The following is a 67,335-nucleotide window of genomic DNA, read 5'->3' as shown; positions in this document are numbered from 1 at the left end:
CATAAAAGAGACGGGGATTTAGATCCAACTCGCACCATCTTCCCTCCGCGAGTCTTCATCAGAGCGCCTCTGACAGAGATCCATTCCAACATGGCCAGTCGATGCCGCTCCTCCTCTCGCTCCTCCAGCCCTCGGCCCGGAGATTGGGGGCGGTGCTCCATCCCGCATAGCGAGTTAGTAGTGCTTCAGTCCAAGGGGCTTCTCCCCCCAGCATATATGGTCCCTGTTCGAGCCGGGATTGCTGCCTATAGCGACAGAGAGCAGGCGGAGGGCGTTCCCAATCCCTCTCAAGGAGAGCGGGTATGGCTAGTCCCTTATTTGATGAGAGGACTAGGATTTCCAATTCATCCGTTTCTCCGAGGGTTGCTAGAGTTCTACGGCCTCCAGCTACATAACCTCACGCCTGCCTCCATTTTGCACATCTCAGCCTTCGTGGCCCTCTGCGAGCTGTTCTTGGGTGTTGAGGCCCATTTCGCGCTGTGGAAGAGGTTGTTTTGCCTTGTGCCCCGTTCTCAGGAGGGGTCTATTTATCAGGTGGGCGGAGCCAAACTATGGCGCATCACCGGGACCGGATATCTATCTGGCACCCCAAAGAGGGCGTCCGAAGACTGTCCCTTGGAGTGGCTTTATATAGATGACGTCCCCCTGCTGGACCCTGTACAGATCGGACTCCCCGAGTTCAATAATGCCCCGTTGAAGAAGCACCTGAGTTGGCGCCCACGAAACCCTCAGAGGGAAGCTGACAGGGACGTCTTGTACCTGATGAGCTGGATAAGGTTGTTGGCTCACTCCGGACTGACCATGATAAAGGTCATGGCCGTATGCATTACGCGAGGGGTGCAGCCGCTTAAATACAGAGGCCACCCCATGTAGGATTTCAACGGGGAGAATGATGCCACCCGGTGCGGTTGCAAGGGGCCAGATTCGGCCGCCACTTTAACGAGAATCTTATACGCTTTGTACAAGGGGGAAGAGGAAGAATTCCTCCGTGTCAACCCGGAAGGCGGATTCTCTATGTACAATCCTCCTAGTTGGGTGAGCGGACACTTTCACTTGCCTATCCGTTTGTGAAATTCCCGTAGTTGAGTACTTAGACTTAGTAATGTTCAAACGCAGGAGCTGCGCCAGGCTGTGAAGGAAATAAACAGCCCTGCTCCACAACCCGAGGACCCGGGACGGCCCCTCGATCCGGACTCCCAAGAAGATCCGGACTTATGCGTGGAGTTGATTGATGGATTATTTCATCAATTGAGCAAGGATAACTCCTTAGCGGCCATCACGGCCGACTATCCCGGACTACTTCCAGCCTCCAAGGTAACTAAGACCGAAGTCCCAGTATTCTAATGTTTTATCTTGCATGCCGTGTACTAACAACGTTTCGCAAGGTAAATCCTTGAGGCGGAAGGCCGAGCCCGCAGTGGGCAGCCAACAAGGGCCGCTGAAGCCAGGCGGGCCAAAAAGAAGTGTGGACCAGATCGAGATTCCGGCGCAATGGTATGGCATGCGGATTTAACGCCTAGGGTTTATGCCCTTGAGTCTTACTAATGCTCATGATTTTCTTAGGAAGAAGAGAGCCCGCCGGACTATGTCTGCCGGCCAAGGTTCGAGGCTGGGTCCGGAAGCGGAGGCGGACACGGGACGCGCCTCGGGCGCTCCTCCGATAGAGGGCGCCGACGGGCTATCTGCCACCAATTCAGAGGTGGAGAGTGCCCTGAACCACAGGCGTCGCCGGACTATTCTTCGTGACGCGTGTTTTTCCCCAGAGGCGTTGGACGCCTTTAATACAGGAGGTGCGTATCTCTGTGCTGCTCAAAATGATCTAGCCAGAGCCACGGAGCAGTATGTGAAAGACATACAGGTGAGTAAAATTGAAGGTTATATATGTCAGTAGCCCCCGAGACTTGAAACGGTGAAGATAATTGTTTGAAGGATCATGTGCTATGCAGTGTCTTACAAAGAAGAACAAGCAATAGTCCCAGGAGCTCGAAGAGTGCAAGGCTCAGCTCGAGGCCGCATTGGCCACTTCAGAGAATGTCAAGGGGACGCCCGCAGGTAATATGTGCTTCGAAAGGTACTTCCGTTTTGAAATGCGGCAGGCGTGCAACCCTGACGATAATAATGCATATGAGGCCGGAGTAAATCCGGACCAGCAACAACTCCTACGCCAACTAAAGGCTGGCGAGAGCGTGCTGACGAGGGTGAGGCAAGAGAAGAACAAGCTTCAAGATGCCAATACCTAGCTAGGCGAGGAACTGAAAGATGTTCGTATTCAGCTGTCTTCTGCCGTGAAGGAGAATCGGCGACTTCGGCGCGGCATTTTTAGTAAGTGCTTGAACGAATCTTCGAAAAAAGAATTCGGCGAGGAAGTCGATTGACAGAGCTATGTCTGTAGGTCTGCTGACGGGTCGTCCGACGGAGGAAATGCTCGGTTCACCGGGAGACCTTCTTCCCGAGCTGTTGCAACTACATGAGCGAGTTCGGCAGGCAATGCAAAGCATCATCCAGGCTATGTGGCCATCCCTCTCCATGCCCGAAGGCCTTGAGGAGCTTGCCAAGAAGCTGGAGGGAGTGCGGCAGCGCTTCCGGTTGTGGAAGATATCAGCTTGCCGTCAAGGTGCGAGGGAGGCCTGGGCCATGGTGAAGACTCGGTACACGAAGGCTGACCCAAACCACATGCCCTATAGGTCCGAACGGAAATGAGATCCCGGTCAGCTTAGCATATGGCCAGGTGGAGCTGACTGCAAAGTATTCCCAACAGGACTGTAAATTAGACCGTCTATTGGATGGCATTGAAGAAGAATATGCCGAGTCGAATTGACTCTGTAAAAATGACATAAAAATGTCTTCTAGCCGGATTGTAGATCGTTTGTCATTGCGGACCTTTTCGCTTCGACCTCTGGACCCTATAGTCCGGAGTGTGTCCGAATACCCTCTCGGTTATGTAAGAACCGGGGCATGCATGGAGACAAGGCGTAGGGGTCATAAGTGCTTTAGCAGACAAGTACCCAACTAGTTATGTTATATTACATGGTTAGTAAGAAACATCTTCCAGAGAGAATAGTTCCATTAGGGGTTCCTTTCCCTGGGAGGCATGCCCTGAAGTGCATGTCTGAACTGCCGGAAAGAGCAGAAAAGCATCTGGGGGCAAATGAATGAATACGAAAGATCATCTTTTAGTTCACCGACCGAATATTCCCTTAAGAACGCTAGCTTTCGGCTTCACCCAGTCTGAGGTACACATCCGGCTGACCCGGTAGTAACAATCGCAGAGGTGCTCCCTTTACCACCTAGCCGAACGAACGGGAACGTAGGGGTAAGCACAGGAGCCAGGCAACCCAGCTTGGCCAAAACTTAAGTCATATCGATGCATATAATGGTGTATAAAAGGTTCATGCGGAAGCATCACACATGTTTTGGGCATGAGGCCCGTTTTATATAAACTTCTTGGTAGAGAAGCCCCTAGGTATTATGGGCGCAGGTAGCGCGTCGGGTATGTGCGAATATTGCACATGCAAGCCCCTAAGGGCTTGTGAAAAAAAAAGGGGTAGGGAGAAGGAACAAAATCCCGGACTGCCAAAAATAAAAATAAAAAATAAAACAAAGGGACTAGGGAAGGAAACGAACACGGAGTCCGGCGCTAGGCGTAGAACCTTCGTAGGCGTGCTGCGTTCCATGGGTTCGGCTCGAGTCGGTTATCCGATGCGCTTCGCAGACGGTACGCTCCGCCGGTCAGTACTTGGTCGATGACGAAGGGGCCCTCCCATTTGGGCTTTAATTTATCCTTTTTCTTGTCCGGCAGGCGTAGAACTAGTTCGCCAACGTTATAGGTTTTGGCCCGTACTTCTCTGCTTTGGTATCTTCGAGCCTGTTGTTGATAGAATGCGGAACGAGCCTTTGCCACGTCGCGCTCCTCTTCCAATGCGTCCAAGCTGTCCTGCCGATCGAGCTCGGCTTCTCTTTCTTCGTACATGCGCACTCGAGGTGAGTCATGGATTATGTCGCATGGCAGTACTGCCTCTGCGCCGTATACCATAAAAAATGGTGTGAATCCGGTAGTGCGATTCGGTGTGGTCCGCAGCCCCCAAAGTATGGAGTCAAGCTCCTCTACCCGGTGCGTGTTAGATTCCTTGAGGGATCACACTAGTCTGGGTTTGATGCCACTCATAATGAGACCATTGGCCCGTTCAACTTGACCGTTAGTTTGAGGGTGATAGACTGAAGCATAGTCGAGCTTGATGCCCATGTTTTTGCACCAAAGTTTGACTTCATCGGCCGTGAAGTTTGTGCCATTGTCGGTTATGATGCTGTGGGGGACGCCGTAACGGTGTATGACCCCGGATATGAAGTCTATCACTGGTCCGAATTCGGTCGTCTTTACATGCTTGGCTTCTATCCATTTGGTGAATTTGTCCACCATGACCAGTAGATATTTTTGCTTGTGGGTTCCTCCTTTAAGGGGTCCGACCATGTCAAGCCCCCAGACCGCAAAAGGCCAGGTAATGGGTATAGTTTGTAGGGCAGTAGGCGGCATGTGGCTTTGGTTGGCGAATAACTGGCAACCAACACATCGTTGCACTAAGTCCTGAGCGTCTGCCCGGGCTGTTGGCCAATAAAATCCGGTACGGAAGGCCTTGCTTACAAGGGCCCGGGCTGTGGCGTGGTGCCCGCCGAGTCCGGCATGAATTTCAGCCAAAAGGTCTCGCCCTTCCTCTTCGGAGATACACCTTTGAAGGACTCCGGTTGTGCTTTTCTTGTAGAGCTCTCCCTCGTGGACTTTGTAGGCTTTAGATCACCGCACTATGCAGCGGGCCTCGTTTTGGTCCTCGGGAAGTTCCTGCCTAGTTAGGTAGGCTAGGAATGGTTCTGTCCAAGGGGCAATGACTGCCATTATTGCGTGGGCTGACGGCGTTGTTTCGTTGGCGGAGCCCCCAACTGTGTCAGAATGTTCGGTGAGGGGCAGTGTAGTTGTGTCCGGGCTATTGTTTCCGGATTCTCCTTCCCATGATACAGATGGCTTGAACAGCCTTTCTAGGAAGATGTTGGGAGGGACGGCCTCGCGCTTGGCGCCAATGCGTGCTAGCACGTCTGCTGCTTGGTTATTTTCCCGGGCTATGTGATGAAATTTGAGCCCCTCAAACCGAGCTGACATCTTTAAGATGGCATTGCGGTAAGCTACCATTTTCGGATCCTTGGCGTCGAAGTATCCATTTATTTGGGAGATTGTGAGATTTGAATCCCCGCGGACCTCTAGGCGTTGAATGCCCATGGAGACTGTCATTCGGAGGCCATGTAAAAGGGCTTCATATTCGGCTGCGTTGTTGGAATCCATGTACATTATCTGAAGTACGTATTGGACTGTGTCCCCGGTTGGGGACGTCAGAACGATGCCAGCCCCCAGGCCAACCAACATTTTGGAGCCGTCGAAGTGCATGATCCAGTTGGAGTATGCACCGTATTCTTTAGGGAGTTCGGCTTCAGTCCATTCGGTGATGAAGTCGGCCAAAACCTGCGACTTAATAGCTCGCCTTGGCTTGTAGGTTATGTCGAACGGGAGGAGCTCGATGGCCCATTTGGCAATCCGGCCCATTGCGTCGCGGTTGTTTATAGTATCATTAAGGGGTACTTCGGATGCCACTGTTATGGAGCACTCTTGAAAGTGGTGTCGCAGCTTCCGGGATGCCATGAACACCATGTATGCTATCTTTTGATAATGCGGGTACCGTGACTTGCATGGAGTTAGCATAGTGGACACGTAGTACACTGGTTTTTGGAGGGGGAACTTGTGTCCGTGCGCTTCTCGTTCGACGACGAGCACCGCGCTTACAACTTGATGGGTTGCCGCGATGTATAATAGCATTGGTTCGCCCGTGTTGGGCGCGGCCAGGACCGGATTTGTTGCCAGTATGACTTTTATTTCTTCGTGTCCGGCCGTGGCGGCATCTGTCCACTCGAAGTGGTCGGTGCACCACAGGAGGCGATAGAGGGGTAATGCCTTTTCTCCTAAGCGGGAGATGAAGCGGCTTAGAGCCGCCACGCATCCTGTCAGTTTTTGTATTTGTTTGAGGTCCTTTGGGGTATCCAATTGTGACAGAGCTCGAATCTTGGCTGGGTTTGCTTCAATTCCTCTACCGAATACGATGAAGCCCAAGAGCTTTCCGGCTGGCACGCCGAAAATGCATTTTTTCGGGTTGAGCTAAATGTCATATGTTCAGAGATTGTCGAACATGAGCCTTAAGTCGTCTACTAGAGTATCGACATGTTTTGTTTTGACGACCACGTCATCTACGTATGCTTCGACTGTTTTGCCGATCTGGTTGGTCAGACATGTCTGAATCATGCGCTGATATGTTGCACTGGCGTTTTTGAGCCCGAAGGGCATCGTGTTGAAGCAGAATGGGCCATATGGGGTGATGAATGCCGTTGCGGCTTGGTCTGACTCTGCCATCTTGATTTGATGGTAGCCAGAGTATGCATCGAGGCAGCACAATGAGTCGTGTCCTGCGGTGGCGTCGATGATTTGATCAATTCGGGGGAGTGGGAAAGGGTCCTTTGGACAGGCCTTGTTTAGGTCTTTGAAATCGACACATAGGCACCAAGATTTGTCCTTCTTTGGTACCATCACCAGGTTTGCTAGCCAGTCCGGATGTTTTATGTCTCTGATGAATCCGGCTTCCAGTAGTTTTGCTAGCTCCTCTCCCATGGCTTGTCTCTTGGGTTCAGAAAAACACCGTAGGGTCTGCTTGACGGGTTTAAACCCTTTTATGATGTTCAGGCTGTGCTCGGCCAGCCTGCGTGGGATTCCTGGCATATCCGAGGGGTGCCAGGCGAAAATGTCCCAATTTTCTCACAGGAAGTCTCTGAGTGCGGCGTCTACATCGGCTTTTAATTGTGCCCCGATGGAGGCCGTTTTTGTAGGGTCCGTTGGATGGACTTGGAATTTGACTATTTCGTCCGCTGGTTTAAAAGAGGTGGACTTGGATCTCTTGTCTAGTATCACATCGTCCCTGTCCACCGTAGAGCGCAACACCATTAATTCCTTGGCCGCTAGGGCCTCAGATAATGCCTCCAGGGCCAGTGCGGCTGTCTTGTTTTCAGTGCGGAGCGCTATGTCCGGATCACTTGCAAGAGTGATGATTCCGTTGGGCCCGGGCATTTTGAGCTTCATGTACCCGTAATGGGGTATGGCTTGGAAAATTGTAAATGCTTCTCGCCCTAGCAGAGCGTGGTATCCGCTGCTGAACGGGGCCACTTGAAACGTGACCTCCTCGGATCTGTAATTGTCTGGCGTGCCGAACACCACATCCAGTGTGATTTTTCCTGAACAGCACGCTTCCCGGCTTGGGATTATTCCCCTAAAAGTTGTGTTGCTTCGCTCAATGCGGCTCCAGTAAATTTCCATTTTTCGCAGGGTTTCCTCGTAGATGAGGTTGAGTCCGCTGCCGCCATCCATGAGTACCTTTGTAAGTCGGAAGCCATCCACTATCGGACTGAGGACCAATGCGGCTGGTGCTCGGGCTGTCCGGAATTTAGGTTCGTCGCTGGCATTAAAGGTGATAGCCATGTCACTCCATGGGTTTATTGTTGCTACTTGGTAGACTTCGGCAAGGTTGCGGAGCATTCGTTTCCTTGCATTGTTTGATGTGAATGTCTCGAAGACTGTCGACACCGTACTGGGGAGGTATTCTTCGGGTGCTGGAGTTAAAAGCTCCTCGCCACTTCTGGCCACCTGCCATAGTATCCAACATGCTCTGAGGCTGTGCGTTGGTGTGGCTTTCCCTGAATTATGAATTTTACAGGGTCCATTGAGCCATCCTTCCAGTACGGTCCCGTACCCTGTAGAGGGTTTTTGTTTTTTGATGTTTGGCTCAGATGCCTGGCGATAATGTGCCCTTTTGTTTCGGACTTGTGTTATATTTGGGGCCGGATTATCCCAGAATTTATCTTCGGTTTTCCAAACACTTTCAGTCACATAGTACTTTCGTACTATGGATGTCAAGTCGGCGAATCGTGTAATTTCGCGGCGACTTATGGCGTTGAAGATTCCGATGTCCGTGCAGTTGTTAAAAAAGAGTGAAATTGCTTCTTTCTCACGACAGTCCTTTATCCTGTTCATAACCAGGAGGAATCTGGCCCAGTAGTGGTGTACTGTTTCTCCGGACTCTTCCCGTATTAGGGATAAATCCCATATAGTTGGGTGGGCGGGTGGAATTAAATCCGGAACCATGCCCGATGTAAGATTCAGGGGCCGAGCGGTTTCCAAATTCGGAAGCTTGCTTTCTCGGATATTATTCAATGAATCGGGCCTGCTGCCTGACTTTAGGTTCAGGGTTTGGGTGACACCCTCCCCTCCGTGGGTATCCGACTTGGAGGGATCGGGAATCCAGACGCATCTGGTCCTTAGGGTGGGCGAAGACTCGCCGCATTGTTCTTCCACCACTTCGACGTGGTGGGTAATCTCGGGAGAGTCAATCTCTCTCTGATCGGGTTTAAGCCCAATCTGGTCGTAATCAGTAGCGACTCCCAGGGCCGCGATGCGATCCAAGAGCTCGTTAATGGAGAAGAGCTCCATCGGATCTAACTGCTCAGCGAGCTCCGAGCTGATGTGAAGATTGCTTTCGATGGCCCGAGAGGTCATCGTCGGCGCGACGGCCGGACAGGCGGTCATCAAAAACCTGCCTAGCCGGAGAGTTTGGCCGACAGCCGAAGCTCCTTTAGCAACGACACCGTCTTTAAATACGGGATGCGGCATCCTTCCTGATGGTGACGACACAGCGGAACTCTCAATGAAAGCACCAATGTCAGTATCAAAACCGGCGGATCTCGGGTAGGGGGTCCCGAACTGTGCGTCTAGGCGGATGGTAACAGGAGACAAGGGACACGATGTTTTTACCCAGGTTCGGGCCCTCTCGATGGAGGTAAAACCCTACTCCTACTTGATTAATATTGATGATATGGGTAGTACAAGAGTAGATCTACCACGAGATCGGAGTGGCTAAACCCTAGAAGCTAGCCTATGGTATGATTGTTGTTCGTCCTATGGACTAAAACTCTTCAGTTTATATAGACACCGGAGAGGGCTAGGGTTACACAGAGTCGGTTACAATGGGAGGAGATCTTCATATCGTATCGCCAAGCTTGCCTTCCACGCCAAGGAAAGTCCCATCCGGACACGGGGCGGAGTCTTCAATCTTGTATCTTCATAGTCCGGGAGTCCGGCCAAAGGTCTTAGTCCGGCCATCCGGACACCCCCTAATCCAGGACTCCCTCAGCGAGGGATGGCCGCCCGGTACGTTGGACTGTGGCCATGCCTGCTCTGGGATTCGGGGGTGGAAGGCTGCACTGTAGCCACGCCCCGTCCTGTCGCCGGTATGTGGGTGCAAACTTTTTGAGGGTGCATGGGGTGGGCCGCCTGCTAGAGGTCGGCCACTCTGGTGGCCGCCTGCTTGGAGTCGGCACACTTTGGGACCGCTCATTTGAGCCTTGCCACCTTCCTACAGCCGTCCGCTTGGACCAGCCGACCACGAGAAGGCGGCCCTTCGTCTCGGAGGCTTGAGGGGCGCAGCCGGCCCGATGTCTTGAAAAGCCAGAGGGAGTTGATGAGGCTACCTGTGGTCATTTACTCTGACAGCAGGTGCATAGATTGGAGACTTGCTTGTGCGTCCTACTGGATTGATACCTTGGTTCTTAACTGAGGGAAATACTTATCTCTACTTTTCTGCATCACCCTTTCCTCTTGAAGGAAAAAATCAACGCAAGCTCAAGAAGTAGCACCAAGCCTCCTTTGCTTTTTTGGAGTGGTTTTCCTGTCTCAACCTTGTTCTTAATCTTCTCTCTATCAGGATCTCTGGCAACAACCTGATCCACCTCATAAGTGAAATCAAAGAAGTGATCCCCTGGGACTGGCTTAGCCACTAGTAGTATTTCCTCCACATTGCGACATTTGATACGTCTCCAACGTATCTATAATTTTTGCTTGTTCCATGTTGTTATATTGTCATTCTTGGATGTTTTACAGTCATTTTATATCATTTTTGGGTACTAACCTATTGACATAGTGCCAAGTGCCAGTTGCTGTTTTTTGCATGTTTTTTACATCGCGGGAAATCAATACCAAACGAAGTCCAAACATAGCGAACCTTTTTGTGGACTCTTTTTGGACTAGAAGACATCCAGTGGGCCGGAGAAGCGCCTGGGGGGTGCTTTGAGGGGAGCACAATCCACCAGGGCGCGCCTGGAGGCTCAAGCGCGCCCAGGTGGGTTGTGCCCACCTCGGTTTCCTCCCGAACTGCCTCTTCACTCTATAAATACCCCAATATTACATAAACCCTAGAGGAGTCGACGAAAATCAATTCCAGCCGCCGCAAGTTCCAGAACCACCAGATCCAATCTCGACACCATCACGGAGGGGTTCATCATGTTCATTGGTGCCTCTTTGATGATGCGTGAGTAGTTCTTTGTAGACCTACGAGTCTATAGTTAGTAGCTAGACGGCTTCCTCTCTCTCTCTCTCTCTCTCTCTCTCTCTCTCTCTCTCTTTTGTTTCTCAATACAATGGTATCTTGGAGATCCATATGATGCAACTCTTTTTGCGGTGTGTTTGTTGTGATCCGATGAACTTTGAGTTTATGATCAAATCTATCTTTTTATCCATGTAAGTTATTTGAGTCTTCTTTTGATCTCTTATATGCATGATTGGTTATAGCCTCGTATTTCTTCTCTGATATTTGGGTTTTGTTTGGCCAACTTGATCTATTTATCTTGCAATGGGAAGAGGTGCTTTGTGATGGCTTCGATCTTATGGTGCTTGATCCCAGTGACAGAAGGGGAACCGACACGTATGTATTGTTGCCATTAAGGATAACAAGATGGGGTCTATTTCTACATAAATAGATCTTGTCTACATCATGTCATCATTCTTATTGCATTACCCCGTTTCTCCATGAACTTAATACACTAGATGCATGCTGGATAGCGGTCGATGTGTGGAGTAATAGTAGTAGATGCATGCAGGAGTCGGTCTATTAATCTTGGACATGATGCCTATATAATGATCATTGCCTCGATATCGCCATGATTATTTGAAGTTTTATCAATTGCCCAACAGTAGTTTGTTCACCCACCGTTTGCTATTTTTCTCGAGAGAAGCCACTAGTGAAACCTACAACCCCGGGTCTCTTCTTTATTATATTTGCCTTTGCGATCTATTTTATTTTGCTTTTATTTTTAGATCTCTTAAACCAAAAATATAAAAATATCTTGCTGCACTTTATTTTATTTGGCGTTCGATCTATCAATTTATTACAACTCTCTCACGTTCGTTTGCCAATCTCTGGCGTAGTTACCCAAAAGGGATTAACAACCCCTTTTACACGTCGGGTTGTGAGTATTTGTTATTTGTGTGCAGGTGCCGTTCACGTAGTGTTGCATGGTTCTCCTACTGGTTCGATAACCTTGGTCTCATCACTGACGGAAATACCTACTGTCGCTGTGCTGCATCATCCCTTCCTCTTTGGGGAAATACCGACGTATTTCTAGCAGACATCAACATACCAGTTTGACTTTCACGGATTCTGGACGGTATAAAGTAGACATATCAATTTCAAGAGGGACTCCAACAAGAGAGGCAACAAAAGCAACATTTCTTTCGCAACGTTATCAGATGGTATGTTACCGACTTTAACCCAAGTTTTTTCCAATAACCCTTTCGCTCCCACATTTTGCTCACATCTAGTAACCCTCACCACAGTACCACAAGGCTTCATAGTCATACGGTCGCTATAACAAGCTTTATCAACCTCTCTAGTATTAGGCTACCTCATTAAAAACACCCCAGGGCCTATCAACTTGGCTGAGCATCTCTAAGTTTTACCCAGATACAGAAAGAATGCATCATTCATCATTTTGGCAGTAGGATTTCCTTCCAGGACCATGACAACAACAAAACATGAACGCTCATTTGCCTGCCCGCAGTGCAAATATAATGAATGTAGTAAATCCCTTGATTACGGGCCTGGAAGGCACACATTAGAGCAATGATCTCCCATGGAAGGAATTCCACACACACAAGAGCTAATGTCCCAGTTTACTGCATCTCTCACAAAAAGCACGCAGGCAATGAACAGGAAGGTGACCCACAGTTTTACACATAAGGCAAGAGTCGCCAACATTGGTAGAAGGCACCTGATCTTTAGCAGCGGTTCTCTGCTTGACTTGCAAATCAGCCGGGCTTGGATCTCCGTCCTAATCTTGTCGCATGTTGCTCCCCCCACCAGATCTAGAGGACTTTTGGGCCTTCTGCATCCAAACGCCCCCCGTACTTGAGCTTTGTTGTTCCATCGCCGCCGCCGCCTCCCAGCGTGACGTGTCGAAAGAGGAAGGATAGTTTGCCTTGTACGAGTTGTCGATGCCGCTTCTCCTCCATGAGAATCGGTCGCCGCCGTGCTCAGATCTGCCAGCGCCACGGTCGAAGCGGCCCTTGCCATGGTCGAAACGGACAGCCCCATGACCATCTCGCCCAACACCGAAGCCCTCTCGGCAGTCCCCATGGAACCCACGCTCGGCCTTGTCCACCATGGTATCTGGTGGTTGCGGAGGGGAGGCAGCCACCTTCGCGAATGATCTGCAGTCGCCGCAGATTTTTCCTCTCAGCCAGGACCCAGGAGAAGGATGGAGGAGAGATCGGTCTAGGGTTTCGAGGCGCAGCCCACAGGTGGGAGAGAGCGGCTTCTAGGTCAATTGGGGAATGGGATTTGGGTCTTATACCAGTTACGCGGTCGCAGCGGGTCGCAACGAGACCTGGATCTCCGTCCATGTGGTGTGCATCCACCATTGCTGGCCCTCTCCTCCCCCCGGGTCCCGCATCCAGGGAAGCGCCCGCGCATCGCGATGGTGCGCCCCACCCCGTCTACCGCAGCTTCGTGTACCGCATCGCCATGACTTGCACCAGCACCACCATCTCCCTGGTTTCGTCGTGGATCAGCAGCGGCGATCGTTGGGATCCTGTCGCAAATCCTCGCAAAAACACGGGATATGAAATGATCTGACCAATACCGATAAACTCGTGCTCGCGTAGCGCACGAGCATCCACCACCCCCACCCCTCGTGTTGAGGAGGACGAGGTGGAGCGCCTCCCGGCAGAGGAGGAGCTCGTCGTCGTCGAAGGTAACACGACAGGCGCATTCAGTCCGACGCGTAAGTCACGCGCCACCGGACGTCGTTCGACATCCTTCAGGTGATAACTCAATCAGCACGCCAAGCAAGCCTCCTCAATGATTGATCTTCTAACAATCAGCTTCATCACGCCACGTGTGTCGAAAACAACAACCTTTCATAAGATCCCATACATTTTGGGCCTGTTTGGCACTCCTCCGCTCCATATTCTCGCTCCGGGAGCTGGCGGAACGCAAGTTAATAATCTCGGAGCGGGCGAATAGATGCTCTGCAAATCCTTGAATTTGGCGGAGCTAGTGGATCACCGAACATCTCTTTAATAATTGTCCCAACACATAGGTTTTCTTGGATAATGTCTTTGAGCTTGTCTTTCATAAGATCCCTTATTGCTCGAATGCTTGCAACCATATAAACAGTGGGACAGATCTTTCTCGAGCTTTTTAACTTTCTCTGCTCTACATAAAGATGTAGTGCTCCTCATCCATAGCAGGAGTTTTTTCTCTGCTCTCTCCGCTACTATAGGGTCGGAGGGAAGAGATGCTGCAAGCGTATTATGTACGGACAAAAAGACACTGTGTGCAGGAGTTTGAAGTCGTGCTGATGGGAGATTTATATTATCACTTTTTAAAATCTCCCCCTAATAATAAAGCACGGATTGGGTCTCCGGGTTCACCGTCACGGCATTTTTACACAAAGGTCCCTTTATTTTTTTTACATTGAACCCGCACTCCCTACTTTAGTGGATCTGGAAAAAACGTTTTGAGGGAAAACAGAGATGAGATGAGCAGGGCGGCTCGATGGACCAAGGTGGTGCTGGTCGTGCGCGCATGGTAGAGGTGGCCGGAGCCGAGGATGACGCGAGGCGGCTTGGCAGGGGCTGCTCGGCCGCCGGCCATGGCCGCGAAGGTCGGGTCCGCGCACGAAGCCGGGGCGAGGGGGAGAAACAGGGGGCTGAGAAGGGCAACGGAGCTCCACTGGAATGGAAGTCGGGCGCCGGGTCGGTGCGCGAGCATGGGAGGCGCGGCTTCCTCCCGAGGATGGTGGCGCCATGGGAGGGGATCGAGGGAGAGAGGGGGATCGGGAGTGGGCGCTGCCGTCTCCTGCGCGTGACTGCGCTCGGGGGAGATGGGGATCGAGCAGATGCTCTCCCGTGACGCTAGGGTTGAGGGGGAGATGGGCCTTGGGTCGGCCCAGCTATGCAGCTCACCTCTATTTGGGCTTGTTCTTCCTGTCCAAGGCCTAAGCGAGGCAACATAACCGTAATTTTGGTTTATCCAATAAATAGTCCCGTATGGATTTTTACATAAACTACCAGAATGGAAAATCGCTAACAAAAAAGGAATTAAAGAGGGACTTGCATGTTTATGGGAGATTATGGTGGGCAATGAGAGAAAGGAAAGACCCAGTAAATGCGTGGTGAAACGGAATTAAAGAGAGAGACTTGAATGAACAGTTGATGGGGAAAAGGAAAGATCCATTAAATAGGCAAAAAAAATCCCTGATATTGCGACATGCATGACGGGGGCTAACAAAAACATAATTAAATAATGGTGTGAATATACTAAGTAGAACATTTAGTCAAAATATTATATTGTCTTTTTTTTCGCGCGTGACTTCTGACCGCTATATTTTTGTATGAGGGTGATTCTTTAGCTAATTTGCACAATATGCTGTATCTACCTATTTTGTGAGTGATGTGCTAGCGCTTTTGTGGCTTTTCTAACATATTCCTGGCAAATTTATTAGCACAACATTTCCTTGTTGTATTGGCAAATCTAGCCCTGATGTTAATTCCACTTTATACTATATTGTGTAGCGTAGCCTTTCAACATTTGCATTTTATGAGAATATTGTGGACACTTGATTTTTAGTTACATTATTTTAGTTTCTAATATGTTGACATAGAGAGAGAATAAGCCGTAACACGAGTGGGGTGTTGTGTTCAAATGGAGGATGTAGAAATAGATGACGTGGACATGTGTGTGGGGGTGGAGCAAATGGGCAGGGTTTTGGGTCGTTTTATTGTGTTTTCTCCCGTTACAACACATAGGCATATTTGAGAAGAACTATTGCTCCATGGAGAAGAATGTGGGGCGAATTTTCCTTTGCAAATATTTTTTTGATGATAAGGATTTCTTTTCTCCCGTTGCAACGCACGGGGTAGGGATACACATGTTGATTGAAAACTAGGTAAAGATGCCCGTGCGTTGCAATGGGAAAACACAATGTCCAAGGTGTGAAAATAAATCTACCGTTCTTAAGAAGTTGCTCCCCACTACTACGGAAGTACCCTCGGGAATTCTTGAACCGAATCTTCACAAGCCCATGTTTCAACATGGCATTGTCTTGAGATTTCGGTCTAGTGTTCATCTGAAGTGAGGTTATATGTGGGGATTTGGGCTGGGTTTCAGGCATGCCGGATAGCCCGGACGTCTGCGACCCGTTTGGGAAGCTCGACTGGGACACCGGACGTCCACCTGACCAGTTTGGGTAGCCCAGCTGTAGATATTCTATTGTGATCGAGACATAAGAACCATTCATGAACTCTCAAGCCGAATCTTCATAGACCTATCTTTCAATGTGGCGTTGTCTGCACCATCAGATTTCCTCGTTTGTTGGAATAAAAAATAACTATAGTGAAAACTGCATAATTTGTACAGAAATACTATTTCAATCTATTTGAAAACTAAATACTGTGGTACATGAAAAAACAATCAAGTGCGAGCACAAAATATCGTACACCCAGAAAGGGAACCTAATACTAATGATGTTCCCAGTATATGATCAGAACATCTCATCGATTACATAGTGTGTTCTCTCTCTGGATGCAGGTGAGACAAATGTTCAAGTTCAGATATAGATTTCATATTGGAATTGATGTATACAAAGATGTGCTATACATTTTGGTTGCACTGAAAGAGGGATCACATTTCTGCTATATACGTTGCCATTTTCGAGTTGTGAAATCATGCACATACTTCTTCAAAATAAAAGTAGTACTCAAGATCTGAATTCAATTTCAAAAAACAAATCACATGTTGAAGTACATCTTTGCACCCAAAATGTACACGTCCAGTTGTGGAATTTGGAAGGCTACGGAAAAACAAACACAAACCAACACCCTGTTTACTGAATCAATCAACGCAAGCTGGCCATGCTACATATAGGGGGGAATAAGATCAGTTACATGGGGATCGCCCTGGTGACACACAAATACATAACCTTGGTCAGGAGGCCCATGACGCGGTAGCCCTTGCCGTGGAGGAACATGTACACCACTGCGCCCAAGAGTCACTCCATCACATCAAGTGCCACACACCCACCATAAAAAAGGTAAGTGCCATACATTCAATATCTTTACCCTGAAACCAAAATTTCATCATGTGAAATACATTGTCACTGTATACTTTGTAAACGCGGATTGGCCATTATCATATGGTTCACCAAAAGTAAATTTGAAGGATTTTAACTAATCCGTTACAATTGAACTTTTCTTTTATCAAAAGCCGGAGAATTCCAACATTACAAAGATGCTTGGGGAATTCACTAAGTTCGGAGATCTAACATAAATGTCTTAAGCAATTCAAAGGGGACCAAGTTGGATATTACCATTATAGTATACTATTGTGGATAATAGCAAGCATGCATTCACCACAGTGGATATTTTTTTAGTTTAGCTTATAGGTAAGATGTATGATGGAAAGAGGACAAATGTTGCGAGGCCTTGGGAGGTAAAGCAGTTTCATGTATGTGATGACACTTCTGGCATGATCCTTTTTTTTTCATGCTCCTGGGTCAGAAAAAAAAATGAAAACTATGCAGCAAAGATAGACTTACTATGCAACACGGAAGCAATCAACATTGTATCTCAAAGATTGTTCTTTTAAAACAATCTCAAAGGACAATAAGGTAGTCCCCCCGTCCCACAATATAAGATGTTTTTGCAAGCTATGTTAGCTTGCAAAAATGTCTTATATTATGAGACAAAGGGAGTATTAAATTGGTGAAGATTTTATGAAGAGAAACTCAACATAAAAAGTTATTACTCCAGTTAAATTTCGGGGAAATCTGACGAAATAAGTTGTTACATGTACACCTCAAACCAAGTGCTTAAAAAGAAGTAACAAATGCTTGCTATATAATTGGAAGTATACACAACTACATATAGTTCTTAATCCATACTATATTGTCTTCTACAGGTGGATGAGCATGATGCTCCAGGCCCGTACCAAACGACAAAAAAAATCATGTTTGAGTAAAACAACTACTGGCTAATCTGTATTCATAGGTATAGTCCTTGTTCTGGAATGTAGAAAAGAGCCACTGTTTATTAATTTTATTTCCTAAAAAAATAATATACTATTAAATATATTCTCTTTGAGCATGCATGAGAAACAACACCCTGATCAATGATTCAGAAACATATTTCTTTGGGCATCTCAGTTCATAATAACACAAACCTGAAAAATAATAAATTCTGTAACATTCAGTGCGCTACTATGCCAGAATGGTTAAAGAACGTGCATACGGGAAAAGTAGAATATATATAGCTCTCTCTAAACCTGGCAGAACAATAATTTCGAAGGCTTGAAGGTAAAACTGAGCTTGAATTAATATATAAATTATTAAAAATCAAGAAGACAAGAGGGGAAGAGAGAAAATAATAGAACGGTGCTATGTGAATGACAAAACTGCATTTGATATATGGCCGACACACTGTGGCCAACATCAGATGTAGTTGGCCAGCACTTCTACCCCCCTCAATTTGAGTGTTCCAGCAAACGTCGTCTGCACGGCAGTTTTGAAATAATATATTATGATTTCGAAAGGTAAAAAATGCACATGTTGCAAAAGTACCCTCTTTTATTGGAACTTCAGAATATGATTTCAAAAGAAAAGGGTGCTTCTCGTTATACAGAAGTACAACTATTCTCTTTGTCTCTCAAAAGTTGTGTCAACTATTTTGGTTACCTCTGAGTATTTGAAGTTTGTGCTGACTATACATTTAATCTACTGAGATGGCAAAATAATTTATTTCATGGAAGCTAACTGCATTGTAATATAAGTCAAGAAAACATGCAAATACATTGGCTATCTTCGCCTGCCTGTATGCTGGCCACGATTTGTCAGTCCGTTGCTTCATGATTTTAGCTGCCAACAACTCTTGCGTGCGTACACTAATTGTGTGCCTTTTGATCAGCTAGCTTGGTATAAAAGTAACCAAGCCGGCCTAAATATGGTTCGCTGCATAATGTGCAACAGTGCCTCAAAAAGGGAAAGAAAATTATGTGCGTCGTCGCACTGCAAAGAGACCTTGTTGGAAACTGAGTTGTTTAAGAAAAGTGTGGAGAAGAAGCCAGAAAAGAATTTATGTCCATGATTAAAGGAGATACTTAGTCCAGGAAATGTACTACTGTTGTTCTTTGACGCTTTGTTCATGCCTCGGGCTGGGAGACGTGTGGACTTTGTGCCTGCTCAGAAACCATTGCACGTTTTGTGGATATGTCATGAATGGATAACATAATTTTAAGAGCTCCAATTTCTAGGAATACCAGATTGTACTCTTTTAGGTAATGCCTGAAACTGAAATTCTTACTGTTTCCTAAGCATCCCAGCTGTGGACTATGTTAGTTTAAGAGTAGAGTAGAGTCCGATGTTGTTTACTTAATACAAGCATCCCAGTTGGCAAAGACAATCCTAAGCAGAATAGAAGTAGTCTCTAGATGAAGAAGAAAACATCACATGTAATACAACATATAAGGCATCCCCAATGTAATGATTAAATAGGTGCAATACTGATGAAGTAGGAAAACAGGGTGATACCGTCATATTCTCAGTCTTTGATTTCAATACAAATAGGCCTGGGCAATGGCATATAAGGTTTGAAGACATGAAGGACTACTGATGCTGGTTCGCCACCGATTCGTGTTCCAAAACTTGACAACAAATTAGACAAAACAAAACATATGAATTATGCCGACAAGGCAGCCATGTAAATTCGTGATATATGACAGATTCTTAGCTTGTTGTCATACTTTGTTGAGCAATCGAGTACATTTTGTCCCTACAAATCCTAGCTTTCCAGGAGCACAGATTTGCAGAACTTTTACTCAAAGTACCTTGCGTTATTATTCAGAATATGACCCTTGAGAAATCATATACATGGATGCTAGAGCTGGCATGATGACCAGGCAAGAAAGTAACATAAGTAGAAAAAAGTAAATGTTGCGTGCATGTTTCCAACTAAGTGCACTTCCGAGATTCTAGGGCAGATAAATAACATTGAAATCGATACCACTACAGTGAGATTTCATCAGATGCTACTCCCCAAATATACCGACCATGTAGATATCCGCCAAACTGAAATTGTGAGCAATCAAAAGTAGCACCAATTTTTCAGAAAAATAAACTGAAACAGGGGTAGAACTGAGGGGGGCAAATCAGTAACATTCATTATACAGCAGTGCAAACAAAGGAAAATCGGTTGAATTCATCGATCATACAGTGGTGTACCAACTACAGTAACATCAAAAACAACTACTGTGAGGAACACAGGCACCACAAGTTGACAACCAAAGCAGCAGGGCTGTTTTTGAAGGGGGGTCGAGGCATTACATACTTCTGGTGACAATCCATTGATGAGATCGCTATTGATGCCTTCCTTATAAGATTAGTCTTGTTCAGTGGTTATGGTCGTGATAACATGAAAATACCAAACTAAAAAAAAACAGAAAATTACCTCCGGTCTATTGGGGCAATTGACCGAACAGTTGGCATGCAAACGGCTATAGCAGTAGTGTTTCTCAAAGAAATAAAAACCTACTATGTAATGCAATGTAGCAAAAATGGTCGGAAGGCGTCAGTCACTACCAAATGTTTTTTTTCAGCATGGTCGTTACTAAATGCTTGTGCAAGGTTCCTGCACAAGGTTTATGCTAGTAATGCTTGCAAGTCTTTTGTGTTATTCTATCCACCACAAGTCTAGAACAGTGACAATCACACAGAAATAGGTGCTGAACCATCCTTCGGTACAATACATATTTCATTAGATTCAGATCAGATAAGTAACAGTGACAGACAACCAAATAACACTTCTAATTTAATTATGCAAACTAACCTGAAACTATTATTTAGATGAGCTAACCTGAAAATATTAAGCAGACCTGAAACTAACCTGACAGGAAACAGATATGGGGTGGAGCTGATGGCATGGAGGTTGGGCCTGAACCTTCCTTGGAGGGAGAAGATGACCTGACGAGCTCTCCTCACTCCGCCGCAGCCACGAGCGCGGCGTGGTGTGGCCGATGTAGGAGAGGAGACGGGATGGAGGTGGGGGAGCTGATGCTTCTTCGATCTGGCGCTCGACGGGAGAGGACAAAGGAGGACGGGGCTCCGCCTGCCGCGCCCATCCTCGACTCCGCCGCCCTCTCCCTCCGCGGGAACGCCGTGATCCGGGGCTTCGCCCGACAAGGGCCTCCCGTGCGGCGCTCTGGCCGCCTTCAACCAGGAAAACGGCGGCGGCGGCCAACCCTATTTCGCGAAAGAGAGAGAGACGTGGGTCGGGAGAGGGACAAATCCTCGCCGGCGTCGACCAGCGGCCGGCGCAGCACCGGATAGAGCGTCGCCGGGGTCGGTCGCCTCCTGGCGGCTGAGATCGGGGGGCGAGCGAGAGCCCGTGCTTTTTTGTGCTGGTGGACTGCAGGTTGAATATTGAAAACTACAGGAGGAGTTTTGGAAAACAACCTGAACGAAATGTTTTTCTCGCTTACTAAAGGACTGCGGGTTAATTTCTCAGAAACGGAAGGACTTTTCTGCAAAAAGCCTAACGACGGACGACCAGAAGCAGTCGCTGGTTTATTAGTTAATAATTATAAATTATTAGTAAAAAAGTAAAAATAAGGGAAAGATATCTTTCGACCGACATTTGGTACGAACATGATATTTTGAAAAGAAAAAAACATCCGACCAACGCCAGCACGCCTTAAAAATAAGCTTTTTTTTTCTATTGAAAACAGAGATCACGGATATGAAAGATCGGACGGCTCAGAAGAAACAGAGTCAAATACTCCTGCTGCCAAACTCTGAAACCCTTCTCTAGTCGAAAGAGAGAGAGAGAAAAAAAAGATTGCCCAAACCCTAACCTCAGCTCCTCATGGACGACGGCGACGGCGGCCTCAGCTTCGATTTCGAGGGCGGCCTCGACACGGGCCCAGCGGCGGGCGGGCTAGCGCTGTCCTCGGCCGACGCCGGCGCGACCGGCGGCGGTGGCGGCGGAGATGGGGGTGGGCACGGGCGAGGCCGCGGGCGCGGCAGCTACAGGCAGACGGTGTGCCGGCACTGGCTGCGTGGGCTGTGCATGAAGGGCGAAGCGTGCGGGTTCCTCCACCAGTTCGACAAGGCCCGCATGCCCGTGTGCCGCTTCTTCCGCGACTACGGCGAGTGCCGCGAGCCGGATTGCGCCTACAAGCACTCCTACGACGACGTCAAGGAGTGCAACATGTGAGATCCCCAATTCGCACCGCTCCCCCAAAGCTATTTGTTTTCAAATTTGGTCGGGAAGTAGTTAATTTTTGTCACTCTGATGGGTTCGTTCTAGCTCTTGGAGATGTATGGCTGACCAATTTTGGTCGAATTTGGCGATTACGATTTGTTAACTTGGCAAGCTACCTACTAGGGTGTTCATTTCATTGGTTGATTGGGGAACTTAGGCTTTGAGATTGCTGTGACCAAAATGCATGGATCAGTCTTCAATTGTTATCCTGTAGTTCAATTCACTATGAGGAAATTTAGTGCATAGAATGCAGTTTTGATTGCTGCTGATTGAATCTACTGACAACATATATATCGAAACACATTGTACAAGAAGTTGGTTGCGACAGAGAATGACCATAGTATGACTTGTAGACCATGGTCGATGCAAGATGCTAATTCAAGTGTACCGTGACACTAATGAGCAGTTTTGATTGCTGCTGATTGAATCTACTGACAACATATATATCGAAACACATTGTACAAGAAGTTGGTTGCGACAGAGAATGACCATAGTATGACTTGTAGACCATGGTCGATGCAAGATGCTAATTCAAGTGTACCGTGACACTAATGAGCTGTTTTTGTTTAGTCATATATTATTGTTAAAATGCAAAAAATGATTTGTTATAGGCATTCACCGAATCTGACGTTGTGTATCTCCATGGTGGTTCGCAGGTATAAGATGGGATTTTGCCCTAATGGTCCAAATTGCCGGTACAAGCATGCTAAGTTACCTGGACCACCACCTCCTGTTGAGGAAGTTCTCGCAAAAATTATGCAGATGCGGTCTTCCAATTTCAACAAGTTTAATCAGCACAGGAACAATAATTATAATCAGCAGGGGGACAGGCCTCGACCTCCACCTGGTTCAGGCTTACCTAACCAAAATTCGACAGACAATGCTTCAACAATGCAACCAGCTGCCGGGCAACAAGTTCAAACAATGAACCAACAGCCCCAACAGAAGCAGCAGCAGGTGCAGCAGCAGCAGCAGCAGAAGCCAAATACAAACGACCAGGTTCAAGGTGTTCCAAATGGCTCCTCTAATCAACCCACCAGACTTGCAACACCCCTTCCACAAGGGTCATCTAGGTGTGTGTGGAGTTTCTAGTCAATCTTGTAAAGCTTTTAGCATACTCTGTGAAAACAATATACATAGTTTCAGCTCCCATAGCATATATATCATAAAATAGAAACAGTATGTTATATGTTCTGACATTTGATAACAAAGTGTACATAGTAAGGAGCGTACCTCTGCAGTTCCTGGAGGGAGCAGTGCGGTAATTGACATATGGAATGTACACTTATAACTCAATTATGTATCCCTTTGAGTTATTCGAATACTTTCTATGAACGCCTTATAGTTTCTCGCTGACTACATTATTTATGTAGTTGTTCTAAAAGAATACTGTATGTATGCATTTCTGTTTTTATCATCTCTAGGTGATGTGCTCTAATACTTAAGCAGCCAAGATTTCACACGATTATGTGATTTTATAGTTGCAAAACCATACAGAACAATTGACATAAGTAAATCCAAATGTGCATCAATTGTTGTATTTGGGGTTATTGTGCTTCATGAATACAGTACTACAGGTTGACCTACTATTTGATGTTGTGCTTCATAGTCATTTTTCAATTGTTGATTGATACATATCTTATTCTTATGGATAAATTATTCCAGTACTTGTTATCTGATCTATTGTTATGGTTAAGGGATAATCTTGCACCCATAGTTCATAACATCATCACCCAGAACACAGTGTTTCCTCTGTTAGAAGTTCTCTTTGTTGTTTTGTAGTATGAGGTGTCTTCTGATACTATAACAGTTCTCTAATTAGTCTCGGGTTCGTAAACTTGAAAAATCAGGTACTTCATTGTTAAGAGTTGCAATCGGGAGAACCTGGAAATATCAGTTCAGCAGGGAATCTGGGCTACTCAAAGGAGTAATGAGGCTAAACTAAATGAAGCTTTTGAATCCATGGACAATGTTATTTTAATATTCTCAATCAATAGAACACGTAATTTCCAGGTAAGACTCAGGTTTCCTCTTTGCTATTTTTCCTGACTATGATTTTTTTTTTCAAACTCATTGTTGAGAGTTGAGAATACTATTTTGAGGCCATTCAGTAAGAGATGCATATTTAGCTCTAATACCGTTATGTTTTTCAAGGGTTGTGCAAAGATGACTTCTAGGATTGGTGGCTACATTGGTGGCGGAAACTGGAAATCTGCTAACGGAACAGCACATTATGGTCGGAACTTCTCTTTACAGTGGCTTAAGGTACATGTTTTCTTATACATTCTGTGTTGGTGTTGGCTATCACCTTTTTTTGCCGCTTGGTCCTCTCCAGGACCTTTCTAGAGCTGGCAAGCGCAATATATAGTTAAATAGTTTGCACCATTTCAAGTGGAAATATTTTGCCTTAATTTGGGTCCAGCCTGTCTTCCTACCATCTTGGTATGTGTATATTTACAACAGTTTTTGCACTGCAGCTTTGCGAATTGTCATTTCAGAAAACTCATCATCTTCGCAACCCATACAATGACAATCTCCCTGTCAAGGTACTATTTCAGAGCATCACCCTGTGCCAAATGTGTTTTTGCCTGGGCTGTTTGATATCTCCTACATTCCTACCTAGCTATTCACCTGACTTTTGCAGATCAGTCGAGATTGCCAGGAATTAGAACCTTTCATTGGTGAGCAATTGGCTTCTCTGCTTTATCTGGAGTCAGATAGCGAACTTACGGTATGCAACATATTTCTTGCCTATTACCATGTTGTTCGATATTGCCATTGGCTTGTTTCTTATTGGTGGGCATGTCAGCTTGAGCCGTCACAAGTATGAATGTACCATTGTGGGGATACTAACGGATTTGCTTTGAGCTAGTATTCCTGCTCACTAAACGTGATTTAAACTGCAGAAGAAGTACCATCACACCACCATGTTTCTTACTGCAGAAGAATTTACATGCATAGCTTAACCATTTTCATTCAGCACTTGGAGACAGACTGGTGTTCTTTTAGTACCAGTTAAATCATGATGGGTAACCAATAGCCACATGTTAGAATCTGTACAAGTACACATATAAGATTTAAGGTGTCAGGATGTGGAGTATATTTACCAACATTTATAATATTTCGTTACAAAGTCAGTAAGTACTAGGGATACATATCATTGATGAAAGGTCATAATAGATTTGCAGTTTTAAAATTGACTGAAAATTAATAGCGGCATATTGTAATATTGTACACACTTAATAAAATTGGAGTTATCAGTATGGTTGCACACATGATGACCTCTTGTAGAAGCAACAGGGTGCAACACCATTATTTTGTGGTGATCGGTACTGTTTTTGCTTGAAGATAGTTTGTGGTACTGGTACATGTGAATAATTGTGTATGATAGAATGGTAACTGGCTGGCTCCTTTGCTGAAAGGTCTAACCCGCTTGTATTTGCTTGTTTCAATAATTTTTGGCAATCACATATTGCATATTCCTTTCCTTTTCACTGTTTGAGGTGATGCCATGTGTACCGTCTGATGCTTGAACATGGGGTTTTTCAGGCTATGCTAGTTGCAGCAGAGGCCAAGAGAGAAGAGGAAAAGGCGAAGGGAGTCAGTGCCGACGAAGCAGCTGACAATCAAGATATTGTGCTGTTTGAGGACAATGAAGAAGAGGAGGAAGAGGAAAGTGAGGAGGAAGACGAAAACAATGGCCAAGAATCCCAGGGAAGGGGGCGTGGAAGGGGAATGATGTGGCCGCCTCAGATGCAGATGCCACGTGGACCAATGATGGGACCGCGCGGCTTCCCTCCCAACATGATGGGTGATTTTGGCGGCGGCTTCGGCTTCGGCATGCCCGATCCATTTGGCATGCCGCGTGGCTTCCCACCGTTTGGCGGCCCAAGGTTCCCCGGCGACTTCCCCAGAGGCCCCATGCCTGGCATGGTCTTCCCTGGAAGGCCTCCGCAGCCTGGCGGCATGTTCCCCATGGGCCTCGAGATGATGATGGGCCCCGGCCGAGGGCCGCTCATGGGAATGGGTGGACCTGGGCGGCCGAACCGCCCCATCGGCATGGCCCCCTTCATGCCGCCGCCGCCTCCCCGCCCCGCGAAACGGGACCAGAGGAGGCCGGGCGGCGACAACAACCGGGGTGACAGGTACGAGACAGGGTCTGACCAGGGGAGCAGGGGCCATGACAACAACGCCGGGAACTCCGGAGCGGACGGGAACAGGTCCCAGTCCGGGGACAGGTTCGGCAGGAGTGCCTTCCGGGACGACGACAGCGAGAGCGACGAGGAGGCGGCGCCCAGGCGGTCAAGGAAGCGATAGGGCAGCGAACGAGTGCTTCTCGAGAACCAACCTTTGATCCGTGGAGATTGATCATCTTCTCCTCTCGGCTGGGAACTGAAAAGCGAGCTCGAACAGGAGCAATAGATGTTGTCTGTTGTTACATTTTTGTTTTATACTCAGATTAGAACCGGATGGTGTCGTCGACTCTGCTTGCTGGGTGGTCTGCCCCAGCCGTGTTGTGGTCATTAAGAGTTTATACTCGTGCGGCAAGACTTGAGAGATCATTTTGTGACATGTTGAGATTGATCGCTTGATCCTGTGGTTGATAATATATCCAGTTAGGACTCATATGACAAATGTAGTGTTGGTTAAGAACATACTTGCCGTGCTGTGTTATATAGAGTAGTTTGTGACTTCGATTATATAATTATATGTTTAGGTTGGGCTATATGGTCTGTGTCTGTCATGCTGCGTGTGCGAGAGGGGCCTGATGAGTGAAGTTCAGTTTGTTCTTAATGCTATGCTAGTTTTCTCATTCTGTGCACATTACCATCTTCTTTCGTGTCTGAGCTTGATGGTTTCTTTAGGGGGGGTGAATGGAGATACAAAATATGCCATTGCCAGCGGCGCACATATGGCATGGCATGGCAGGTTGATGACTGACGGGGGCTGGCTGGCCATGGACGCATGTGAATGCACCGATGGAGTTGGCATTAGCAATGGACCTGCACTTGCTGTTGTGCAATGTACTTTGACTGGTCCAAGTCGAGCACGCGCACGCACACCTGAATCTGAACCTGAGCAGAAGCAGAAGGGAATCTATCTTTAGCACAACCGGGCCATTGCTAGACAGCTCCCGCTGGATTGCGCACGCACGCACGCATGGGGGCCAAATTTCGTGTTTTGACCCTTTTTGGATAGTATTTCAGGATCTGACCCCTGTTTGAATTTTTTTCGAGATTTGACCCTTTTGCTACCGCCAGGGCCTCTGGCGGTAGGGTTAAATAGCCTACCGCCACGGCCCAGGCGGTAGGTGTGCGACGGAGGGGGACGGCGGCCGTTTGACTGCGCTGAACGTGGTTAAGCACCTACCGCTAGGAGCCCTGGCGGTAGGCTGTGCGATCCTACCGCCAGAGCCCATGGCGGTAGGGTCCTGTTTCAGTGCAATGTTTCTGTAACAAAGAATTGAAGGGCCCTGGCGGTAGGCTGTGTGACCCTACCGCCAGAGCCCATGGCGGTAGGGTCTTGTTTTTTCAGTGTAATGTTTCTGTAACGAAGAATTGAAGTGCCATGGCGGTAGGTTGTCTGACCCTACCGCCAGGGTCCTTGGTGGTAGGGTCCTGTGTTTTATGAATTTAAGTTCAATTGCTTGCTTCTTTTCAAATTCAATATGACAGTAATATTATAGCAAGTTTCACAAATATGACAACAATATCACAGATCTCAAACAATTAAACTTGGGCATCACATACACATTAACAAATTTGAAGTGCATAGAACATTTCAAACGAACTTCAACTAGTTAGTAAACGGAGTTCCACTTAGTTTCACAAATAGCAAACACATAGATCCACAAATAGCAAACACATAGTTCCACGTAGCTTCATAACCACTAGAAAAGTTCAACCAAACAAAGTTCAACCAAACTAAAAAAGCCAACTATCAAAGAGCATAATCAGTTGCTCCTTCCCCTCTTGGAGGTACGGTCCTCGTTACTCTTTGAATGAGTGTCTTCGGTCTTCTTCTTGGGCCGTCGAGGAACCGGTCTCTGGAAAGGTTCCGGACTCAGCAAATCCTTCGTCTTCGGATTCCTCTTCTTCGGCAGCTGAGATGCTTGAGACGTTTGAGTTGCTGAAGGTCCATAATCTTCATCGTACTCCTCCTCCCCGTTGCTCTCATCCTCCCCCTCCCCTTCTTCATATGTGGCCTCCTCCTCCTCCTCCTCCTCCTCATCCTCATCCTCCTCCTCCCCAACCAACCTAGACGACGAGGGAGCATGGCTCGATGAGCCGATGATACCCCGTGTGGCTACAGGCTGATAAGCTTCAACTGACCCAGCTCCAGCACACCCAAGCAGCCCTACCAGCTTGCGACAACGTTGCACGAACTTCTGCACACACAATGAAGCAAGGTCATAATAAGTATCAGATCGACTGATTGCAAGTGAAAAAGATGCATCTGTTCCGAGGAGGCTGAAAATGTACCTTCATCGTCCCCCTGACTCTGGTCTCCGATTCTGTGCTCCCGGGAAGATCACCTAGTGCATCTGAGGCATCGAAGATGCATCTGTTCAGCTCACCGGACTGCAACGGCATAAGTCAGTCACGATGACGAATAAAATATTTTAAAATCAACAGTCGGTTCGAACTTACCACTCTGTTGATGAGGGGTGCAAACTCCCTAAATCCACTGTGCATGTCTCTGATGCCGGCCTGGTATGCCTGTTCATCGGGGTCAGCCCACTCCAGCTCCGCGATGTCTTCCGCCGTCCATCGAGGCCTGAGACGAAGACGGTGCTTCTGGCCATCATCGTACCACCTCATGTGTCGGCCCAGGTAATCATCCCAGTTAGTCACTCTCCTCTCCACGTCTTTACGGTACCTCCGTCGGTTCCACTCCATCACATGAGTCTTATGCTCCTCTCCCCAGTTTGTGATCGACTGATTCTTCTGCCGGCTCATCCTGCAAGGCATAAGCAACAAGAATCATCATAAGCGCAATGAGATCATCATAAGCAACAAGAAACATGATAATCTCACGGAGAACAAAGAGCTCACAGGTGCAGCGCGTGGCCGCCAGTATCGGTGGGCTGGCCCGGTGGGGTATGCTGATAAATCCCAAACTGTGTGGCCATGCGTTGTGGCATATGCCACTCGACGGCGTACACACAGATCATGGGCACGATGCACCGCCAGAGACCACGGTCCGCATCGCACATCACGTTCAAATCAAAGGCCCACTCTCGTTCTTGTCGATACGGGCACCAGATTACCTATTACATATACCTTGGTAAGTTCGCACTCTCGGTCAATAGTGGAATCAAAGAGAAAGGTGTTGGGCGAGTTCATATACCTGCGTATGCGCCAAAGCGTCCAACTCGTTGGTGTAGGTCTTGTACGAAGTCTTGTTTAGGCCCGTGTAGAGTTTGACAACGTCCCACTCGTAAGCTACGGTGGGGTTTCGAGTCTCGTCGCCTTCTTCGCCATAGTCTTTCCATGGGCGTCTTCGCAACTTCTCCGGACGCCCCACCGGCAGCCGCTCCCACATCCAAATGGAGAAGGCCCAGACAAAGCCACCCATATTGGACTTGTCTCCCGTCCTCTACGTTGCGTCGTCAAGCTGCAAAACATCAAATGAGGATCAGATATAAGAAAATGTCATGGACACACTTTCGTAGGTAGGTACGCAATTAGACACTCTCTTATCGAACGGTATAGGTAGGCGAGAGATGTCGTCCCCCAACTGTACCTTGCATCCCAGTCGGCTAGAAAGAACAGATACGACCAGTTGGCAGAGTTTCCGGAGCTGTCTGGAAACACGACCTCCGTGAGAAGATACCACAGGTAGGCCCGCGCGTACCACTCCATAGTCGCCTCGTCTGCGCCTTCGGGGCATGTCTTCCGGTGCTCCGAGAGCCAGATCAACGGCACACCGGATGTACGGTTACTCTTGGCACCGGGGCAGTCGCCGATGAGGGTGGTGACCCTCTCCTGCCAGTTGGTCCTCTCCACTCGACCGGTGAGTGCATGACCCTCGATCGGCATGGCAGTAATCATCTCCCAGTCCTCGAGGGTCACCGTCATCTCCCCGCATGGCAGATGAAAAGAATGGATCTCCGGTCGCCACCGGTCAATCAACGCTGTCAGAGCTGCATGGACAAGCGTCGGCGGCTGACGCTTGAACTGCAACACGAAACCCAACAGCCGGGCTCTCTTGAAGAACGGCGCGTAGCGCTCGTCGTAGTCCATATGCCCATGAACCCCGTGACCCCTCATGCGCAGTGGTTGGAGCGTCTGTCAAAAATTAAACGCCAAAAGTTAGGAAATTATTTTCGTCAATCCGAAAACTTGGATCAAAATTTCATTCATATAACTTACCTCTCCGTTCTCTATGAAACGGGCACGATGACCCTTGTCGAATGCCCAGTCCAGCATGCAGTACCGTGGGCCGATGTTGTTCGCAAGAGGTGGCTGCCTTAATAAAATTTCATAAACAAAAGCACCATAAGCATGAAGCATACATAAGCAAAAGATGAACTCAAATCATATCGACATGCATCATATCAAAATAAAATTTTAAGCATATTTCTCCAACAACATCTACTACACATGATGGATCAAATCATATCAACATGCATCATATCAAAAAAAATCCTCCAACATACATCATAGCTTCATATTTTTAAATATTTTTTTCCAAACAACATCTTCATATCATCATATCAATATGAATCATCAAACTAGGGTTCAGCTTCACACTAGATCATATCATCATATCAACATGCATCATCAAACTAGGGTTCATCCTCATATCAACATTACATCATAAATTTTTTAACAAAATAAATTATGAACTAGGGTTCATCTTCACATTAATATATGAACTATTGATTAGAGTTCATATCCAATACCACTAGTTACTAAAGAACTAAGAACTACAATTACAATCAATCTTAGGTGAAAAAAATCCAATCTAAGTTAAAAAACATGAGGGATTTCAAGCAAATAATGCGTCGGATCGGAAGCAAGTTTGCAAAAACTAATTGGAGGGATCGGAGGAGCTTACGTTTCTCTCTTCGGGGCCATCTCGATCCGCCAAAACGGTGAAGAAACGGTGAAGATCGGAGGGGGAGAGTGGAGGAGATGAGAGAGGGAGAGAGGGGCGCGACTTGGGGGAGAAAATGGATGAACTGCCGACTTGGGGGAGGGGAGGGGTGGGGAGAAGGGAAGGGGCGCGGGGGTCTCCGGGCAAAATAACTGCCCGGACCCTACCGCCAGGGGATCCGGCGGTAGGGTTACACAGTCTACCGCCCGGGCCCCTGGCGGTAGGGTGCGACGGAGGGGGGACGGCACCGTCTCTGCGCGCTGACGTGGATAAGTTTCCTACCGCCAGGGTCCCTGGTGGTAGGCTGTGTAACCCTACCGCCAGGAGCTCTGGCGGTAGGAAAAAGGGTCAAATCTCGAAAATATTTCAAACGGGGTCAGATCCTGAATTTGTTTGGAAAAAGGGTCAAAACACGAATTTTTGCCACGCATGGGTGCATACAGCGCAACATGCAGAAGCACGACACCCACTGACCACCGGCATCGCCACACCCACACACGCACACAGAGGCCAGAGACTGACTGAACAGATATTGCCATGTCCATACCCTGCATCTGCATGCCTGCAATATGCATCTCCTGCCATCTCTCTCTGGCCCTCTCGCCTATCAATGTGTACGTGTACGTGTACTGTATCTCTATCTCACACTATAGAAGAATAAGAGAAAGAGAGAAATGTATGTAAGGGCGTGTTTGGTTGCCGTTTGCTACAGTGCCTGCATCACATACACTTCTCCACCCAATCTCGCTATGCAAATGCAGCATTAAATGCACCATATGCATGTTGTTTGGTTGCCTGCATGCCCTCTTACCTGCATGGGCTGAACCACACTGCCTGGTGTTTGGTTGCCTGCATGTTAGTCCACAAACCCAAAGCATGGTGTTTGGTTGTATGCAAGGCCTGATGTGTGGTAACCTCTTTGGCTAGTTGGTGAGGTTATCACCACACTTCGGCAGCACACGTCATAAGCACGATAGAGTATAAATAGAGCATCAACTAAATAATTCATATATAAGCAGTACGGCAGTTCATAACAGTTCTACGCATAAATCATAGCGCGAAGGCTTCCCGCACTTGTTGACGACCCCAATGCCATCATCGTTGAAGATGATGACCTTGAAGGTGTCGGGAGTGAGGAGTTTGAACGTCACCATGTAGCCGATCTTGATCTGATGAACGGCTGCGTAGGTGGCCCAACCCTGATCCAGGGTCACCCTGCCGTTCATCAGCTTGACCGTCACCTTCCAGGAGCAGCCGGTGTTGTTCCTGAGCTTGAACTCCATCGGCACCGCGACAAAGTGCTTGGTGAAGTCCAGGGGCATGGGGATGCACTCAAGCTTGGGTGCAAAGTTCACCTTGCAGAAGTGAGTTGGGCCATCCTCCTGATGGTAGTGGCCGTAGTTGCAGCGTTTGTTGCTGGGGGGCTCCTCCATGCCCTCGTCGTCGCCACCCTCAGGCGTCTTCGGGTCTTCCTCGGCGGTGGGCGGCAGCTCAACCTCGTCAGGTATTGGGTGAAGGGGCAGCTTGCCCTTGCTGTCAACGGCCGGGAGCACCTCTGTGCCCATTTCATTGTTATCCTCGATCTGCACACAAGTCATGGAGTCAGGCAGTGCACAGAGTTCATGGCTAATTCAAGAGCTTGCAGTTAAAACGGCATGACTGTCACTCTTCCCCTCCTCTCCACCCCCCCTATATTTACTCACCCTGCCCACCACTATTACCCACCCCCTCTCTTCTCTCACTGTCAACCTTCCTCCTCCCCATCGCCATGAGCTCTAGCTCCGGCTCCAACGGCAACCCCTTCCCTTGTGGTATTGGCTGGAGGGCCTTCTTCCTCGGGTGGACGACTGGTGACCGGACCAAGTTCGAGAACACCATGGAGGTGTGCTCGAACTTTGGCTCCATGCCGTCCATGCAGAACGAATCCAATGTCGTGCTCATGAAGACCACTCAAGATGAGCTGAAGACGCTGATTCCTGACCCAATGAAGGGCGCGATGGCAGTTGACATCCTTCGCTGGGCCATGAATCAGGCCGTCTCCGACGACCCTAAACAGAGGAAGAAGTGGCGCAAGTACAGGACCTACTTTGCTCCTAATGACCGCCGTGCCGCAGTATACTGGGAGACGGGTATCGCGCTGGCGGCGGTCATCGGCGGGGAGCCTAAGGAGGAGGAAGAAGAGGCGGTGCACATGCTAGGTAGGGCGTCGGAGCCAGTCCGTCCTACCTGGCAGATCGACCTCGACTCCGCCGAGGACGACGAGGACGACCCGCCGGCCCGCACAGCGATGAAGAAGAAGATGAAGGCCAGCGGCTCGACCAGCCGCTCCGCACGCCGGTGATGGCCGCCGCGGTCAGTCGGTGTCCGTTCTGTACCCGCTTTCCCCCTATTCCCCTATCCCCCAATCCCTAAATCTACCGATCTTGCATATATGAACTGCTATGTATGAATTGCTATGAACTAGTATGATGTACCCCTATGCTTAGCTACCTCTATTCCCCATTCCCGTACGCCGTGGATCGAATCTAGCGTTCATGTGGAAGAGAGAGAAGTGCTTACCGCCATTGGGGAGTCCGGTGGTCTTCTTCCTCTGCTCCGATCCGCCACCGCCGATGATGGAGTCCGGTGGTCTTCTTCCTCTGCTCCGATCCGCTGCCGCCGATGAGAGTTGGGAGAGTAGGGAAGAGTGGGGAGAGGGAGCGGTGAGGGGCGGTGAGGCTAATAATTGCCGGTGCTTCGAGAAGCAACGCGGCTTCTCGAGCGTGGCCGCGCGCGTGCAGCCTCGCCCGCCCACGTGCACCGCTCGGGGCTGGCCCTGGAGAAACTGTCGATTCATGCGTTTCCAGTGAGCCAGGACCTGAGGTGCTTTAAGAATCGTGCGATGCAGACTCAATAATGTATGCGGACTATCAAACAGACCGAATCCTTCCCGTACGGGTCTGGTTGGACCTCACACATGCAACCAAACACACCCTAAATGTATGTGCTATGACAAGCGTATCTGTCTTCCTTGATGGAGCAACAGTTGAACTGCTGGCGCACATGCCTATTCGGCTGTTCCCATATCATACGCTGCAGTCTGAATGGCCCTCTCCGGCAGGCAGGCAGGCTTAGCTGAGATGCATGGGTCCAAAGATCTCCAGCCAGCCCGAGCCTGCAAAGGTACCTCTCGAAGCACGGAAGCAGTAGCGCAGTGCTCACCGGACGATCAATGCGCGGCCTGCATGCATGGCCGGCAGCATGGGCGCATGATCACAGAATATACAAAGATACTCCAGTAGATTCATGCTGGTGCACGTCGAAATGAGAGGCCCGATCGGGTGGAGAAAACTAAATAAAGTACTCCGTAATACGTAAAAGATATCCTAGCTGCTCCCGGCAGGTGTAAATTAAAGCTCGCCTTTTCGTCTGCAGAGCTTTGCTGGCCGCCTGCGTGCATTGCTGAGTGTGGAGCAGATGCCCCCGACCCCGGATTTGGGTATGCGGCTGTTTCCTTGTTCAGTGCGTACGTGATGCGTCGAGTTCGAGGTCGGCCTTTTGTTTGCGGGTGGTTTTTGTAAGCCTCTCCGTGTCGGCCTGTCTGCAGCTAGCTTTTGTTTGCGTGCATTACCAACCAACATTTCGCTCCATCTCTCGTTCGTTCAGAAACGCCGACGCTGACGCACAGCGCTACCCTTGCCCCGTTCGGAAATTTCACAGATAAATGCAAGGGCTGCCCTAGGTCTAAGTGTGAGCCCGAACGTGCAAGGCAACGCCGCTACGGTGTCCACACATACGTGCATCTTGCGTAAACGAATGCAATGATCTGAGCACCAGATATTTTCCCCCGAGCACCATGCGTGCCGAGTTAGAGCTAGCTAGCAAGGCCGGTCGATCGGTCCCGCCTCCCGCGCATGCTGCAGAGACTGCAACACGAAGCGATATTATATCTGACTGACACTGACAGGAGGTGAGCTATCCTCTCTTGTCTCTCTCTCTCTCTCCTACACGCGCGTGCGCACGAGCGCAAGATGCCGCCACGACATGTGCCGTGACAAGGAACGCGCCAAGGCCGTGGCGCCGGGACGGGAAGAGAGCATGCATGCAGCGGAAAGAAAGAAACCATCGTGTGCACGGCCAGCCATGCGGGTCTCCAAGATCCAGACAGATGAAATGTACATATCGGCATCATGGAGAAAGACAGAAGATAGAGGAGGAAACGAGTGAAATCTCAGTGGCCAATTGGATCCCGATGATCGAAGTTATATACTCTATTTTGATAACATAAGCCTTATACACACAAGCAATGAAGAGCATACAAAGGCTTTGAAATATTATTTCCAGGCACTAGAATGAAACCCCTTCTTACCGCAAGCTTTTAATTATATGTCCGTGATCTGTCATTACGTGCGACTATCTCCACTATAGAAAAAAAAGGGGATCAAATTTTCTAGTAAATACTAGAAAAAAAGGGCTTTCTACATAGGGATCGTAAAAACAACGATTTTTTCCTATCGGCTGTAGGAAGGAAGGACACTTCACGAGAATCAAAAAACGAAGAAAGTATGGCCTATACTACTACTCTATGGATAAAGTTTCTCAAATTGATAGAGAAAGGCGAGGGAGACCCAAAGTACATTTCTACTCCCGAGCTCAAATGCTCTTGATGTGAACAGAAAAATCAAAAAAATAGAAAAAATATTAAAAAAAATTTAAACATCTTGGCATACTTTATGAAATGTTGGTTGTGCATGTAAAATTTTATCACGAAATCACATCGGTGGAAGTCACGGCAAAAAAAAACCGAAATCAAAGCTCCAAAATGCGTTTGAAAGTAACATTTCTAGAGCATGATTTTGTTTTTACCAGGCCTTCCTCCAATGTCTTTTCATGGTGAAATTTTGCATGCACAACAAATATTTTTTAAAGTATGCCAAAAAAATGCAGAATTTTTTGAAATATTTTGTTTATTTATTTTATTGTTCACACCAGGAGCATTTGAGCCCAGGTGTAGAGACTCCGACGTCCGAGGGAGACCTTGCTTGCTTGCACTGCTGCTTGAGGTTGCGGGTCGTCATTCCTTTCAACTGCTTTTTGACTCGCCCGCGCACGGCCGCTAGCCAAGGGCATCTCCAGCCGCGCCCCCAACAGGCCCCCCAGGCCACTTTTTCGGCGCCGGCGCCGAAAAAAACGGCCCAGTCGCGCCCCCAGGACGCCGAAAATCGCCGGTTCAGACCTTTTTTCCGCCCGGCGGTCACAGGCCGAACACGGCGCGCTGGGGAGCCGTTGGGGGCTCCGGCACTAGGGAAAAGCACGCCTGGCCCACATCGACAGGGGAAAATTCAAGGTTTTCTTCCCCCGACTCGCCTCGCACCCCCCGCGCCCTCGGCCACCACTAGCTATATCCCGGCGACGGCCGCCGGCCTACTCCGCTAGATAGCCATTCCCCGCCGGAAAATAGCAGCGCTTCGCCGCGGCAGCCCCTCCCGCAGCAGCTGGGCGTTTCCGGCCGCCGTTTCCAGCCGCGGAGGCGCGGTTTAACGGCGGGTACACGCCCACCGAGCGCAAGGTGTTCGGCGTTTTGACTGTCTCGGCGATGGACTCGGATGAGGAGGAAGAGCTCGCCGCGCTGCTGGAGGAGGAAGCCGCGGCCGACGTCCAGGAAGAAGAGCATCTGATGGTGCTCGCCGCCCTCGCCCAGCTGCTGGCGAGCAATGAAAAGACGCGTCGAGGTGGCTCGGCGCCGGGGCGGGTGAAAGCAAAGAACCGTCATCGTCTGCAAGGCTACTGCATGCTCTACTCCGACTACTTCGCCGATGCTCCACTTCATGGCGAGAGAACATTTCGGCGCCGTTATCGGATGAGCCGAAATCTCTTCCTCAGGATTGTGAATTCCATCCAGGAGTTCGACAACTACTTCAAGTGCAAGATGGATTGCACTGGCGCTCTTGGATTCACCTCCATCCAGAAGTGCACGACAGCGATGAGGATGCTTGCATATGGAACTCCCAGTGATTCACTCGATGACTATGGGTGCATGGCCGAGTCCACCAGCATAGAGTGTTTCTACAAGTTCTGTCGGGAAGTGGTGGCAGTGTTTGGGCCACAATACTTGAGAACACCCAATGCGGAAGACACTGCTCGGATCCTAGCCCAGAATGCAGCAAGAGGATTTCCTGGGATGCTTGGAAGCATCGACTGCATGCATTGGCAATGGAAGAACTGCCCACTTGCTGTGTCATCTTGCACAACATGATCATCGAGAGCGAGCAAGAAGACCCAGTGTTTGACACTGAACCATACTACAGGCAGGGTCCTCTAGCCGAAGTTGATCACCAGCTACCGGCAACTTGGACTGCCTATCTCAGTATGCGTCAGGAGATCCGAGACCCACAGGTGCATCATCAACTGCAGAAAGATCTGATTGAGCACCTATGGAGGCTCAAGGGGGACGCCGCGTGATGAAATACGAGTTTTTATTTGTTAAACTATATAATTTGTATTGAACTATTTGTTGTTGTAGTATTTTGTTGAATTATTTGATTTTTCTGTGATGAAATATGTGATAAGGAATAATTGTGTTGATAATTGAACGCCGAGACACGGCGAAACCACGCCGAATATGGGCCTATTCTCGCCCATATGGACCGTTTATTCGCCGAAATTGGGCTGCAAAGTGGGTCAATTTCGACGTCTGGGGGCGAGCTGGGGACGACGACTGAGCGCAAAACCGCCCCCAGCGCCGAGTGCATCGCCGGCTCGTCCCCAGGGGGCGATTTGTATGCGTCCTGGGAGGCCAACGGCTAGAGATGCCCTAATGAGCATGCGTGCGTGTCGGCAACGCCCTCCCGTTGTCGATGCCTCGGCGAAAAAAGAAATGATGCTGACTACTTCCAATTGGCTATTTCCCCTTGAATCATTCACCATATGCTGGATGATTCAATTTGGCTGCTCCCGATCTGCCGGTGTGTTCAGATGCTTAATTATTATACTATGTGCTAGACTGCTAGTACTCTGCATGCACAAGCCCAACTAGCTAGCCGTCGAGTGCGAGCCTGCTCAAGCCATGATGCACGCCATGGATAAGAACAGTGCATATGATATGTTCACTGTAACTCGATCTCATGTACTCCTATATGTGTCTAATTATGCGCATGCAATTGGCTAATTGTTGCCGCGTGCACTCCCAACATGCATGCATGCACGAATTACATGATGAAATATAGCACCAGTGGTAAGTGAGGTTTAGCTTTGGACAGGCTGCATGTTTGCCTCCCGGAGAGTGGCATCAACGGGGACATCATGCGGGCAGGCCAGGCAATGCCTGCATACGTTGCATTATTTTTCAATTTCTTTGCATAGTGCGTGTCTTCTCTCTTTAACGGCATGAGGTTCCCATAATTAAAAGGTCCCATGGGGAACACGGATTCCTTCCTAATCATCATCCCCACGTCTCTGCTCTGCTCTGCCTAGACCACTCCACCACAGGGCAATCAAAATTTATTACTAAAACAGCGACAGTTAGTTTGGCCCAGCTGATTAAAGGAAGGAGACATGCCATGGCGAGTTGATGGTGGGGGCTGACTTGTGCACGGATGGATCTGCTGCACTTTTGCTGTTGTGCATGTACTAGTCCAAGTCAAGCGCGCGCGCACACACGCCAGAATCTGAATCTTGGCGCCACCTGTGTAGCAGCGTAGCTCAACTGGGCAATTGCTAGCCAGCTCTCAGTCCCACCAGCTTGCACCATGCAGAGGCACAGCACACGCACGCAGAGTCCAGTGACTGACGGAATATGTCCATACCCTGCATGCATGCATCCTACTGCCATATCTCTCTGGCCATCTCACCGGCCATCTCATTAGTACGTGTACGTGTACTGTATCTCACACGAGAAGGAGAGAGAAGTGCATGGAAATGTATGTGGTATAATCAGTGTACGTACGTACGTACGTATCTCTTTTCCTCACGATGAAGCGACCAACGGTTTCAGCTGAGACGCGCGCGATACCAGTACTCACCGGACGATGAATGCGTGCCATGCATGGCCGTCACGGGCGCATCATCACAGATTATATTATATATGCAGAGGCCGGTGGAAATAAAGAAAGAGAAGCTACTATCCTGTTGCTGATGCTGGCTGCTTCCCGCATGCATGCATGCATGGGTCTGTTGAGCTGAGCTTGCCGACCGCCTGCCCCGGATTTGGGCATGTGGTTGTTTCCTTCCTGGTTCAGCGCGTACGTGACGCTGCGAGGTCGGCCATTTGTTTTGGACTGATTTTTTTTTTCTAAGCATCCTGGGCGTGTTTGGTTGCCTGTGTGAGAGCCCAACCAGGCCGGCCCGGGAAGCAAACGGACTGTTTGGTTGACTGGTTTTACTATTGAATCTGCATAGCACAAAACTTAAAGCACCTTCGGGCCTGGCTTGCTGGGAACCCAAGAATCAGCAGTTTCTCTCGGGCCAGACTGAGTCGAGCACACAAGATGGGCCACTTGCACTAGGGGAGACGGGAGGGATACGAGCTGGTATGCACTTATCTTCTCCTACCTCCATTAACCTTTCCTTTCCTCTCATTCTGTTCTTCCTAGCCCCTTCCGATCTACACAACGGTGCTTCGATTCGAGGTAAGCTCTACACGAAAAAGATGCACCTCGATGCTACGGTTCCATTCAGGCAATCGGTTCGTAGTTTCCTTGGCTGTAAGTTCTTAATTTCGTCTTCCCGTTTGAAGCTGTTCTTGACGAATTTTATCAGATTCGTCGCGCAAGATAGTTTGAGTTTTCCTTTGACTAGCAACCTAATCTCGCAGTTCCTCACAACATTCGTGTTGTAAGTTTTTGGTTTCGACAATCGTAACTTCATCTCTCTTTGAGCAGCAGTCCTGATGCCGCAATGTCGAGCTCCTCTATCCTCTGCTCATAGCCCTCCTATTCGTCCCTCTCGACGCCGAAGCGCTTCCCCTTGATCTCCTTGCCCATGTCCTACTACATTAGAGTCGTTTCCGGCGTCGCTCATCTCGGCCTACTCTCTGTCGTCCTCCTATTGCACTGACGCTGCAATGGCGTGCACACTGTTTTCTTGTGTCCTCTACCTCCGTGCACACTGTAGTTTGCCGCGCCGTCGACGGGGTCGATCATCTTGGCCTCCTCTCTCTCGCCATATTACACTGGAGTCGTTTCCGGCATCGATCATCTCGGCGCCTCTCTCGTCCACTGCACTGACGAACCATGGCGCGAGCACTGCACTCTCCTCCTCTGTCGACTGTCTTTGCGCGAGCACCGCAACTAGTTCGTCGACAGTGTCGCTCGCCGTGCCGCCGACGGGGTCGCTCGTCGACGACTCCATGCTCGTCATGTCGGACACGCCTCCACAACCACTATCCACCGCAGTCGCCATGGTCCGGCGTACACAGCATTTCTTCTCCCCCTCCCTCTGCTAGCTCTTAACCATGTGTGCTAAGTGCAAGTGCTAGCTCTTAATCATACCCCATGCGGGCAACCAAACACCGTGTTCATGTGCCGCTTGGGCTAATGCAGGCAACCAAACAAAATGCATTTGGGTATTACCTAATGCAGCGACCCTCGATGCGGGCAACCAAACAACTTGCAGATGACGTATTTGGAACTGTTTTTTCTCACCTAGACTGTGTTGAGAAATGTATGCAATGCTACTGTTTCAAACTTGAACCCAACACGCACCTGGTGTCTTCCTGTCTGCAGGTAGCTTTTCCCGCCGCCTGACCGCTTGTCTCTCTGAATACATGCATGCATATTGTTGCTACGTCACCCTCACTCACGCCGGCTCGCAGTCGCCTCTGACCATCTGTGCGCGTCCGTAGCTGCGTACCGACATATAGCTCGTGTTAGTATAATTTTGATCTTGAGTTCGTTCAGCTACATGCACGGCTGGGTCATGTGTGGCCGGTTGAGTTAGTTGGCTAGCTGTGTGCATGTGCGTGTGCATGCACAGTTGGTTAGTGGGTGCGTGGGTTAGTGGCACAAAACCAGGCCAGGTTTGTTGCCTCGGCTGTGTGCGTGCGTGAGGCTATTTCAAGAGCCTGCGTTGTGTGTAGAGCAGTGGAGGGGCCAGAGCAAAATGTAGCCATTGTAAAGAATAAAAGATTAGGGCGTTCGAGCGCCCGCGGCGGCGTTCGTCGTCGGGCAGAAAATCTCTGTGTCCATCATGTCGCTATCCTCTTCCTTTTCTTCTTCGGTGAGCGCCAAGGAGAGGAGTGCAGCGAGGGGAGGAGCTACGGCAACAACAGCTCGCGCCTGTATTTTCCAGCACGCGCTCCGCCTCTCCTTGAGAAACGCCGACGGTGAGGACGAGACGCACCAACGGAACTGTGCCACCCTTGCTCCGTTTGGGCCTTCAGCATCAGCAAGTGCAAGCGCAGGCACGGCCCTCCTCTGTCAAACGAATGCCGTGCTCTGCGCACCATGCCTGCTCGCCGTCAAGGCACGGCACGAGATAGTAGAAGGGACCGGCGCCTTGGCCGGCCGGTCGGTCCCGCGCGCGCGTGCATGCTGCACAGAACGGAACGCGAGGCGATATTGTCTGTCTGATAGCTCTCCTCTCTCCAACATGTGTGCGTGCGCGTGTGCGCGCACGGGCGCCTGATGCCGTCCACGACATGCGCCGTGCGAACGCGCAAGGCTGCGGCGCCACGGGCGGCCGGCACGGAAAGCGCATGCATGCACGAGAAGGGAAACATGGTAGAAGCATGCGCGGCAGCAGCCAGCAGCTCGCCGTCAACGCACGCTGGATCTATCTATAGTGCCAGCCATGTGGGTCTCCAAGATCGTGTCCCTGATGTAAGGCCAACTCTAACGCGCGACCTCAAACGGACGTCCATTTCGTCCGCTTTTTGTTCATATGAAGGCAGGAAAACGGACATGGCCGTCGGTTTACGGCCGTGTGGCCATCAGTGCGCCTAACCGGCACGTCTCGTCCCAAACCGTTTGGATTTATGGACTTCGATTTTATGCCGAGAAAACAAAATAAACTTGCAAATAATATGAAAACATAAATATAAACATGAACGTCCACACATCCATCGTACCAAAGTTCAACACATGAATATGTCCTAATTAAACTAAAAATTTATAAAAGACATAAAAAAAACTAGATAAAGGTCCATCGCCGTTGGCCGCCGTCGTCTTCAGGAGCCGCCGTCCTACTCATCGTCGTCACTGGTGAGGTCGACGTAGGGAGATGGCTGCCAAAAATGGGCTGGCAGCCCAAGCCAAACCGGAGGCGCCGAGACGGTGCCTGCACCTCCTCCTCCCATGGTTCTAGCTCTCGTGACCGCTGCGGCGTGGCTGACCATGGGCCGACTCCCACCGAGTCGGCCATCTCCGGCACCGTGCACGACCATCTCCGGCGGTGTCGGCCAGGGGAGGAGTCGGCCTCGTGGTCGTGCTTCCTCTTGCTGATCCAATGCCAGCCCATGGCGCCGGGGGGGGAGGTGGGCGAGTGGGGTGCGACGGCAGCGGTTAGGATTTGCTAGCTCGTGTCGGGGCTCGAGGAGGCAGGCGGGCTTGAAAGTGAAAGCTGTGGACTGACCGGTTCAGGGCTTTCACATTAAGAAGGACGACAACCCACTAGCTGGGTGGCTGACAACCGGGACCCGCGGTGCATGCGCATTGATTTTGGGTGGTGGAGGTAAGTAGACGTCCGCCACGCGTTCCGGAGGCGGACGACGAGCAAGTGCGTGCCTGGAGACGTCCGTGTGGATGAAACGAGACGCAGGTTTGCAGTGGAAATGAAGCGGGCCGCACGCCAAACAAACAAAATTTAAAGATGTGGGCACGCGTTAGCGTTAGGCTGTGTGTCTATCCATTTTGGTCCAAACGAACACAGATCGCGCGTTGGAGTTGGGCTGATATACACATCGGTATCAGGCAGAAAGAGGGATGAGACGAACGAGTGAAAGCTCCGTCGCCAATTGGATCGGACAGGGAGATCTTGCTTGCACTGCTGGTTGTGGTTCGGCCCGGCATTCTTTTCAACTGCTTTCTGACTCTCGCGCACGGCCGCTTAGCTAATGCGCCTGCGTGCGTGTCGACAGCACAACAGGCAACGGATATGCACGCCCTCACGTCGTCGGTCCGTCGGCGGAAAAGGAGAAGACGCTGACTACTTCCGTTGGCCATTGGCCGTTCACCCTCGACAGACCAGCCCAGCATATGCTGGCTGGATGATTCAGTTTTGCTGCTCTCCATCTGCAGCTGTGTTTTCAAATGCTTAATTATTACTACCACTCTCTCTGCATGCACAAGCCCCATTCCCCCCTCGAGTGCGACCTTGCTCATACCATGATGCGTGCCATGGACAAGAACAGTAAACACGATACATTCACTGTAACTCGATCTCATACACTCGTGTACTAGTATGTGTTTAACTATGCGCATGCGACGCATGCAATTGGCCAATTGCTGCCGCGTGCACTCCGGACATGCACGCACGCACGCACGCACGAGTAAGTGAAGATTAGCTTTGGACAGCCCGCATGTTTGCCTCCCGGAGAGTGGCATCGGCGGAGACATCATGGGAGCAGGCCAGGCCATTACATGCCTGTATACCTCGCATTCTTTTTCAATTCTTTTGCAGTGTGTCTTCACTCTTTAACGGCATGAGGTTCCCATAATTAAAAAGGAGCCCCACGGCAAACACTGATTCCTTCCTAATCCTAATCATCATCGCCACCCCTCCTCTCTGCTTTGCTCTACCTAGACCACTCCACCACAGGGAAATCAGAAATACAATAATAGTACGAGCAGTACTTGCTAATACTATTTTCTAAAGTATACTTAGTATATACTTATATAGAGCAGCTTGTGAGATGCACCTATGTCCAGGTGATTAACAACTGCAGTAGTGTCATCACAAGGATTGGGCCCAGCTGATGTGCATGCAAATAAATACTATTAGGGCATGCACTACTGTCTCTGTCATTAATGCCGCTTTGCAATATTTTCTGGTGGTCTTTGGTCCTATGTTGTTCTTAGGCTGGTCACAGTGGGGAGGAACTTAGGAGTAACATCACACACTTCAATACAACTTTGCTTATGTGACACGTATTTAATGAAGAGAGAGGTGCTTGTGGTAACTAGCTAAGGGGGTGTTTGTTTTCAGGGTCTTTTTGGTGTAGGGACTAGAAAAAGTCCCTAGCAAACCAAACAGGGTGGGACTTTTTTGAGACTTTTTGCTAAAAGTCCTTAGAAGCACCTCCTTGAGAGTCTTTTTCAAAAAGTCCCAGCGACTAGAAAAAGTCCTAAGACTAGAGAAACAAACACCACCTAAGTTACCGGAACATCACCCACTCCAAGAAACAATGAGTCTATAACTTAATAAATACATCGTTGCATGACACTACATAGATGTTCCTATCCACTATGGAGGTAGTAACATAGTCTAGAAAAGTGTGAAGTTACTAGCTTATGTTCTTGCCCATTATGACCAGCCTTAACCAATTAAATTTCGCCTGAGATCCATAGAGTGGTCCAAATCATGGGTTGCTACTACATGTTTTTAATAAGTGATAAAATAAAACTAGGATTCGTCCATGCATGGTGTCATTTTCAGCCGATTATACTGTTTTTATATAGATCAGTTGGACTGTGTGTTTACTGGTGTGGTTCGTGCTGAGAAGCTATTTGTACAGTCCCCAAAAAACTGTTTGTGAGATTATACATTCTGTGGAAGTAATAATAGTTGGTTAGGTACAAGCAAGGACCTCCTCTGCAGTGAATTAGCGAACCTAATCTGAAATTAAGCTGCAATCTACTCCCTCCATCCCCCAATGTAAGATTGTTTTGTTAACTTGAAAAACGATCTTGACTTTGGGACAGAGAGAGTATCTACTCCTTCCTGTCCTTTTTACTCCGCATATTAGATTTGCAAAATTTGACCAAATTTATATTAAAAAGTACCAACAATTAAAATACTAAATATATATACTATGAAACTATATTTCATAATGAATCTAACAATGTTGATTTGGCATTGTAAATATTAATATTTTCTTTATAAGTTTGGTCAGATTTGAGATATTTTGACTTCAGACAACACTCATATGCTGACTAAAATGGACAGGAGGGAGTACGTAAGGACAGAAGCAGGGTGCATGCATGCACACGTTATCCTGCATTTTATTGCCTGAGAGTGGTTTATTCCTAATTAACTGGCCCATGCATGCGTACTGGTTTCCAATGATAGAGCCAGTTCTTTCAGAGAGAGAATTCGAGGCTGACCAGATCTCAACTTATTTCAGATTTCAGACAGGTGAAGCTTCCCATGCCACAAGTGTATACCAGTACCAATCTGAAAGATGAAATTCCACACCAGGTGAGGTGAATCCTTGGCATCTTAATAGGCAGATGCATTATTGCACTCATATTGTGCTCTTTGGTAATGTATACTCCCTCCGTTTCTTTTTACTCCGTGTATAAATTTTGGTCAAAGTCAAACTACACAAAGTTTGACCAAATTTATATTAAAAAATATGAACATCTACAATACTTAAACTATATAATTTGAAAATACATTTCATGGTGCATCTGAAAATGTTAATTTCATATTATGAATGTTGATATTTTTTAATATAAAGTTAGTCAAACTATGCAAAACTTGATTTTGACCAAACCTTATATGCAGACTAAAAAGAAACGGAGGGAGCACTATCGATTGCTCTAGTCTGAAAATGCCTACAGTTTGAGAGTGGCAATACAGTATTGAGCTATTATCGATTCAGTAAAAAAAAGATCACGTGGAAGAAGGCATGCTTCCGTGTTAAGAACATACAGTGACATAAAGGATTGAAGTTCTCATGATGGTAATGATGGGTGCCCAAGTGCTACTATTAAAGTCATCTAGCTCGGCCTGATTAACAAATCTGCTAGCAGCTAGTCTACTACCTAAGCTATTTCAGGCAATTGCTAATTTGATCCATACTCCAATAGTGATAGATAGTACCTAATTAATTTGATCACAATCCTTTTTCATTTTGGTTCATTCATCCACAACCACAAGGGAAAAGAGGGCTCCTTAGAGCATCTACAGCCACACTTGCTAATTTGAACTGCTAAACGCTCGTGCATCCGTCAGGACGCGTCCGTGGGCGCTGACCGGTAAGGCCAACTCCACCACGCGACCCCATCTTGTCCGCGCGTGTCCGTTTGGGGTAAAACGAACGAACCAGACGGCCCAGCGCGCGGGAGCAAACGGACTTTTGTCCGTTTTGTGTCCGCTTTCGACACATCCCGGACCAAGTTTGCGCCGATTTTGGGGTGAAACGGACAAAGCGTGGACGAGCGGGACGCGCTCTCTTGTCCGCCCCTGGCCCGCCTGTCGGTGGCACAAAGCACCCCCCTCCCCGCGCCCCCTTTGGCGCCATTTCCCCCCAAACCCTCCCACGTCCCGCTGTCCCCCTCCCTCCCCCATCCATGGCCGACGCCCAGCCGAACTCCTACGGCCTGGCCGTCGATTCAAAAGAGGTGGTTGTTCATCCAACAAGAGTGCAACAAGTATTGCGCCGCATTTGAGAGCATTGAACCACATTGGGGACATGGTATGCTCTCCTCATCCTAGTCCTTTCCTTGCTACGGCCATGAGACTTCGGCCTTGAATATGTTTGCATGTCCAATTCTTGTTGATCATGTGGTGTAGGCATTTCAATCTTTGGAAGCATTCAAGGCCCGACACAATGACAAGTCATTCAGTCTTACACATTGTTGGATGATCATCAACAATTGCCCTAAGTTCAAGTATCAATACCGTGAACTTCAAAGGAAGAGAGGCAAGAAGACGGCCAAGTTCTCCGGAGGTGGAGATGGCGAGGCGTTGAAGAGGCCGAGGGGCAAGACCAACTCCAAGGTGGACGACATACGTGTTGCCTCATCCATGGCCTTGCAAGAGACGTTGCATGTCATGATGTCTCAAAAGGATGTGAGGGACGAGAAGAAGCGGCAAAGCAAGGATGAGCAATGAAGTAATACCTAGAGCTTCAAAGGAAGAAGCTTGAGATGGAGGAGGCGGTCAAGAGATGGAAGATCGACATGGAGGAGGCGGCCCGACAAAGACAGCTCGACATCAAGGCCGCCAACGTCAAGGCCAGGCAGAGGCAGCTCGACATCGAGCCCACCAATGCCGCAACCAAAGCGAAGGAGGTGGCCCTTGCGATCATGAGCGTGGACTTGACCAAGATGAGCGAGAAGACGAGGAGCTGGTTCGAGGCCAGGAAGAAGGAGATGTTTGATGCCGACAACCTGAACTAGGTCATCCGATCGGCCGTGGCCGTTCTTTTTGGAGGCTGGCATTGGTGCAACCCGCTGGGCCGCTGGCTGCGTGCCGGCAAGAAATAGATTCATTTTGGAGGCTGGTTGTGTTGCCGGCCGATGGCTGTGTTGCCGGCCGCTGGCTGTGTTGCCGGTGAACACAACTATTCATTTTGGAGGTCGGTTGTGTTGCCGGCCGCTGGCTGTGTTGCCGACGAGGACGTGTAGGCTGCTAGCTTTGTTGCCGGCGTGAACTAGGGCAACTGGTGTGAACTAGGCGCTGGTATTTTAAACGTTGTTCTCTTTGGAGGCGGACAAGATGGGACCAAAGGATGCGGCCGCGCGCTGGCCGCACGGCCACCGCGTCCCAGGACAGGACCGAACACGACCCATTGCCTACCCAAACAGACAGAATCCGGGCAAAACGGACGTCCGTTTGGGGTCGCATGGTGGAGTTGGCCTCACATCTCAAATCTTGCTTCGCAAAATCGGACACCTCAATTAGCAAACCTCAAATCCATAAAAAGAACATGCAATGTAAACGTAAGCGATCCAACAACTTCGTTCGGCTACTACATCAGGACATGTCATCGACCATAAAATTTTGTCATGTTCTATCTATATATTAGCAATGGAGAAGATCATCCACGATTGCCCTTGCCCTTACTAGCAACCTTGCCGTCCTTCTCGTGGAAGTAGCGCTTGAAAACGCAAAATGGATCCAGCTGGATCTACTCGTCGCCGGAGCTGAGTGACCCGTCGTTGTCCTCCTTCCCCTCTTTGGCGGGAAGTCCAGCCATGGTATGGACCGCCCGACTTTGCTCTTGGGCAAGGGCACGTGTGTTCCTCCGCTGTCGCTTCTTTATGATGTGGGTACGGATGACTTCCTCTTCTGCAACAGCGCACGTCACTGCCATGTCAGTATCGAGACATGTGTCAGCCACCCTTATGCTCTCCTTCCCATGGCGGGCACACCAGATCATGTAGAACTCATGCTGCAATTAAACTGGAGATGGGGAGGCTACCGGACCGTGATGATCCAGCCTTGGAGGATCTGAGCGCTCATTGCACCGGCGTAGTGGATTCGTGTCAGACGAATTTCCCCGTCGGTCGGGCACAGTCCTCCCGGGAGCGGCGAAGGGCAATGCGGACGATCGTAACCTCGTCCACCCCGCACAGGACGACACCCGAGTGCCAGAGGGATTGACCATGAGTAGCCTCATACACACCCCTTAGCATTTCAAGACATCGAGGCTAGCAAAGCCCCTTGCACCTTCCGGACGTACGGCCGTCTTCTTGGGCCAGCTGGCGTAGGCGGCCGGCTCACGAAAGACGGTGCCCTCTTAGAAGGCGGCCATAGAGGGACGGCTTCTAGAAGACGGCCCCTCCTCCCCTTGGAGTATGCACCCATTCATTACGACGAGACGAGGAGTGGCTATAGTGCGAGCCGACCCAGTGGTCACCCGTCTGCCCGGCGCGGCACTGTAGCCACGCGATTCATGACACGAACAACGTTAGTATGGGCCATGCTCCCACGACAGGCGGTTGGTACGGCCCGCAGGCGGCGGGCCCTACCTGTCCGTAAGTTACCAGAAGACGACGCATCCCCAAAAGACGGCCTCGGGGGCGGGCCGACCTCTAGCAGCCGGCCCTCCCTCCTATCGGAGTCCGCGCGCCATTAGTCCGATGAGACGGAGCATGGCTATAGTGAGCACACGCCAGGCGGTGGGACTGTAGCCATGCGTCTCCCAACGAGGCCTCCATCATCAAGAGCGAGGCTAGAGCAAAAGGCAATCAGCATGGCCCGCAGGCGGCGGGCCCTACCCGTCGCCTGGATTCTCGGCAGCCAGCAGGGCCCACCAGGCGGTGGTCCCCAACAACCGGTGGAGAAACCGATGCTCTTAGAGACTGACATCCGGGTCCTACACCCGGCCGTGTTACCATTGTACCGGTGGGGGGTAGGCCTATATAAACCCCCAGGCTCACCCATGCAAAGGGTTCAGCACCCACGCCAATTACAGACACATAGCTAGGAAGCAGTAGGGCTAGCCTTGCCCCTCTTCTTCTAGCAATACAGCTCAAGGAGCAAGCTTGTAGCTACTATCTAATCATAGTCATTATGCGGAGACCCCGCAGAGCAGGACCAGGGGTGTTATCTCCTCGGAGAGCCCCGAACCTGGGTAAGACTTGTGTTCGTTCGAGATCTCGCTCACTCCCGCTTCTAAGGCCCGACAACGTACTCCTGTCCCCATCCATGATAAGCCACCCCCTGGCATCTGTCGTGAGAATACCCCGACAGTTGGTGCCCATCGTGGGGTAAAGCGCACCATCGGCCGGAGACATGTTTTGGACGAGAACCCTTTTCCTCTCCGGCGAGCACGTCACGGCCAACCTGATTAGCCAGCCCGGTGCGCCTGCTAGTGCTTGCACCAGTGCATTGCCTGATGCGGGAGCGGCCTGCCCCGCAAGCTGCCTTGCCAACCTCCTCGGCAAGGTCAGCCTCTCTAATGAGCCCGCGCCTAACATGGGAGCGGCCTGCCTTGCGAGCTGCCTCGTCGACCTCCTCGGGAAGCTCTGCATCGCCGACGAGCCCGCCTTTGACTTGGAGTCTATTGGCTCCGTCGACCCCTTCATCGAGCCCTTCGAGATGCTCATCGACTTTGATGCGGCCTCCACTAACGGGTTCCCTGCCGACGTTGTGGTCGTTGACGACCCGCTCCCTCCTATCGCCGGCAATGCCGACTCCGGCATCATCGCAGAGGTGCTAGTCACTGGCCGCAGCGGGGACTCCATTGGAGCAGCCCAGGACCCACTGTGAGCATCCATGTAGGGCCTATCCACCCCCGTTGCTGTCGATGTTGATGGGCCGACACTGGAAGCCTTCCGTGTCATGCTCCTCGATAGCGCCAACAAGATGGCGGCCATGATGTGCTGTGCCGAGGCCTGCCAACGTGAGATCGACCGCATCACAGGCGGCATGCTGGCTGTTGGCGAGCCCAGCCGAGTTGACACGGTTCGGCAACGCGGCGCGGCCATAGCCAGCATGCTTGGAGTCGGATGCCCGGTCTATGCTACCCCAGTGTAGAACCTGCGCGCCGCTCAGGCGGTGGTAGAAGAGCTGGACAACCTAGAAGGCGACGAGCGGCGCAGCCAGATGGCGTGCCTCCAGGAGCTCCTCGACGCTGCAACCATGCAGCAAGACGCGTGCTACCGTGTGATGGAAGTCGACAAGCAAGCCGAACCCCCCCCCCCCGGCCGTGAGCATGGAGCGACCTCCCGGTCCCCAACAGGCGACGGTCGCAGTCAGCAAGACCCAGAGCCGGCTGCTAGCCGCAGCTGGCGCACCAGCCTTATGGTTGTGCACAGCCAACATGACCATCCACGAGTGGAGGACCAGTGGAATGAGCATCCGCCTCCCCCTCGCAGGGAGAGGCTGGCCTCTCCCGCGCCTATGGATCATCCGACTCTTGGAGGTCGCCTGGTCCCCGTGAAGGAGTCAGCTAGAACGATGCGCACCACCGGATCGAGCGGCTCGCCCGGTCCTTGGCCGTAGAAGAGGAAGACACGATTGGCCCAGCCTGCTTCAGCCCCTGCATCTGCGACGAGCCCTTCCCCAAAGGGTTCTCGCTCCCTCCAGATAGTCCCAAGTACATCGGCTCCGTGAAGTCGGAGGACTGGCTGACCGACTACTCGACGGCAGTCAGCATAGCAAACGGCAACAAGCGCGTTGCCGTGAAGTATGTTCCGCTCATGCTCTAGGGCACGGCCCGGACATGGCTGAACAATCTCAAGCCCTATAGTGTAAAGAACTGGCTGGACTTCGCCGATGTCTTCATCCGCAACTTCACCAGCACCTACAAGCGGCCCCCAAGCCACACCATCTCTCCATGTGCGTTCAGGGCCCGACTGAGTCCACCCACGACTACCTGATGCACTGGGCCAAGCTGCGCAACTCCTGCGAAGGGGTGCACGAGGTGCAGGCCATCGAATACTTCACCGCCGGGTGCAGAGAGGGCACTCTGCTCAAGCACAAGCTCCTGTGTGATGAGCCGACCACGTTGGACGAGCTCCTGGTCGTGGCCGACAAGTACGCCACCGCCGACTCCTCCATGAAGTTGGAGATCCGGGTTGATGCGTCCAAGAAGGTGATCCAGCCGGCCCCTCAAGCTTCGACTGGTGATTCCAACCGGCGCCAACAGCCGAACAACAACAAGCGCCAGGCTCAGCAGCTGGCTTCCAACAGCCGGTAGGTGGCCACCATTGAAGCCCAACAGCCGAAAGGGAAACCCGGCCCCAAGCGTCAGAAGGGCGGCAAGGGTGCTTGGCTGCCCGCCTTCTCCTTCGAGCAAGCCCTCGATGCTCCATGCAAGTTCCACAACACTGTGAAGCCATCCAACCATACCACTCGGAAGTCCAACTGGCTCGCCAAAATTGCCAAGGGCGAGGGCCTGCCACCTCCGCCAGCTGGCCCGGCGGCTCTGCCTCCTCAACAGCCGGCGGCCCGCCCAGGCGACATTCTCCAAGATGAGTTCCCCGATGCTAATGCCACCTACGTCGTCTTCACCAGTGAAGCCGATGATAAGGATAGTCGGCGCCAGCACCAGCGCGAGGTGAATGCTGTCGCCTCAGAGGTCCCCCAATTTATGCACTGGTCCAAGAGGCCCATCAGCTGGAACCGTGAGGACCATCCGGTCGTGATGCCCTTGATACGTCCATTTTGCATCATGTTTTCCTACTGTTATTTATGATGTTTTTATGCATAATAATGCTTTTTGGAGTAATTCTAATGCCTTTTCTCTCATAATTTGCAAGGTGCACACAAAGAGGGAGAATTTTGGCAGCTGGAAATCTGGACCTGGAAAAGCTACGTCAGGCTACCTATTCTGCACAACTCCAAACATGCTAAAACTTTACGCAGAATTTTTATGGAATATATGAGGAATATTGGAGCAAATAAGTACCAGAGGGGCCCCACCAAGTGGGCACAACCCACCTGTGCGCGCCAGGGAGCCCAGGAGGGTTGTGCTCACCAGGCCCACCTCCGGTGCACATCTTCTGGTATATAGGTCATTTTTACCTAGATAAACAATAAGGGGAGAACTTTCGGGATGGAGTGCCGCCTTCTCGAGGCGGAACTTGGGCAGGAGCACTTTTGCCCTCCGGCGGAGCGATTCCGCCGGGGGAACTTCCCTCCTGGAGGGGGAAATCATCGTCATGATCATCACAAACAGCTCTCCCATCTTGGGGAGGGCAATCTCCATCAACATCTTCAACAACACCATCTCATCTCAAAACCTAGTTCATCTCTTGTGTTCAATCTTGTTACCAGAACTATAGATTGGTGCTTGTGGGTGACTAGTATTGTTGATTACATCTTGTAGTTGATTACTATATGGTTTACTTGGTGGAAGATTATGTGTTCAGATCCAATATGCTATTTAATACCCCTCTGATCTTGAGCATGATTATGATTTGTGAGTAGTTACTTTTGTTCTTGAGGTCACGGGAGAAATCATGTTGCAAGAAATCATATGAACTTGATGTGTGTTCGATATTTTGATATTATGTATGTTGTGATTCCCTTAGTGGTGTTATGTTAACGTCGACTACATGACACTTCACCATATTTGGGCCTAGGGGAATGCATTGTGGAGTAGTTACTAGATGATGGGTTGCGAGAGTGACAGAAGCTTAAACCATAGTTTATGCGCTATTCCGTAAGGGACCGATTGGATCTAAAAGTTTAATGCTATGGTTAGAATTTATTCTTAATACTTTTCTCGTAGTTGCAGATGCTTGCGAGGGGGTTAATCATAAGTAGGAGGTTTGTTCAAGTAAGAACATCACCTAAGCACCGGTCCACCCACATATCAAATTATCAAAGTAGCGAACACGAATCAGACCAACATGATGAAAGTGACTAGATGAAATTCCCATGTACCGTCAAGAATGCTTTGACTACTATAAGAGACTGTTTTGGCCTGTCCTTTGCCTCAAAAGGATTGGGCTACCTTTCTGCACTTTTTCTACTATTATCATTACTTGCTTGTTACAAATTATCTTGCTATCAAAGTACTCTGCTAATTACAATTTCAGCACTTGAAGACATTACCTTGCTGAAAACCACTTGTCATTTCCTTCTGCTCCTCGTTGGGTTCGACACTCTTACTAATCGAAAAGAGCTACAATTGAACCCCTATACTTGTGGGTCATCAAGGCTATTTTCTCGCACCGTTGCCGGGGAGTGAAGCGCCTTTGGTAAGTGAAATTTGGCAAGGAAATATTTATATAGTGTGCTGAAATTTATTGTCACTTGTTACTATGGAAAACAATCCTTTGAGGGGTTTGCTCGGGGTATCTTGACCTCGACCAGAACCACAACTAGCTACCCCTCAACCTACTGCACCTACTAAAAATATTGAATATGAAATTCCATCGGGTATGATAGAACCACTGCTAGCTAATCCTTATGCAGGAGATGGAACCGAACATCCTGATATGCACTTGATATATGTGGAACAAATTTGTGGATTGTTTAAGCTTGCAGGTTTACTTGGAGATGATGTTAAGAAGGTTTTCCCTTTATATTTGAAGGGAAAAGCATTGGCATGGTATAGGCTATGCGACATCTTGGAGTTGGAATTGATTGAAATTGGAGTTCCACCAAAAAAATTATCCTATGCATCTAGTTCGTCGTGATTAGAATTACATATATAATTTTTGGCCTCGTGAAGGAGAAAGTACCTCTCTAGCTTGGGGGAGGCTTAATCCAATGTTATATTCATGCCCCAATAATGAGCTCTCAAGAGAAATTATTATTCAGAATTTCTATGCTCGACTTTCTCATAATGATCGATCCATGCTTGATGCTTATTGTGCTGGTTCTTTTATTAAGAAGACTATTGAATCCCGGTGGGATCTTTTGGAAAGAATTGAGTGCAACTCTGAAGATTGGGAACTTGATGAAGGTAAAGAGTCGGGTATTAAGCTTAAGTATGGTTGTGTTAAATCTTTTATGAATACCGATGCTTTTCAAAAGTTTAGCACTAAATATGGACCTGACTCTGAGATAGTAGCCTCCTTTTGTGAATCATTTGCTACTCATGTTGATCTCCCTAAAGATAAGTGGTTTAAATATCACCCACCTATTAAAGAAGAAATTAAAGAACCGGTACTAGCTAAACAAGAAACTATACTTTATAATGTTGATCAAGTTGTTCCTACTTCTTATATTGAGAAACCACCTTTCCCTGTTAGGATAAAGGAACATGCTAAATTTTCAATTGTGATAAAAAAAGTTATATTAGAACACCTAAACCTGATGAACAAATTAAAGTAGAACCTAGTGTTGTTATGGTTAAGGACCTCTTGGAAGAAAATGTAGATGGGCATTATTTACTTATGTGAAGAAGCTGCTAGAATTGCCAAACCTGATAAAAAGGATAAACATAGACCTATTGTTGCCTTGTTGGCATGCCCGTTGTCTCAGTTAAAATAGGAGATCACTGTTATCATGGTTTATGTGACTTAGGTGCTAGCATGAGTGCTATTCCTTATTCCTTGTATCAATAAATTATGAATGACATAGCACCCGCAGAGATAGAAGACATAAATGTTACTATTAAACTTGCTAATAGAGACACTATATCACCAACTGGGATTGTTAGAGATGTTGATGTCTTGTGTGGGAAAATAAAATACCCTACTATTTTTCTTGTTCTTGGTTCCCCACAAGATGACTTTTATCCCATTATCTTTGGTAGACCTTTCTTGAACACCGTTAATACTAAGATAGATTGTGAGAAACAAACTGTCGGTGTTAGTTTTGGTGATGAGTCACATGAGTTTAATTTTTCCAAGTTTAGTAGAAAGCTTCATGAAAAAGAATTTCCTAATAAGGATGAAATAATTGGTCTTGCTTCTATTGCTGTGCCTCCTACTGATCCACTAGAACAATATTTGCTAGACCATGAAAATGATCTACATATGCATGAAAGAAATGAAAATAGATAAGATTTTCTTTGAACAACGTCCTCTGCATAAACACAATTTGCCTATTGAAACTCTAGGAGGTCCTCCTGCACCTAAAGGTGATCCTGTGTTTGAATTAAAACAATTGCCAGACACTTTGAAATATGCTTATCTTGATGAAAAGAAGCTATATCCTGTTATTATTAGTTCTAACCTTTCAGAACATGAAGACGAAAGATTATTGAAAGTTCTAAGGAAGCACCGAGCTGCTATTGGATATACTCTTGATGATTTAAAGGGCATTCATCCCACTCTATGTTAGCACAAAATTAATCTGGAACCTGATGCTAAACCCGTTGTTGATCACCAATGTCAGTTAAAACCGAAGATGAAAGAAGTGGTAAGAATGGAAATATTGAAACTTCTGGAAGCAGGTATAATCTATCCTATAGCTAATAGTAGATGGGTAAGTCCTGTTCATTGTGTCCCTAAGAAAGGAGGTATTTGTCAGATTTTGGGCTCCACAAACCCTGGGTAGATTCGAACTCTGGGGTGCACGCGAAGAACCCAACCTCCCCAGTCTGCCTACTCGCCAATCTCACAGCCTAGCTCAATGAATTGGAAGGAAATGGGACACAACAGTTTACCCAGGTTCGGGCCACCTTGCAGTGTAAAACCCTACTCCTGGTTTGTGGTGGATTGGCCTCGAGATGGGCTGAGGATGAACTAGTACAGTGGTAGAACAACCTCAGGAGGTGTGTTCTTGTGTTGGGTGAGCTGGTGAGCTGATGAATGATCCTCTCTTTCTACTGTGGTGGCTAGGCCCGATTTATAGTGGTCTTGGTTCTCTACCCCAAAATGTAGGCGGGAAGATATCCCACAATGGCCAAATTCGAAGGGAGACAACTAGTACATCTTATCCTGACAAAAGTAGTCTTCGCCTGCAAAGCCTCTGGTCGTGACACCACGGTGGGCTCGGCGATGACCTCCGTCCTCCTGTCCTGGCAGTTTTGGTCTTGTTGCATGGGAATGGAAACCTTTGGCTGATTTCTCTGGACTCCGCGCCTGTGCTTGCCTCCTTAGCACTAAAGAGGAAACTGTTGTCATGCGCCCGCTGGCGCCCGTCTGGCCTTGGTCGTCATGGCTCACGTCATCTGAACCTCGCGAGGTGAGGCTTGCATAGGAATCTCCGGTCCTTAGGAGCCAGCCCTAGGAGGCCGCTCCTTCTGGAGGTCTTGGCGTCGTCCGCCTCGCGAGGCTTGGCCCTTCATGAGGGTATTGAGTTGTTGATGCTGAAGGTGGGACATACCAGGCCGTCGATGAAGCCACGCCGTGGGCCGCAGGTAGGAAATTCTGGGTACCCCCGTTTCCAGAACACCGACAGTAGCCCCCGGGCCCAAGACGCGCTAGAACTTGGCTTCAAGGCGAAGCCAAAGGGCAAGGGCGGAGCACCGTAGGCCCTAAGCACCTATGGCCTCGGTCGACGCGTGGCGCTTGACGGGACGTGGGTGTGTCTGCTTCCCCATGTTGCATCGGTAACCGCTTGACTTGATAAGAGCCTGCTACATGCAGAGAAAGATCATCATTGCATGGGATTGAGGAGGCCGATGGTTGGCCTCCCTCCGGCTATAAATGAGGGGAGGGGCGGAGCCTCCCTTTCTCATCTCCATCTTCTTGCTGCCCCCTCCTCCTCCTCCTCCTCCTCCTCCTCCTCCTCCTTCTTCTTCTTCTTCTTCTTCTTCTTCTTCTTCTTCTTCTTCTTCTTCTTCTTCTTCTTCTTCTTCTTCTTCTTCTTCTTCTTCTTCTTCTTCTTCTTCTTCTTCTTCTTCTTCTTCTTCTTCTTCTTCTTCTTCTTCTTCTTCTTCTTCTTCTTCTTCTTCTTCTTCTTCTTCTTCTTCTTCTTCTTCTTCTTCTTCTCTTCCCCGCTGTCTTGTTGTAGCATCCATGACATCGATCAGGAGGTTCTCCGCGGAAGAGAAGGGAAAAGCCCCTCGGGAAGAGCTTGGGCCACTTCCGCCGAAGAAGAGGCTTGGCCGCCCCAGCGACGCCGGCGAAGGGCAGGAGGTAACGCGACCTTGGTATGAGCGCCTCCGCCTGGCTTACCGATCCCTCTGTATGCCCACGTGCAGGGCTCTGGGTAGGGTGGCAGTGCCCAGTGCCGTGTGGTTCGAGATCGCGGTGGACTGGCCAAGGCTGCGTGGCCAACGGGCCCGTGAACCCACGCCGAGGGCACCTCACGCGAGTTCGTGGTGTGGGCGGCAATGCCGTCGCGCACGTGGATCCGACTCTCGAGGTTCTTCACCGAGGAGATGCCGCCAAGGGGGCCACTTGAGCTATGGCTGCGACATGCTGGGTGCTGCAGCCTAGCAATGGGGGCGGAGGTCGAGGTCGTCCCCCCGAGCGTAATCTTCATGACTCGAGGATGGGGCAAGGTCGCCCGCGCTTGCCGTCCAGAGGGGCCCCTCGCTATCCACTTCGAGTATGATGGCGCCTCCACGCTGTTCTTCAAGGTCTCGACGAGGACGACCGACGCCTGGAGTGCTCCTCCGGGAGAGGCAGTCCACGCGGTGCGACCACGGGCGTTGAACTTGTCCCTGGTCTTGTCGGCAGCTCCTCCAACAGCAGCGGCGACTCCCTGGAGTCGAGCGACTCTCCAGAGTCCAGTGATGACAGCTATGTGCCGCCGGGCTCCCGTCGCGCCCGGAGCACAGCAGCGACGTCTGCCCGGCGTCATTGGTGATACCCAGTGGCTGGGGTCCTTTGAGGTCTTCTTCTTTTGTTTCCCTGCGCGAATTCCGACGAGCCCCATGGGGGCATGTAAAAAGTTGTAGTGCTTTTGCTCCAATGTTATCCTTCTTAGTATGATGTTGAAATTGTGTATCTCGCTCTGACACGGTTCCCCCTTTTCATTCTTGCAGTAGCTTAGTGCTCTATGCCGACAGGACCCAGTCCCCAGGCAGGCTTCAGCCATCGCTGGTATGCCAGGTTGCGATGTCATGGTCAAGGCCAGGAGGTGAGCGGCCCGAGGTCCGGTAAGATCCTAAGGTGCGATGCTCAAGAGCTCCCCTTTGGCGTGCAAGCAGCTCCCTTAAGGCCAAAAAGGAAAGGGGCATTGCCTGAGCGAGACTGCGAGAGTTGAGGTATTGGGTCGTGAGGTTTACGCTGATATGTATGGGTGACTTATCTTGGTGAGCCTGCGGTGATTCCCTTGCGCGGCGCCTGATCGTGCCTTAGTGGTGATGCTCCTAGGTAGGGCTCACGTCGGTCTCGCCTTTTCCTTGCTCATCTAGATGCTCTACGTCCTCGGGTCCCGGCCCTCGAGCGGGGCTCGGACGCCGCTGGTATGCCAGGTCGCGATGCCGTGGTCAAGACCAGGGGATGATGCTACCTCTTGAGCATGCGTTGATTTTCCCTTGAAGAGGAAATGGTGATGTAATAAAGTAGCGTAAGTATTTCCCTCAGTTTTTGAGAACCAAGGTATCAATCCAGTAGGAGGCTACGCGCAAATCCCTCGTACCTACACAAACAAATAAGAACCTTGAAACCAACGCGATAAAGGGGTTACCAATCCCTTCATGGCCACTTGCAAAAGTGAGATCTGATAGAGATAATAAGATAAATATTTTTGTATTTTTATGATATAGATTGGAAAGTAAAGATTGCAAAATAAGATAGATTGGAAACTTATATGATGGAAAATAGACCCGGGGCCATAGGTTTCACTAGTGGCTTCTCTCAAGATAGCATAAGTATTACGGTGGGTGAACAAATTACTGTCGAGCAATTGATAGAAAAGTGCATAATTATGAGAATATCTAGGCATGATCATGTATATAGGCATCACGTCCGCGACAAGTAGATCGAAACGATTCTGCATCTACTACTATTACTCCACACATCGACTGCTTTCCAGCATGCATCTAGAGTACTAAGTTCATAAGAACAGAGTAACGCATTAGGCCAGATGACATGATGTAGAGGGATAAACTCAAGCAATATGATATAAACCCCATCTTTTTATCCTCGATGGCAACAATACAATATTTGCCTTGCCGCCCCTGCTATCACTGGGAAAGGACACCGCAAGATTGAACCCAAAGCTAAGCACTTCTCCCATTGCAAGAAAGATCAATCTAGTAGGCCAAACCAAACTGATAATTCGAAGAGACTTGCAAAGATAACGAATCATACATAAAATAATTCAGAGGACATTCAAATATTATTCATAGATAATCTTGATCATAAACCCACAATTCATTGGATCTCGACAAACACACCGCAAAAAGAATTACATCGAGTAGATCTCCAAGAAGATCGAGGAGAACTTTGAATTGAGATTTAAAGAGAGAGAAGAAGCCATCTAGCTAATAACTATGGACCCGAAGGTCTGTGGTAAACTACTCACACTTCATCCGAGAGGCTATGGTGTTGATGTAGAAGCCCTCCGTGATTGATTCCCCCTCCGGTGGAGCGCCGGAAACGGCCCCAAGATGGGATCTCACGGGTAGAGAAGGTTGCGGCGGTGGAAATAGGGTTTCGTGGTGCTCCTGGATATTTTCAGGGTATATGAGTATATATAGGCGAAGGAAGTCAGTCATTGGAGCCATGAGGGGCCCATGAGGGTGGGGGCGCGCCTACCCCCCTCGGCGCGCCCTCCTGCCTCATGGACTCCTCGTTTCTTTCTTGACGTCCACTCCAAGTCTCCTGGATTGCGTTTGTTCCAAAAATAACTCTCCCGAAGGTTTCATTCCGTTTGGACTCCGTTTGATATTCCTTTTCTGCGAACCACTAAAATAGGCAAAAACACATCAATTTTTACTGGGCCTCCGGTTAATAGGTTAGTCCCAAAAATAATATAAAAGTGCATAGTAAAGCCCATTAAACATCCAAAACCGGTAATATAATAGCATGGAATAATCATAAATTATAGATACGTTGGAGATGTATCAAACATCCCCAAGCTGAATCCCTGCTCGTCCTCGAGTAGGTAGATGATAAAAACAGAATTTTTGATGTGGAATGCTACCTAGCATAATTCTCAATGTAATTTTCTTTATTGTGGCATGAATGTTCAGATCCAAAAGATTCAACATAAAAGTTTAATATTGACATAAAAATAGTAATACTTCAAGCATACTAACAAAGTAATCATGTCTTATCAAAATAACATAGCCAAAGAAAGCTTATCCCTACAAAATCATATAGTTTGGCCATGCTTCATTTTCGTCACACAAAATGCTCCCATCATGCACAACTCCGGTTTCAGCCAAGCAATTGGTTCATACTTTTTAACGCGCTCCGGCCTTTTCAACCCTCACGTAATACATGAGCGTAAGCCATGGAAATAGCACTATAGGTGGAGTAGAGTATGATGATAGGGATTATGTGAGAAAACAAAGAGGGAGAAAGTCTCGTATTGACGCGGCTAATCAACGGGCTATGAGATGCCCATCAGTTGATGTCAATACGAGGAGTAGGGATTGCCATGCAACAGATGCACTAGAGCTATAAATGTATGAAAGCTCATCAAAAGAAACTAAGTGGGTGTGCATCCAACTTTCTTGCTCACGAAAACCTAGGGCAATTTGAGGAGGCCCATAATTGGAATATACAAGCCAAGTTCTATAATGAAAAATTCCCACTAGTATATGAAAGTCACAACATAGGAGACTCTCTATCATGAAGATCATGGTGCTACTTTGAAGCACAAGTGTGGTAAAAGGATAGTAACGTTGTCCCTTCTCTCTTTTTCTCTCATTTTTTTCTCTTCTTTTATATGTGGGCTTCTTTGGCCTCTTTTTTTATTTGGGCTTCTTTGGCCCCTTTTATTTTTCATAAAGTCCAGAGACTCATCCCGACTTGTGGGGGAATCATTGCTTCCATCATCCTTTCCTCACATGGGACAATGCTCTAATAATGGAAATAATCACACTTCTATTTATTTACAACTCAAGAATTACAACTCAATACTTAGGAAAAAATATGACTCTATATGAATGCCTCCGGCGGTGTACCAGGATATGCAATGAATCAAGAGAGACATGTATGAAAGAATTATAAACGTGGCCTTGCCACAAATACGATGTCAACTACATGATCATGCAAAGCAATATGACAATGATGGAGCATGTCATAATAAACGGTACGGTGGAAAGTTGCATGACAATATATCTCGGAATGGCTATGGAAATGCCATAATAGGTAGGTATGGTGGCTGTTTTGAGGAAGATATAAGGAGGTTTATGTGTGATAGAGGGTATCGTATCACGGGGTTTGGATGCACCGGCGAAGTTTGCACCAACTCTCAAGGTGAGTAAGGGCAATGCATGGTACCGTAAAGGCTAGCAAATTGCGAAAGGGTAAGAGTGCGTATAATCCATGGACTCACATTAGTCATAAAGAACTCATATACTTATTGCAAAAGTTTATTAGGCCTCGAAGCAAAGTACTAATACGCATGCTCCTAGGGGAAGGGTTGGTAGGAGTTAACCATCGCGCGATCCTGACCTCCACTCATAAGGAAGGCAATCAAAGAACACCCCATGCTTCAAATTTGTCACACAAAGTTCACCATACGTGCATGCTACAGGACTTGCCAACTTTAACACAAGTATTTCTCAATTTCATAATTACCCAACTAGCATGACTCTAACATTACCACCTTTATATCTCGAAACAATTATCAAGTATCAAATTCATCATAGTGTTTAATGCACTCTATATGATAGTTTTTATTATACCTATCTAGGATGCTCATCATATCAGGACCAATTTTATAACCCAAGCAAATTACCATGCTGTTCTAAAATATCTAAAAATAATATAAGTGAAGGATGAGAGACCAATAATTGCTAAAAAATAAAACCACCGCCGTGCTCTAAAAAGATATAAGTGAAGCACTAGAGCAAAATTATCTAGCTCAAAAGATATAAGTGAAGCACATAGAGTATTCTAATAAATTCCGATTCATGTGTGTCTCTCGCAAAAGGTGTGTACAGCAAGGATGATTGTGGTAAACTAAAAAGAAAAGACTCAAATTATACAAGACGCTTCAAGCAAAACACATATCATGTGGTGAATAAAAATATAGCATCAAGTAAAGTTACCGATGGACGAAGACGAAAGAGGGGATGCCTTCCGGGGCATCCCCAAGCTTAGGCTTTTGGTTGTCCTTGAATTTACCTTGGGGTGCCTTGAGAATCCCCAAGCTTATGTTCTTGCCACTCCTTATTCCATAGTCCATAAAAGCTTTACCCAAAACTTGAAAACTTCACAACACAAAACTCAACACAAAATCTCATGAGCTCCGTTAGTACAAGAAAACAAACCACCAATTTAAGGTACTGTAATGAACTCACTCTTTATTTATATTGGTGTTAAACCTACTGTATTACAACTTATCTATGGTTCATACCCCCCGATACTAGCCATAGATTTGTCAAAATAAGCAAACAATACACGAAAAACAGAATCTATCAAAAACAGAACAGTCTGTAGTAATCTGTAACTTACGAATACTTCTGTAACTCCAAAAATTCTGAAATAAATTGGTGAACGTGAGAAATTTGTCAATTAATCATTTGCAAAAAGAATCAACCTAAAATCACTCTCCAGTAAAAAATGGTAGCTAATCTCATGAGCGCTAAAGTTTCTATTTTTTACAGCAAGATCATAAAGGCTTCACCCAAGTCTTCCCAAAGGTTCTACTTGGCACAAACACTATTTAAACATAAAACCACATCTAACCAGAGGCTATATGAATTATTTATTGAATAACAGCAATTAAAAATATTGCGTTGTCTCCCAACAAGCGCTTTTCTTTAAAGCCTTTTAGCTAGGCATTAATAATATTGAAGCGCAAAGAGAGCCTCGGCAAACACGTGATAAACACGTATAAGTCTAACATACTTCCTATGAATAGGAATTATAAGCAAGCAAATTATTATAGAAAGCAAAAATTAGCATATGCAAGGAAGAAGAAAGAGATGATAGCAATCTCAACATGGCGAGAGGTAATTTAGTAACATGAAAATTTCTACAACCATATTTTCCTCTCTCATAATAATTACATGTAGGATCATAAGCAAATTCAACAAAATAGCTATCACAAAACATATTCTCAACACGATCCACATGCATGAAAAGTTGACACTTTTTCAAGATAGTGGGATTAACATTAACTAATGTCATGACCGATCCAAACCCACTTTTATCAAAAATATCATAAGATTGAACATACTCCAAATATGTGGGATCTAAAGTTGACACTCTTCCAAACCCACTTTCAATATTATTGCAAACACTATTATCAATCTCATATTCATCATGGGGCTTAAATAAATTTTCAAGATCATAAGAAGAATCACCCCAATCATGACCATTGCAACAAGTAGTAGACATAGCAAAACTAGCATCCCCAAGCTTAGGGTTTTGCATATTATTAGCAAAATTGACATCAAGAGAATTTATAGTAAAACTAGCGGGGTTACCCGCGCATTTGCGCGGCTAGACCTCCTATCTTGGTGGTGCTTTCTACCTTGTTCTTTCCCCTGCATGAGCACTTATATAAAAGAATTTGTGGTTGAAAATTTGGTTATCTACAACAAAAGCTTATAAGAGACAGGGCCTATATATGTCCAGCAGTGCCAAGCAATAGGCTTTGGTACTAATCTATATTTTTCTGTGTTCAGCCTTTTTTCATCCATTTTCATTTATCTTTCCACCTAATATATTTTGGGGATTTTCACCAAGAAAAATCTGAAGATTCAAGATTTGTAACCATATCTCAACACCGGCCATGTAGTGTTTGTATGTTTTGTTAGCTGATTGTCGTATATCCACTTGCCAATATATGTTCTTCCACGTGTTCTCATCATAGAGTGAATATCTACATGACTTCTCACTATAAACAGATGTTGTCAGTGAATGCGGAAAAAATTCTAAAACATTCTCTCACTTGGGCTCGCCGGAGCTTCTCACCTCAGATAGTGCCCATTCATTTTGAATGTATGTGTATTTTTAAGGAAATTGAAACTATTTATTTCATATTTGACATACATGAGTGTTTTCATATAACGTTCTCTATGATTCAATCAACAATAGATATATTTGGTATTGTTTTCTCTACTAATATTTGTTGCTGTTAAAGTCACTGGTGTGTGTTCGCCGATGACTAATGGCAGTAAAGTTTGTGTCGTACAACATGTATCCATTTCATCAGTAATTAAATTCATAAATTTCATGTCCTCTTCTGCTATCTGTCTCACCATTATCGGTCTTGCAATTACGATTCTAGATAGCACAGTATCATGCATGTCCATCTTCTATGCATGCTTCTAGATGCTTGTGACAATGTCCTCTCACCCTAAGTATTTATGTTGTAGTCCAAGTGATTGTTGGTGTATATTCATTAAAAAAGGTATTAAATTATGTCCTATCGAAGTTCATCATAGATTCTTTTTATCGTTCCTGTTGTTCTGCGCAAACTTATATTATTCTAGAGTGTATTCGGACTATAATTTATTTGAGTTTTAATTTCATGTTCATACGTACATCTTAATTTAAGAACTATAGTTCAATTTTATATAACGGAATTATACTTAATAATTAGATATTAATTTATATAATTTCATGTTCAACTTTGTGGGCTAAATTTTATATTTAAGCCCTATAGCTGAATTTTTCTATTCATACAAATATATTCGATATTTTAGTTACTGTTTATTATATGCAATTCACATATAAATCAAGTTCTTCTCTTTGTGACTTTGTGTATCAAAGAAGAGACATATCTAGCTTTTTTTTTTGCGAAAATCCCCAAAAAAATATCAACCATGATCAATTGTATTTGGTGTCTGTTTGTTTGGATTTTTTGCAGTACAATTTTCCTTTGTCTTTTTAGCGGTAACTATTTTTCTTTAATGGATGGCCGTTTGCATGGGAACATACTGGGCAAATTCTGCTTGTGCATGTACGTGTGCTACGTGTATGGAGGCTAGGTTTTGTAGTACATATTTTCTTGTAGGTAAGAAGATTTATATGTCTATGATTTTTCCATCCAGAAACCTTCTTGCAACTTTATTTTCTAATGTGCATGGTCTAGTTTTGTGACGTGCCCAAACTGAACTCTGCTTGTATGTGTCATCTGTGCTTGTTTATTTATTCCGTATAGGCCTTTTCATAGTTTTTTTTGGAAGGCTTTTTAAATATGTATGTATCCATGCATGTCAGACGTATCAATGATGGCCTTGTACATAGTTTTTTTTTTGCAGGAATAGTTTTTTTTTTTGAACCCTACATGCTCTTTATTCTCTTTTTTCTGTTGCCCGTGCGTTTTACTCTACTTTTATCCAATCTGATGCAGCGTGACAAAGTGGGCTGATTGATTCAAGTGAGTACGTGCCGGCTGGCATATGTAGCCTAGCGTATGGGAATTGGACTGCCACCCATCGTTTTGTTTATTTTTAAATCAACTCATCGCTTTGCTTGGCAGTCATGTAACGTACGGGATATGGAGACGTGGATACGCGATTACTTATTTCTAGCAAATCACAACCATTCTTTTGAGCCTTTTTTCTATTGTTATATCGAAACCGTTCGTTTTCTATCGTTTTAATAATATAATAGATAGATAGATCATTCCAATCATGCTTTTTATTCAAGGAGCCATCGTGAATCTCTTCATAAATTTCTCCATCACAATTTTCAGATTCACGAATTTTAAGCAAAACTTCATAAAGGTAATCTAGTGCACAAAACTCACTAGCAATTGGTTCATCATAATTGGATCTCTTAAAAAGATTAGCAAGTGGATGAAGATCCATAGATCTTAGATTCTCTGTTTAGCAATAAATAAACAACTATTCCAACCAAACGAGCAAACGAGCCAAGTAAGACATCAAAGCAAACAAAAAAGACGTATAGAAGAAGGGTGAATAAAACAGCAAGGGTGAAGTGGGGGAGAGGAAAAAGAGAGGCAAATGGCAAATAATGTAATGCGAGGGATAAGAGTTTGTGATGGGTACTTGGTATGTCTTGACATGTGCGTAGGCTCCCCGGCAACGGCGCCAGAAATCATTCTTGCTACCTCTTGAGGATGCGTTGGTTTTCCCTTGAAGGGGAAAGGGTGATGCAGCAAAGTAGCGTAAGTATTTCCGTCAGTTTTTGAGAACCAAGGTATCAATTCAGTAGGAGGCTACATGCAAATCCCTCGTACCTACACAAACAAATAAGAACCTTGCAACCAACGCGATAAAGGGGTAGTCAATCCCTTCACGGCCACTTGCAAAAGTGAGATCTGATAGAGATAATAAGATAAATATTTTTGGTATTTTTATGATATAGATTGGAAAGTAAAGATTGCAAAATAAGATAGATTAGAAACCTATATGATGGAAAATAAACCCGGGGGCCATAGGTTTCACTAGTGGCTTCTCTCAAGATAGCATAAGTATTATGGTGGGTGAACAAATTACTGTTGAGCAATTTATAGAAAAGTGCATAATTATGAGAAAATCTAGGCATGATCATGTATATAGGCATCACGTCCGCGACAAGTAGATCAAAATGATTCTGCATCTACTACTATTACTCCACACATCGACCGCTATCCAGCATACATTTAGAGTATTAAGTTCATAAGAACAGAGTAACGCATTAGGCAAGATGACATGATGTAGAGGGATAAACTCAAGCAATATGATATAAACCCCATCTTTTTATCCTTGATGGCAACAATACGATACGTGCCTTGCTGCCCCTCCTGTCACTGGAAAAGGACACCGCAAAATTGAACCCAAAGCTAAGCACTTCTCCCATTGCAAGAAAGATCAATCTAGTAGGCCAAACCAAACTGATAATTCGAAGAGACTTGCAAAGATAACAAATCATACATAAAAGAATTTAGAGGAGATTCAAATATTTCTCATAGATAATCTTGATCATAAACCCACAATTCATCTGATCTCGACAAACACACCGCAAAAAGAATTACATCGAATAGATCTCCAAGAATATTGAGGAGAACTTTGTATTGAGATCCAAAGAGAGAGAAGAAGCCATCTAGCTAATAACTATGGACCTGAAGGTCTATGGTAAACTACTCACACTTCATCCGAGAGGCTATGGTGTTGATGTAGAAGCCCTCCATGATCGATTCCCCCTCTAGCGGAGCGCCGGAAAAGGCCCCAAAATGGGATCTCATGGGTACAGAAGGTTGCGGCGGTGGAAATAGGGTTTCGTGGTGCTCCTGGATGTTTTCAGGGTATATGAGTATATATAGGT

General features: G+C 47.8%; 1 protein-coding gene across 1 annotated transcript; it reads left to right on the top strand.

Moving 5' to 3' along the window:
- The first annotated feature begins 21,295 nt into the window (after positions 1–21,295).
- On the top strand, positions 21,296–26,347 carry LOC119337629 (zinc finger CCCH domain-containing protein 45-like). Its single transcript, XM_037609798.1, has 7 exons — positions 21,296–21,669; positions 22,378–22,794; positions 23,572–23,734; positions 23,876–23,986; positions 24,199–24,267; positions 24,366–24,452; positions 25,271–26,347. Exons 1-7 carry the CDS (start codon positions 21,323–21,325, stop codon positions 26,036–26,038), a joined length of 1,962 nt encoding a protein of 653 aa, XP_037465695.1. The 5' UTR covers positions 21,296–21,322; the 3' UTR covers positions 26,039–26,347.
- Positions 26,348–67,335: the final 40,988 nt, after the last annotated feature.

Source organism: Triticum dicoccoides, chromosome 7B (assembly GCF_002162155.2).
Source record: "Triticum dicoccoides isolate Atlit2015 ecotype Zavitan chromosome 7B, WEW_v2.0, whole genome shotgun sequence".
In the NCBI taxonomy this organism is placed as follows: domain Eukaryota; kingdom Viridiplantae; phylum Streptophyta; class Magnoliopsida; order Poales; family Poaceae; genus Triticum; species Triticum dicoccoides.
This window is presented reverse-complemented; position numbering and strand designations above follow the sequence as displayed.

Excerpts from the sequence above, each read along its gene's own strand:
- LOC119337629 (XM_037609798.1), top strand. The coding sequence starts at position 21,323 with ATGGACGACGGCGACGGCGGCCTCAGCTTCGATTTCGAGGGCGGCCTC. Across the intron at positions 23,987-24,198 it reads TCTCTTTACAGTGGCTTAAG|CTTTGCGAATTGTCATTTCA; the intron begins GTACATGTTTTC and ends TTTGCACTGCAG. Across the intron at positions 24,453-25,270 it reads AGTCAGATAGCGAACTTACG|GCTATGCTAGTTGCAGCAGA; the intron begins GTATGCAACATA and ends GGGGTTTTTCAG.